Source organism: Rhipicephalus microplus, chromosome 6, assembly GCF_043290135.1.
Source record: "Rhipicephalus microplus isolate Deutch F79 chromosome 6, USDA_Rmic, whole genome shotgun sequence".
Classification (NCBI taxonomy): domain Eukaryota; kingdom Metazoa; phylum Arthropoda; class Arachnida; order Ixodida; family Ixodidae; genus Rhipicephalus; species Rhipicephalus microplus.
Genome location: NC_134705.1, coordinates 124787496 through 124854176, shown reverse-complemented (window position 1 = coordinate 124854176; position 66681 = coordinate 124787496). Strand labels below are relative to the sequence as shown.

The 66681-nt window shown below is 43.1% G+C and overlaps 2 protein-coding genes across 2 annotated transcripts; both read right to left on the bottom strand.

The window, feature by feature from the left end:
* Positions 1–40151: 40151 nt before the first annotated feature.
* LOC119168020 (cystatin-2) lies at positions 40152–47160 on the bottom strand. The gene is made up of 3 exons (XM_075866514.1): positions 46759–47160; positions 44627–44731; positions 40152–40328 (listed from the first exon to the last, which is right to left on the bottom strand). Exons 1-3 carry the CDS (start codon positions 46981–46983, stop codon positions 40158–40160), a joined length of 501 nt encoding a protein of 166 aa, XP_075722629.1. The 5' UTR covers positions 46984–47160; the 3' UTR covers positions 40152–40157.
* A 5403-nt stretch (positions 47161–52563) lies between these two features.
* On the bottom strand, positions 52564–62338 carry LOC119167388 (boophilin-G2-like). The gene is made up of 4 exons (XM_037418861.2): positions 62202–62338; positions 60767–60940; positions 59471–59680; positions 52564–52668 (listed from the first exon to the last, which is right to left on the bottom strand). Coding segments are annotated over exons 1-4 (429 nt in total). The 5' UTR covers positions 62245–62338; the 3' UTR covers positions 52564–52666.
* Between the last annotated feature and the right edge of the window lie 4343 nt (positions 62339–66681).

The window sequence follows — 66681 nt, the reverse complement described above, 5'->3', positions numbered from 1 at the left end:
ATAATAATAATAATAATAATAATAATAATAATAATAATAATAATAATAATAATAATAATAATAATAATAATAATAATAATAATAATAATAATAATAATAATAATAATATAATTTATTTTACTTATGAACAGTTCAAACGCGCTTTCGTTTGGACTTTACTCAATCTCAACTATCACTTCGTTTTTCTGTGTGCCCTATCGTAACAAGGTGGGAGATGCTGGGTAACGAAGCACGACGGAGCTTTGCAGTGGACGCCAAGTTGCCGCTTCCGACATGTCTACCGACAGGGATGCTGCGTCAACAGCCATTCCTCGCACATGAACCACGCCCACTTCACCTGTGCTCTTTGTGACCACTCCAGACCGCCATCTTCGCAACATTTCGGGCACTGATGAAGACGTCGATAAGGGGCTTCAACTCTACGAGCTCGTGAATGAAAACCACTGGTGGGACACAACCAATATGCCGACAAACCTTATCTTTTATTTCTAAGGTACGGCCAACGCGTGGTTCAACAATGATGTGGAATAGCTCAACGTAGACGTCTGTGAGAAGTTGCGTGAGTTGTTCGGCCAATCTGCCGGGGGCAAGCAGACCGCTAAGAAAGAAATCGGTACCCGTGTCTAGACATTCACGGGGTCTTACCTGGCCTATATACAAGGTGTCTTGACCATCTGCCGTTAGGTTGATACCACTATGACCGAAGCCGACAAGATTGCGCACGTACTCAAGGACATCACTGATGATTCCTTTAGCCTCCTTGCATTTAAAGGCAGTTCGACAGTTCAACACGTCATTAAGGAGCGCCAACGCTTTCAAAAGGATAAAAGTCGTCGCATCGCCCACCACGTCACTCGTCTTCCTATCACCGCTGCAACGTCAACTTGTGAAGACCCCCGTATTGAAATCCAGCCCAATCCACCCTCTGCTGACATTACGAGGGTCGTTAGACGCGAATTATAAACAATGTCACCAGCACCTTTGAGAGTCCTGACGCGAATGATGCTCAGCCCACCATATCCCTCATACGGAGCGTTTTGCGCCAAGAATTGGCAAATGCAGCCTTCTCTGCACTGACCCGATGTCTATCTGCCTACCTTGAAACCCGTCAGCACTACAGGCGTCTTGCTCCACGTAACAGAAATCTAAACACATGGGTGACGCCTGACGATCAGCCAATTTGCTTCCGGTGCGAACGAGTGGGACACATTTCGCGTCATTGCTGAAGCACGGGAATTTTGTCCTCACGCATAAGCCCAATCTTCACGAACTTTGACGCATCAGCCAGCCCTTCTGGCCAAGAACCACCACGCCGTAATGATTCAGCTCATTACGACATTACCACCACGACCGATGCGACGTAGATTCTAGCGGTCTCTTCCACCACCAAGTTCCCCATCCCCTTTCTTCCCCCGACGGTTTCCTTCAGGAAACTAACTGTTGCAGCTCCTTGAGGTGCCACTGCTGCTACGACTTGCCCTACAACTCCTCTGTTGACCCTCCCGATTAACTAGGACTTGATTGATGTAAAAGTAGATAGTTTATCTGTAAAACCATTATTCGACACTGACACCCAAATTTCTGTTGTGAGCTCGCACATTCGTGACCACTAAAAAAAGTCTTGACTCCAGCCTCTTCACACTGTGTTCGTGCTGCTGACGGCAGTGCAGCTGCCATCGTTGGTGTCTGCACAGGACGCGTCACTATAGCCAGCCAACAAACCTCCGTCCTATTCACTGTTCTCACTAACAGCACCAATGATGTTATCTTCGGTCTAGACTTTTAAGGGCGAAGCTTTTTATAGCGGCACACGTTTGTCCCCCGTAGTATGTAACGAGTTATAACATTTTGACCTCCAAGGTGGTGCCGATGAGAGACTTCTTCTGCGCGTTGTTGAACAATAAAAAATAGTGCTCAATGTACATGTGAATAGCTGCTAATGGGGAATGAGAGACAGGAGCATTCGGCTTTTAGCTAACGCGCAGGCTGCGATCACCATTACCAGTCATTGGCATGTACATTGAGCACTATCTGACAAGAAAGTGTTGCTACGTTATACTCGCTGGGTGTAACCTTCTTAGCTTTAAAAAGATTTAGCGAGCGTTGAGCCGTAGTGCCATGAATACAATGAACTTGTAGATACCATGCATGAGCTCGAGGTGGTTAAAAATGGGAAGTAGATACGAAGCGCACGCCGTAAGAAAGTAAAAGCCGAATTCTTCGCCTCTCATTTCCCATTAGCAGCCATTGGCATGTACATTGAGCACTATCTGACTGAAAACGTTTGCTACGTCATACTCGCTGGGCGTAACCTCCTTGGTTTTTGAAAGGTTTAGCGAGCGTTCGGCCGCAGTGCTATGCATACAGTGAACTAGTATATACCATGAACTCGAGGTGGTTAAAGGTGGGAAGTGGACCCGCAGCACAAGCCGTAAGAAAGTGTGCGTGTGCCACCTCTCGTTTAGACCTTGAAATGTCCGCTGGATGGCGGTGCTTCTATATGGGGAATATATGACGAAAAGATGCGAGATGCTGGTACTTGGAGTGTTGAATAGATGGACGAACAGACACATAGACAGATGCATGGATGGACGCCTGAATGGACGCAGGGAGGGACGCACGAACAGACGCACGTACGGACGGGCTGATGGACGCATCGGCGGTCACACTGACGGACGCATGGACGGACGGAAGCAAGAACGAATGGACGGACGAATTCTTCGCCCCACTCTACATCATTCACTCCGTGGATATGCTGCCATTTTTTTGTCTACCAATTTGGCCCTCATTGACTGTTCAGCTGGCACGGTTCAACTTGACCTGCCCTGTACGACTGATACACCCAGTTCACCCCAAATTCAACACTGCTCTGCTGAACATGTCCATTTGTCACCGAAAACAGTCAACTGCATTGCCGTAACAGCGTCGCCACCTGTACCTGATGGAAACTACGTGCTCACACCCATTACATCCGTTCTTCTGACTTACAGTTTACTTTTTCGCACACTATTATTCCGTTACGGGAAAACCATGCTTGCATCCCTTCGCTGATCTTAGGTCTCTGACCGCAAGTGCTTCTGTGTGGAATGGCCCTCGCCTCGCTGACACCCTTAGAGGATTGCGTCATCTCATCTTTGTACCCCAATATTGTGCGTCACCCCAACTGCATGCAAGTCGGTTCTTCGACAAAGATTCCATCTTCTATTGTGGAAAACATGATCGCCGCAGACTTTTTGCCGCTTCAAACTGACCTAGACCGCACTATCTGCTACTTTCCATCCAAACAAACGCACCGCTTTGATCTAACACAGTCAGGCTGCTACCAGAGCAGTGCTCCAGTCAAGTTATTAATCAGAACAAGTGCCTTGAGACACGAATAATGATACTAAAGTTCAATAAAGTGGAAGGAATCTCTGCGAAATCGCTACACGTGTTGCTGGCACCCAACTTATACCCTTAATTGCCAGTGTGCGGAACATACTCTCTCTATAGGAAAACATGAAAAACAGTTGCTTTCAGTGAGTCTATTTGAGGGCGCAGCTTTTTTTTTTTGCAGCAAGTAGCGCAATCACGTGTTCTTTATTATATTTCGTGGTCTTTTTTATTGACAGAAAAAAATGAACATGCAACTAATATGTTGTTGGATGTAGCACAGACAGATGTCGTTTGAATATGCGCATATCTTTCTCATTGACATTGTGATAATTACGAGAGTACTTTTCTGAGTTAAAAATATAAGTATGACTAGCTTAATATTTGCGTATCACGAAAAAGCTGAAGATGCTACTTCAATATGCTGGCGTCAGATGCCTTAAGGACATTCCTTACGCTAATTCATCTACAGCTTAAGCTCCTAAAATTATTATGGGTACCTGAATATTGCGGGTTAGAGTTAAATGGAATGGCGGACTCATTAGCTCGAATGGCATAAAATGGCCCAATACTATCTGTGCTTCCGGTGCTGCCCAATATAACGGCTATAATATATCAAAACTTTCCACTCAGGGCTGATGCCATATCATCAGTAACAACATATACTGAATTTAGACATTTGAAATATTGATGGAAATCCGGCTGGCGTCTTACTAGATAACTGGAAGTCATGCTAACAAGACTGCGATGTCGTGTGCCCCCTTTGAATTTATATTCAGACAGGGCTGGTCTGGGAATATCTCCCTAATGAAGCTTTTGTACAGATCTGGAATCAATAGACCATTATTTTTTGTCATGTCACCGTTACAGTATATTAAGAAAACGTCTCCTAGCCATCCCATTTGCTAACCTCGGGCTGCCCTTCACCATTGAGAATATACTCTTCTTTGATGCTTCGGTTCTCGGCTACAGCCACAGCAATGTCTTTATTGCCATTTGCAGTTATCTTCGTGAAACAAAACGAATGCGCCTCTAAAGTCCAATTTGCATATTTGTTATTATAATATTATTAAGGTAATTCTAAACATAATTTTCAGACGCGTTCAAAATTATTGCAGTATCAGTTCTAGATGTATATTATTCTGTCCGGTCGAAATGCCAAAAAAATGTATTGCACTCTTTCTGTATTTACGCGTGCTTTATCCTCCTCCTGTTGCGATTAGGTATCATTCGAAAGGCTTTAAATTTCATATCTTCAATTCTTGGCCAATCCCCCTGAGTGGGCAAGAGCCATAGTGGAGGCATCATCATCATCATCAACATACTGGCAATATTACGCTCTAGGTTTGCTTTGCGTAACGCCACTCTTTTTTTTTTTGCTAATCACGCTGCGTGATACTCGGGACACCCAGCATGTATAACGTTAGCGAAACACTAATATCGAGCTGATTATAGGTGTGGATGTGATAAAATGCCGCTAAAAAAGAAATGGAGGCATAGGGTGTGTGTTGCACTTCACCAGCATTCCCCAAGAGTGGAGCTGCCCACATTTTGTTTAACAGCAGAAGCTCTTATCACATCACAACAGCCGTTTGTGGTTGGGTAGTTAGTTATCCGCCGCCGCAGAAATTGTTAACTGCCATCGTGCAGGAAGGAACAAAAATGTGGAGAATACAGCCCAATTGAAATTCAAGCCTCGGGATAACAGTTGAGAACCATGACCCGGAGCCACGCCGAAGTAAAACTCTTTCGCTAGAAGTCCCTATGCAGGCGTCATGCGAGGAATGATATCGTATAGTAACAAATGCAATATTGCGTGGCAGCACAAAAAAATAGCAACCAGTTGTCAACTCATGCTGGCTGCGTATTAAGTGGCTCGTTTTAAATTACCAAATTGTTATAACACCTGGGCAATGACCATTTCTTCTTAGATATTTCATCCACGCAGCGCATTAATTGCCTTACGGAAGCGTAGTGGGTACTACCCGTCTTGACAGGATGATCAGTAATGGCATAGTGGGCACTTGTCTTTTTTTGATATTCTGAATATATCGCTCTGTGTACTATGGCACTGTACTTGCGGCGTGATTAACGCAGCACTACAATAAGAAAACGTGAGATAGAGAGCGCTAGAAGATCACTGCTTCTCAGTTCAAAAACCTTCGTAATGTTGCCTCGGTTCTACGTCTTCGTGCTTCAGTACTGTATATACGAACTGTTAAAGTATTACAATCAACTTCACTCTCATTTTTACAGACCTACTTCCTATTTCCTAAAAAAAAAAACCACTCTAGCAGCGTTCTCTCCTTCTGTGCACATTATACCGCACAGTACTGTTTTTTTTCATTGCATATAATTTCTATTTTTCTTTTCATTTTGCGCTGCAATGTAACTTCACAAAGAGTGAACTTTGCTTGATTTGATTACTCGGAGGATTGACATAAGTATATTAGTTCTACTCAAAAGATCAAAGGTCTTGTGCATTTGAAGTTGAATTTTTCGCACGCTTCATATTCCGCACTTTCCTTAATTATTAGTGCAATAAAGAGTGCATGGTAAAAAGATATATAAACTTACGAGGATTGCACGTGAATTCACATAAATATTCATCAGGGAATTTGTTGATCTCGTTCTTGCCGCATTCATAATGAATAAATGAGGTACAACGATTAGTACTTATATCAAAGTACCACATTTGAGTATGTTTTGTGGCATTACAAGTGTTTTCTAGAATTGGCGGCTCTGCGCATTGATCCATGGGATATTCTTCATCATAAATATCACTAGCTGCCTTTGCTGAAAATAAAAACAACATAAAATGACTATGAGTTCTTGTGTGATGTCTTACAAAACAAACGATGACCACGACTCACTTCTTTTTATATATTCTAATTTGCAAATTCACCAGTGAACGGAAAAATTCGGACATTTAATGCGCACAAGAAAGCTGCCTATCTGGTTTCGTGAATCAATTACTTAAATTCTAGCGTTCCCAAGCTATGACAACCGTTAGTACTAGTGCAAAAAATGCAGATATTCTTAAATGTATGAATAAGTTCCAGTGGCTGTTGTTGGTGTATAAAGGTTCCCTTGTGAAAATATGTAAGTATCTCAATCGATATATGTATATGGCTTCCAGAAATACTTGTTACGATAATTTTATGGTAAATAAAAGATTATTATGGAAGCCTAATTTTATCCATAGCCTTAGCGTAGCTTCTCAATTTACTACGCTTCTAATGTCACGCTGGGGAAAGTTTTCGCGATCATGTAAGTGTCATTTAATGGGCGTCAAGTGCAAAATATAAGAGATTACCTATAATCATCGCATTTTTTGTGTGCATTTCAAAGCCACGAAACAATCCTAAGTGATATTTTGTCTTCCGTACAGGATTATTTATTATCACGCTGCATTTGTAGCATGCAAAAGCACGTAAAATATATTATCTCTTCGTGAAGCGAGAAGGTAGCACTGCATTAACAGACACTACAACTGCGACAGTTGTTCTCTTAGAGATTTTCGTTTCTTGATCAGTAACGGAAAAATTGGCCCCTGCATCTTTCCATGGCAGGAACTTCAGTGAACGCGTCGCACAGTGGTGAGGGTATCACGTGAATGTTGCTTCTACTCGAGTCAAGCAAAGCGTTAATTCAAGCGAAAGCCAAGTAAGGAAGTCCTTGACTAAACTCCGAACGCGCGCTCCGCTGCTAATACACACACAACCTGCGTTCGAAGAAGACGACACAAGGTGGTCTAGGTGGCCGCGGTGGTCTAGTGGCTAAGGTACTCGTCTGCTGACACTCAGGTCGCGGAATAAAACTCCGGCTGCGGTGGCTGCATTTTCGATGGAGGCGGAAATGTCGTAGGCCCGTGTGCTCAGATTGGGGTGCACGTTAAAGTAGCCCAGCTGGTCGAAATTTCCGTAGTCCTCCAGTACTGCCTCTCTCATATTCATATGGTGATTTTGGGACGTTAAACCCCACATATCAATCATCAATCATGAGGCACGAGGTGCGCGACGAGGTGATCATGCGCACATGGGGTGTGGATGATGCCGTTGCAGAAGCGTGACATCGTGTGACTAAGAAATTCTCCGCATTTTTAACAAACCATTAGTTGTATTACGCCATTCATAGCAATAAGAAAACGACGTACATTGTGTGCGCTCTGAGCAAGTAGATATGCCGCGTAGGTTTGATAGGACGACGCTTTGCGTCATAAAAGGATGACAACCAGTTGGTTTTCAAAGTATTGATGATTGATCTCTCAGGTTTAATGTCCCAAAACCACCATGCCGCAATGAAGGACTCCGGAAAGTTTGACCACCAGGGGTTCTTTAACATGCAACCAAATCTGACCGCACGGTCCTACAGCATTTCCGCCACCATCAAAAATGCAGCAGCCACAACCGGGCTTTGATGCCGTGACCTGCAGGCCAGCAGCCGAATACCTTAGCCACTAGACTACCGTGGCACGGCAGTTTTCAAGGTATTCAAGTGTTTCTTGTTGAACGTCTACCCTTTCTTAGTCACTGTGTTACGGCATGAAAGATGGGAAGGTTGGAACCACGCTAAGAAGTGAAGTTGCAGGTAGTATTGAGGAAGTAAACCGCGAGGACATTTCTGATGCAATTTGGGAATGGTTGGTGTAGATAATGTTGAGAACGCAAGTAACCTTGAGCTGGATTTTTATTTGGCTGGTAATAGTTCGCAATGAAAAATCAAAAATGAAATTTTATTCACTGCGGTGTGTTGAAAATATTTTTGTAACATTTCTAGAAGTATTTTGCTGAGTGGACGTTGTTTCAACCTCTGTGAAGGATTTCGTGTCATGAAACGCAAAAATGCATACTTTTCAATTCACGAGTAAGTTGACAGTACACTGTAAATATTTCTGTGTAATACTTACGTACAAGAAATGTTACTGTGAAAACAAGAACTAATATGCAGACCTGCATGGCAAATGCCGATACTGATGGTTTTTCTGCAAGAGAAATATTACTCGATAGTAAACAAAATAGCCTTCCGCATACTTAGGAAGTTACGTACTTTTTTTATCAGCTTTAAAATAGGTGTGCGATTGAAGGGCAGCCTAATTGTTTGTAAGAATTGTGCATCTAGTCTGCATGTTTATTTATTCATCTAGTAATTCTATATTTAAATCTAAGAACCTTACAACCATGTGGGGAGCAGTTAGTATGAGGCAACCATTAGCAGCGTGTTGTGTGTAGCGCCAATCATGTGGCTGAGGCAGAGCGCGGAGTGACTTCTCCATCCGTCCACTAACGACGCCGACTGGTTCCACGAAAGCGAAGGCGGAAGACCCGCACACGGGGAAAAAAGGAGACTCCTTCGTTCCCATGGTCACGGCCGCCTGGATCGGGTGCGCGCAGCGGCCGTGACACGGTTCACGAGTGGCGCCGTGAAGGCCGCCCCAGTTTGGGACTAGAAGGAGAAAGCTTACTCGGACGCGCGTCTTGCAAAAATCACGTCATGCGCGGTCATCTGAGTTTAAGTCGTCGTTGGCATGCACGTGTTCCATCGAGAAGGCCGTTGACGTGACCACTGAACCGACCGAGACATAGTTGCGGCACGGAGACGAGCTTATCCTCTTCCGCTATACGTAATTACCAAGTATTGTTAAGATGGCGGGGTGCTTTGCGGTCGTGTGCACACCTGGTCAACACACAGGGCCCCATGGTGTACTCTCCGCGCTTAAAAGGCTTCTAAGAAGCGACGTTTAAAGAGAAAGCTGATAGAGCTAGAGCGTGAGAACGGCTACCAACAGAGTCAACATATTTGCACAGCACAAGACTACGAGTAGTTACAACGTAACTACAGAAGAAGAGACAAGGACCGAAAGAGCACTGACTTTAACAGAGTTGAAGCCAGCACTCTTTCTTCGTGTATCACTTAGCTCTTCCCCGGGGGTATCATCTATCTTTCGCCGGAGGTAGCCCTTTCCCCGAGTATCTTTCCCCGGGTATCATGATACCCGGGAGTTCCGGGTATCATGCCTCAAATGGCGGTCCATATTGTAGTGCTAGGCCTTTATTGAGAATACGCTCGTGAGACTGTAGTCGCTCTATAACGAAATCGTACTAAAGGATGCTACGCTTCTTAAGCTTGCAGTGGGCAGACAGCTAAGGGTAATAAACCTTCTCTCGTTCCGGGTACAAAACCGCAATTAAGCAATCTTCAGCCGTAGCTACAATAATCCAATGGAGCAGCTATCAGACGCTTCATGCGTCAAAACTAAACATGTTAAATTTACCTAAAGATGTCAAAGATGTTTTCCGCTGTTTGAAGAATATTCACATAGGTGTTGCCACAACAATACGATCACTTTCACGTGCAGGAACCAGAGTATCATTATAAAGGATGTCGTTGTGGAGAGCTCTGGAAATTGTCGCCATCCGGCGTTATTTACGTGGAACTGGAAGTAGGTAAAGGGGTCACTGACATATGCCCTGCATACAAATATGGCTAAGGTGGCTGCGATTGAAGCCCGCGACCTTCATAGGCGTTGCTGATGCTGTATTGAAAATGTTTTCAAGCCAGAAAGGGAATCGACAATGTTTCTTTCAAACATAGCCAAAAAAGGTCACTGAGGACTGAAGCGATATATGCTTCTTCAAGTTTGCTTGTGAACACTGCTGTCCCAAATGTAAAATGTACATTGAAGGAGCGCCACAAATATTTAACCTACCATTTCGCCAAAAAAATTTAAACTAAAAGGTATTCTGGAATGCCGTTTAAAAAAAAAGGCTCCGAACCTAATAATTGCCGGTCCAACTCACAGTAAACAGATGTTTTGTCGCGTAATACAAGACGTCACAACACTAACATATTTGCAAACAAGTGTTTTTACTGAAGGACAACTCATGAAAAAAACATACCTCTCAGTACTGTGGAGTTTTTCATAGATCAAGGCAGACGAATAGAAATAGGAACATTTTTCAGAAGCCTGTCTGCCTGCGAAGAAAGCTTTGGGGCGTGTGCGTTATCGTTAAAGTAAAAAAAAAGATACTCATTTTATCCTGTCTTAATTATTGTGTCTTTAACCAAATGGCTTGACGCTGATTTTGTTTTGTTCAGGAACACTTTGTGTACTGACACTGTGGCAAAACACGCTTTAACTGTAACAGAACTGAGAGCCAAGCCTGCCAATTACATGCTTATTCTTCTTATCAATGTTACTTATATCGCAGTTGTCACAATGTGCATATTGACGCGCGTATGTGCCAGTGGTGAGGATAACGAAGCAGCGCGAGTGTCTTTGGCTGACGGCAAAAGACGAAGAATTTGTTGCAGTCTGTTTCCTGTGGTTGATAAATCGTATTTGTTTGAGGCGCTTTGTGTGCTCGTCAATCTCGCGTCGTCACACTGGTGAAAGTGCGGGGTACGTCTTCAAGCTTGACACCCCTTCGCAGACCCGACATTCAAGCCCGGAATCACCACCACCCGTCGACACACCAGTCCACCATTCCAGCCGCCGTCTGCGAGGCCTAGCTCCCGAGCTCAATCCCTTTCCAGAAACTTCCAGCAATCACTTGCCTCCTTCAACCACCATGGCCACTGCAGCTACATTGCACATGACACTTCAGAATCCCATGATTCCTGACTGCTTTCATGGTGAGACCTATGAAGATGCACAAGACTGGCTGGACCAGTTCAAACGCAGCGCGAAGTACAACCAGTGGGCCACCCCAGAAGACAAGCTCACGAATGTGTACTTCTACCTGAAAGACAAGGCCCAGACGTGGTACATCAACAGGGAAAGAAGCATGGCTACGTTTGATGACTTCCGCAACCAGCTGATTGACACCTTTAGTAGTCTTGACAGAAAGAAGAATGCGCAACGTCTCTTGGAAGCTCGAATTCAAAAACCAAACGAGAGCGTCGCTATGTTCGCCGAGGACATGACCCGTCTTTTCGGCAGGGCGGATCCCGAGATGCCGGAAGACAGGAAGCTGCGGTATCTGCGGGCGTGAAGGAGCAACTGTTTGCTGGGCTTTTGAGAAATCCGCCAACAACAGTAGCTGAGATCACGAAAGAAGCCACAGCTATTGAACGGGTCCTACAGCAACGGTACCACCAGCAGAACGCGGTCAACGTTCGAGCGAGTAGCCCTGTTACGACTGCGGCGAGCCTCTGCGACAACGACAGGCCTCTGCGGGAAGTCATCCGGGAGATTTTGAGGGAGGAGCTTCGGCAGCTTAGTTTAATTCCAGCAACTGAACTGACGCCGGCATTGTCTTTTGTCGCTGATGTTGTCCGGGATGAGGTCCGCCAGGCTCTCTCTTCATCCGGCTATAATGGTGTGCGACGACATTTTACTTATGCTGATGCAGTCCGACGCCCCGTCGTCGCTCCTTCAGCACAGCAGACCCCAATGACTGGACCACCACCAACCCTGCAAACACAGCCACTGTCAGCACCGACCACTTTCGCAACCTCACCGATTCCTCCTACAATACGAATGCCGTATAACCAACATGCCCCACAACGTAGCCCCACAACGTGGCCCAATAGCGAGTCTCCACTTACCTACCAGCGTCGGAAAACCGATTTGTGGCGTACCGCTGACCGTCGACCGGTATGCTTTCTACAGAGTGACGTCTGCAGAGTTTGCCGTTATCGCGACGCGACGCTCAGTACTCGAGATTTCCTCGCTACCCTGATTACATTGCGTACGACGATCAACGCATGTACAACTACGCCCCTGTGAACACACCGCCGCAAAATTCAGTAATGCCCAGATCACGTTCTCCATCTCCTGCGCGGCCCAGTTCACCTAATCATCGCAGTTTTGCCGACGTCACCAGGGGCAGGTCCCGTCCCCTAGCCCACGATGGGGAAACTAGACGCAGCGACCTTGGGGGGTGGGGTTGCCAATATTCGAAATTCCGAACAGCCCCCATTGCAGACAAATGACAACTCGAAGCCATCGATACCGCAGAAAACGACAGCAACGACTAATTCGACGAATGAGACAACTGCCGACGTAACCGACGTTATCAGCGCTGACCTCGTCGTACATATTGACGGCCACCAAGTGACGGCACTTGTGGACACTGGCTCCCACTTTTCTATAGTAAGCCTACAGCTAGCCGAAAGACTAAGGAAGATGAAAATGCCATGGCAGGGACCCAATATAAGAACTGCAGGAGGTCAGTTGATGACACCGGTTGGAAAGTGCACGGCTCGACTCTTCATTGCTGGTTCTACCTTTGTCGCCACCCTCGTCATTCTCCACGAGTGCTGTAAACAGCTCATATTGAGAATAAATTTCTTGCGTGAATACGGGGCTGTGATTGACATCCGTGACAGAAGCGTAACGTTCACTGTAAGCTCGGAGACTGCTACAGATAAGGAACACCAGCCACCTCGCTTCCGTATTGCCGATGACGACGTCATACTGCCGCCACGAAGTTGTTCTCTCGTATCCGTGCACCGTGACAAATTACAAAATGGTACTGGCATCGCTGAACACATCAAGGAGCTCGCACTCACTAGCGGCGTTTCTGTTGCCAGGGCTGTCATCACTGTTATTGACGGATGCGTTGAACTGCTATTGACAAATTTCAGCAGAGAACGCCGACACATAGTTAAAGGCACGGCTATTGCCCATTTTGACGAACTCTCGCAAACTGAAGATTTTCATTTAGTGGAGGAAGCAGCAGCGTCTACTATCACTACACCGACACCTGTAGACGTTGGTCCAATGTTATCTCCCATTGAGCGAGACCGCCTTCTCACGCTGATCAACAAGTTCCACGGCTGCTTCTCATCCACATCAAGAGTTGGTCACACGGCACTGACAAAACACCGCATCATCACGGATTCCGATGCCAGACCCATCCGGCAAAATCCTTATCGAGTCGCCCCAAAGGAGCGTGAGGCAATTCAAAAACAGGTGAAAACGATGCTAGAAGATGGGGTTATTCGGCCGTCTCACAGTCCTTGGGCATCACCTGTAGTACTCGTCAAAAAGAAGGACGGTAGCTTGCGTTTCTGCGTCGACTACCGTAAGCTTAATCAGATCACAAAGAAGGACGTCTACCCTCTGCCGCGTACTGATGATTCATTGGATAGACTACAAAACGCACGCTGCTTTTCGTCTATGGACTTAAAAAGCGGCTACTGGCAAATTGAAGTGGATGAGAGAGATCGTGAGAAGACCGCCTTCGTTACACCCGACGGACTTTATGAATTTCAGGTTCTTCCTTTCGGTTTGTGTTCGGCGCCAGCAACATTCCAGCGTCTCATGGACACGGTTCTGTCGGGACTTAAGTGGCAAACCTGCTTGGTGTACCTCGATTACGTGATTGTCTTTTCGGCGACTTTCGAGGAACACTTACGAAGGCTCGAAGCAGTTTTTGAAGCAATACGCTTGGCCGGTCTTACTCTAAAACCAGAAAAAAACCACTTCGGCTTCCACGAACTTCGATTCCTCGGTCACGTCGTGAGCAGCCAATGGATCCGACCCAACCCGGATAAAATTGCCACCGTGGCAAACTTCCCAACGCCATCAGACAAAAAATCAGTGCGACGTTTTTTAGGACTCTGTGCCTATCACCGGTGGTTTATTGCTAATTTTTCGCGCATCGCATGACCATTGACACAGCTTACTCGGGAAGATACCCCCTTCAGATGGGGCGAAGACCAACAGCAGGCATTTCACGAGCTTCGTCAGCGAATGCAAACACCCTCCGTGCTGGCCCACTTCGATGAAGACGCGCCGACAATACTTCATACAGACGCTAGTAATGTGGGTCTTGGAGCAGTGCTCGTACAGTCGAAGGACAACAACGAAAACGTGATCGCCTACGCCAGCAGGACGCTGTCCCACGCTGAAGCAAATTACACTACGACGGAAAAAGAATGTCTTGCAACGGTATGGGCAGTCCTGAAGTTTCGTCCTTATTTGTACGGCCGCCCATTCACCGTTATCAGCGATCACCACTCTTTCTGTTGGTTAGTCAACTTGAAAGATCCGTCCGGCCGCCTCGCACGATGGATTCTTCAGCTCCAAGAATTTGACTTCACTGTTGCCCACAAGTCGGGAAAACGACACACCGATGCCGACTGTCTTTCTCGGTCTCCTGTTGAGACGGCACCCCGTACAACGACGATGACGACACGGCCTTTCTCGGAATTGTGGACACTGCCACCTTTTCTCAACAGCAGCGTGGCGATGCTGAGCTGCTAGCACTTATAGATTACCTACAAGGGCGAGCCAATAGCGTTCCGAAGTTATTTGCGAGAGGGCTGCCGTCGTACTGCTTGCGAAATGACGTTCTCTATAAGAGGAACTTTTCACCCACCGGCAGTATCTACTTGCTCGTCGTTCCTTCTTCGCTTCGCTGTGAGGTACTGCAAGCCTGTCACGACGAACCTACCGCTGGTCACTTGGGTTACGCAAGAACATTGGCGAGGATAAGGCAGAACTATTACTGGCCAAGACTTGCCGAACTTGTCAAAACCTACGTGCAGGCATGTCTAGATTGCCAGCGCCGCAAGCCACCATCCATAAAACCAGCTGGCCTGCTGCAGCCTGTTCGAGAGCAGGCGACACCGTTTGCACAAATTGGCATGGATTTTATGGGCCCCTTCCCAGAGTCTGCCACTGGAAACAGGTGGATAATCGTTGCCACGGATTACCAGACCCAATATGCGGAGACAGGCGCTCTGCCACGGGCAACGGCAGCTGAAGCGGCGCAATTTTTCATCGAAGCCATCGTCTTAAGACACGGTGCTCCCGCAATAGTCATCACCGACAGAGGTACTGCGTTTATGACCGAGCTTTTGGACACCATCTTCCGACTAAGTGGTACAGCTCACAGGAAGACATCGGCGTATCATCCCCCGACCAACGGGCTCACCGAACGCCTCAACAAGACCTTGGCTGACATGATAAGCATGTACGAAGATGTAGAGCACAAGAACTGGGACATCATTTTGCCCTACGTCACGTTCGCGTACAACACGGCTCGTCAAGGGACCACTCGGAAGACACCCTCTAGCCTCCTTTACGGACGCGAGGTTACAACAACGTTAGAAGCAATGCTTCCTCGTGAAAATGATGGCAATGAGACAGACGCCGAATAGTTTACCCAGCTAGCAGAAGAAGCCAGACAACTTGCCAGGTTGCGAATCACCAAACAGCAAGACGACGATGCCAAGTATTACAACTTCCGGTACAGACCTGTCATATACAACGTGGACGACAAAGTTTGGGTCTGGACACCTGTTCGTCAGCGTGGGCTTTCTGAAAAGCTGTTGCGAAGATACTTCGGACCCTACAAGGTTCTGCGACGCATTAGTGACGTCAACTACGAGGTTGTTCCGGACGGCGTGCAGTGTTCAAAGCGGCGCAGACACTCACCAGAAATTGTCCACGTGCTTCGAAGAAAGCCTTACTTTCAGCGACTAACTGTGCAGTTTTGGTTTCGCCTTGCTTCTCAAACGTTTAACATCGGGGCGATGTTTTTTTAAAGGGGGAATAATGACGCGCGTATGTGCCAGTGGTGAGGACAACGGAGCAGCGCGAGTGTCTTTGGCCGAGGGCAAAAGACGAAGAAGTCGTTGCAGTCTTTTTCCTGCGATCGATAAATCGTATTTGTTTGAGGCGCTTTGTGTGCTCGTCAATCTCGCGTCGTCACAATATCAAAACATTATCATAGTAGTTATAACAGTATTACGATAATGTTCCTTCGGCTGCCTTTCCAATTTCCGTTTCTTAACCTTGCACTGGTTTACAATCTTCCCAGGTGGTCGAAATCACCACTACGGCGTCACTCATAATCATATAGTAGTTTTTGGATGTTCAACCCTATGTCTCAATCAATCGGTTTCCAATCCCACGCACTATGAGAGTGACTGGGGTCCACAACATTAATTTATTATCACATAGAATATATGCCACCACTGTTTATTTCATATCATTTCTGCAGTCACACTATGTTTCAATGCCGTATCTATATTTTTCAGTTCTTTTTTTGCAAGCTTCGCGCCTCATATCTTTTTCCGTAATTATCCAAATTTCAGCCGCTTGTCTTAATAGCACTCAAGTACATGTAAAAAATTCAAGTGAAAGTGAACGCATAGTGGGAGAAACGCCAAGATTGTGCTTTACTCTTAACGTAAACATAACAAAATAGGTGGAATAAAGCACTGTATTTCTTTTATAACTGTAGTATGTAGCGTGATACATTTTAATGAGAGTAATCATACCTGACTTTGAGGTAGTTTGCGGCTCTGAAACGTCTGCTTGCAATGATAACGAGAATGCCTGGCGCCATTACATATTCATAAAAGCTATTCAACTTGAGAAGGAAAGTATCAAGACAATGGAGAAGAATGACTTCTCCCACATCATGTTTTTGAATATGTAATGCGAGAGAGGAAAATGCTGCGTTGAGTGACTCAGGCGCTCATATAACTGTAGCTAATCAGTATACTTAGGAATTGTTAGGCTTCAGCAGTATCTACACTAATCAATTACAAATTGACACATTTCTCTATTTGCTATGGTTGTGTAAACTAAGACATCTATCTATAAACTATCATTGCACGTTTATAATAGCCTTCGAAGTAAGAGTGATCGTAAAAAGTTATGGCAATCATTATAATTCGCATATATTTTGAACAACATCAAATTAATTTCGAACGTGGACTACTGTTTTCACTGAATAACCTGTCGATCAGACGCATGACAAAAACGTCGGCTTCTCCACGAAGTGAATGATGATGAGTGGGCGAAGCAGTGTGATAGCTCGGCGTTACCGCGAATCCCCTGCGCCACTGACCACTCACGCATGTCGATGAGTGACAAAGCGGTGCACAATTACATTTAATGTCTTATTATCATAATTTGTATGTTGTGTTAGTGATAGTTTTCGTTTTGCCTTCATTAATGCTGCTTTGTGTATTGCATCTAGCCTGAAGTTGGCAAATACGAGGTCTGTGCACGTTCCCCTGGTGTTTGTTGCTTGTTTGCCTTCGCACAAATTTTATGGAAGAACATATTGAGACGAAATATACAGCACAGGCTAATCATTGTTTGTGATCATCAGCGTCATTGCATCGTCATCGTCATGACGCATTGTGGGTACCTTCTATTTGCTGTGCCATGAGGGCAGATTGAAATTGTGTGTGTCCATAACCATAACGTGCTTGCTTTTCATTGCCATCAGAATCATCGTGATTTCCAGAGGTAGCTGCGGCACGACAGAAGACATGCCTCGTTGATAATCTGCTTGGCATCTAAAACCTAAGCAGAGCCCATGGATACAAATTTGTTCATGGAAAGAACGAGTCATACAGTACCAACGTATACGCTGCTTTCTTTTCAGGCACGCAGGAATCATCCAGAAAACCGTTTGAAAAAAGTCGTAAAGTTGACTGCGCTGTTCCTTTCCAATGAAAGGGCCATTAACAGGATGCAATTTAATGCAGACACAATTCATAGGTGAGTGGCGCATTTTTGTACAGAAACGACTTGTTGATGGATAGCCTGCGGAGCGAGTAATTGTCACCGATCTTCATGGTTCAATGTTACAGTTTTATTGCAAGAGCAATTCTACAAATTCTGCCCGTGTATGTAGGTATCGCCGTCCTTTTGCGTATAAGGTCCAAATCGGTAACATACCCCCGCGCATCGCGTGTTCTACCGGTGGGTAAACGCATGCCAGCGGAGACAATAAACGCTGTGGAAGCAAGATTGAAACGAGCCCGCACATCTATTGCGCATGCGCTAGTATCAAATGACACGAGCCGACACAGCTACGTCGCCCGAAGGGTGCATGTGACATCATACTGCGCGTGACGCCTTCAATTTCTGCTTTAACAGAGAGGAAGCACCGCACCCACCTTGAAAGGCCGTAAACATGCTAGGCTAGGACGGGGGAGGGGGAGAGGAGAACATGTCGCTTGAGTGAAAAATTGTAAACTTTGATATTTAGGATGTGGTCGCAACCACTTGAGCGTGCGCTGTTTCCACAGGCATCACCAGGTGCCTCGTATACCCTTCTACATGCTGCGCTCTCTCAACGTGATGCACAGACAAAACAGATAATCGCCCTGGCACAGGAGAGGAGTAAGTTGATGGAGAGAGAGAAACATAGGGTCTTTAAATATAAACAGCTAATATTGAACAATCCACGTGAGCCTGATTGGGTCCGACTTCCTATGCTCTCTGCACTAGATGAGAATACTGTTGTGAATTTTCTTTCAACGTCAGATCAAGTTTAGCTAAAACAAGGAGAGTGAGTGAGTATGCGTGAACAAAAAATCTTATATGCTGTTTATCTTCTAGTAGAAACGCGCAGCTAAAGAAATTTCTAGTGTTCTCAGTGCATTTTTAAGGTTATTTTTACACCATCAAAACAAATTAGCATGCAATGTCCTGCTATGCCTCAACATACAGGCACAATGTTTTTTCTGGTGGTTCACAGCTTTGTACACAGCATTTCAGTGTCTCAAAGGTATGAATCACTGCAATTTTTCTAGTACTATTTTCAGGTGTGAACAGAAACAGTAAGTGGTCGTATTAAGACTCAAATATGGAAAGCTGCAGAAAAAGCTTGTGTTGCTAGGAATATTGTAGTTGGCAAGTGACACAGATAACACAAACCTGCGCTCATATTGAGTTGGATACATATGGGCTTTTAATCGTTTTTCTCGCTTTCACAGTTATTCTTCAAAATAACGTTGAATTGTGTTTTGGTTTATCAAAAGTGGCGCTGCTGGTGAACAGTTGTCTCAAAAGAGTAATTCTTAGCTTTTAGCTTGAAAATAGTCTATGCCATTGGCCACCATTGCCCAACTGATGTATTTTTGTCACAGATATGAAACTATAACATATAAATAGATTTTAAAAAACTACTTGAAGAAAAAGCTCCAGCACCAGGCGTAAAGCGTACGACTCCGCGCTCTGCAGCGCGTGGCGTGGGACCACTCGGCATCAGAGCGTATTGCATTCAGATTACTAACGGCAAACAATTGATAAACACCCTACACGGATGGGGTTCCTTAGAGCTCGCCGACTTCAATGCGTTTTCACCATCACTAGTGAACTGCCACGACTGACATGAAGGTCTTGCTTTAAAGTGGTGCCAGAGGTGTGGCAAAGCGCGTTCGCCTCTTTTAGGCGTTGTCGCTCGTGTTCGTGCACTTGTCTCCTAATGGCCACGGTATGTTCGTCTTCTACTTCGCCTCAACTTTAAATCGAAGTTACAAAGAGCCCTGGGATCATTTAATTCGCTGAAGTGGCCAGCTTGCGATAGATGCGTGTTGCTCACAGAGGGAAAAAAATTAAAAATTCAGCTGTTCGCGTATATGTTGCGCGGCCCATCAAGTGCAATTATGCATTCAGGACATGAAGGCTAGAGCAAATACCAAAAGTTAGCTTAATGACAGATCTGCCAAAAGGAAAATAAATAATTTCAGTCAGACTAACAGGAGGACCCGAAATGTCGGAGCATGGTGGACCAAGTAACCAGTGAATGGTGGTGCAAGCTGCAGCAGGTAGCACTACAGAAAAAAATGAGGAAGATTTCATCTGTTTTAGCAACTATCCCAATATGTTGATATGGAGTACACCGAATCAAGAGCAAGCCATCAAACATAGGCACTACCACCTATGAAAGTTCAAGACAAGTTACATGAGTCAACTATAACGTTCACATAGTGGTGCTGGACATTATGGCGGGGGGAGTCAGAAGAAGGCTCCCGATTGAAAAAGGTTGAAGAGACATCCGAGCAGCAGTTTCTACAAGCGAAATGCCTGCAATGATAACAGCAAAGAGACTCAGTAACAGAATACCACAATGATTGTGCTCATTCCAGCACACAAAGTGCTCACGTTTGTCCGGTACACGGGAGCAGTGCTCCAGTGCTCTCTGTACCGGAACTAGTGGATTTCTGTCATCACCATCGCCCCGCCGCGGTTGTCTAGTGGCTGAGGTACTCAGCTGCTGAGCCACAGGTCGCGGGTTTGATTCCCGGCTGCGGCGGCTGCATTTCAGATGGAGGCGGAAATGTTGTAGCCCGTGTGCTCAGATTTGGGCGCACGTTAAAGAACCCCAGGTGGTCGAAATTTCCGGAGCCCTCCACTACGGCGTCTCCCATAATCATATGGTGGTTTTGGCACATTAAACATCACAAATCAATCAATCATCAATCTGTCATCAGCATCACAATGTTAGACACGGGAAAGACATATTGTTATGCGTAACTTAATAAAACTATATGCGATGCTCAGAGCTCAGCGAACAACATGGCGCCAGTTCACCAACAACCAGCAACAACTTTCGTCGGCTTTCTCTTTCATGCAGCAAGGCTGCTGCAGCTGTTCTGTATCAATATGTACAAACACTGCAAAGAAGCTTTGTGCTGATTGCGAAACACCGAAATGCCGACGAAGGACCATTGTTGCCAACCTAAATGCCATTTAATCAGCACGGACCTTTCCATCGCAGAGAAGAAATGCACAGCTTAATTTCGGCAGCCCTTTTTTCTGTATTTTGACGACGTGCCAAATCGCGTTTCTAGCCTGCTGTTTGCGCCCCGCCGTGGTGGTTTAGTGGCTAAGGTACTTGGCTGCTGATCCGCAGGTCGTGAAATCGAATTCCTGTTGCGGCGGCTGCATTTTCGAAGGAGGCGAAAATGCTGTATGCCAATGTGCTCAGTGTGGGCGCACGATAGAAAACCTCTTGTGGTAGACATTTCCGGAGCCCTCCACTACGGCGTCTTTGATAATCATGTGGTTGTTTTGGGACGTTAAACTCCACATACCTATCTAGTCTACTGTTTGCGTACTACATCATCATACGTAAGCCATTGTCGCATTATCGCTTAGGTCGGCGTGGTCCGATTTGTGAAATGGTGATGATGATGACGATGTGTGATGTTTAGCGGCACAAGGGCCATGGTTTGGCCCAAGAGCGCGAAAACTGCGGTTATGTTGTATGGCTTTATGGCTCATGCATTGTCTGTAGGGCAGCCTTAAAATAAAAACTTTAAGTGCGTTAAAATGTATGGAAATAAAATTATAGCGGCTGCTGAAGTGGGGTGGATGCTATGAGCAGGGGATGTCAAATTAAAGAAAAATAGTGTCTTGACTGTTAATGGGTGAAGTACGAAGTATCACATCAGCCTCACAAAGACCTTGAGTACAAGGTCCAGGAGATATGTGCCATTGCAAATAGAAATCGCAACTACTGCCTCTCATGGGGGGCAGTGTTGCGATTACTAGAGCAGATAATATTGAGCATGCGGACACCGCTCACGAAAGCTGACACGAATTTTGTGATAAATAGTGGTTCTCTGCCTAGGAAAAGAGAGAAGTAATACCCTCGTCGAGGACCTTTAAAATTATTAAAAAAATCAACAAAATAAGAGCGAAGAGGTATGCATTGTTTATATGCTAAAGGGAAGTGCTTCAAAACATTCCAACAGGACATGCTGAACAGTAAACCTTTCGCCACATCTACCACACAGGGGATGCTCCTCATCAGTCAATAAAAAACTGTGCGTACTGTAAGTGCATCCTATTCTGAGGGGATAGATTAGGGCATCACTTCGCCTTGACTTGGTTAATGATGGCCAATATCCTAACTGTGGTTTAGGTATGTGGAGTTTGTTTAAAGATTGAGAGTCCCAGTCATGTTGCCACTGAGTTAGTAGTTTTCATCGCGGATATGGCTTTAGATCTTGTGCAGGGAAAGCAACGGATGTTTTCTTTGCGTTTGCGTGGAGTGAATTAACGATTCGGTCTGCCAGTACACTTGCTTCCATACCTCTGTGCCCAAGCATTCAGCACGCTGTTATATGTTGGCGAGAGGTGTAGACAGACCATAGTAGTGAATACAAGTCCACGACTACAAAGTTTTTTTTTTGAATTCCGGCATGACATTAGGACTTGCACCACGCTCAGTGAGTGTGTGTATACGACAGCCTTAGCCTGTTTAAGTTTGATGTATTTGGCAGCAGAACGTAAGGCATATGCCTCTGCTGTAAATATACTTGGGATGTAGAACATCTGATACAGAGAAGGATGGACCAACGGCTGCAAAAGACACACCGATCTGAGACTTCCACGCATCTGTGTAATAGTCGTGGCAGGAGCATTTCGACTGCAACTCAGGGAAATGTGTGCGAATATGGGCGTCCAAAGCATGTTTAGTCACTTCCGTATATGACGTGTCGCAGTCGACAATGTTCCACAATCATGGCGAGAACGGTTTAGATGAAGGCATTAGGCGATACTCAAGAAGTAGAACACACATATCTTCGCACAGCCTCTTAATTCGAAGTGCAAATGACTCTCTTACTGTGGCTTTGTGGTGAAAAAGTAGTGCAGATGAGGTATCATTGATTGTGGGATAGCAAGGGTAGTGTTTTTCAAAATGTACATTCAGGAAATAATTAAAAGCACAGTGTGAACGTTGTAAGTCAAGTGACCATTCATTAGACTCGACATACAGTCATTGAATAAAGCTTGTTCCGAAAGCACCGTCGAGGCGTATGCCTCAATGATGAATAAGATCCAACATCTTCAAGGCACTGTGTGAAGCCGATTGATAAACTACAGCGCTGTAGTCCAGCCGTGATAAAACAAGGTTTCTGTAAAGATTTAACTGAGTCATTTTCTGTCACAACCCCATCAGGTCACTGTAAGCAAAAGTTAGCCGAGATGGGAGTTTCTCCAGCACATGAGCCCACAAAACTTCCCTGCCCCAATTATTTACTCCCTGCTAGGGAGTGAACTCAGCACATGTCATCGTAAAACGCCCCCTCCTTAATCACAGAGTTTATGAACGACATGACCTTGTTAAACTCCCCAGGGAGTTTCAGGTCACGTGGTTACAAACTCCCTATAGGAGCTTAAAAAACACTCTTTGGGCGTGACGTGCGTGTGTGTGTGTGTGTGTATGTGTGTGTACGGGCATATGTTTGCACGTCAGTGTGAAACACATGTGCTTTGTGTGGCTAACCGTGTAAGCATCTGTCAACAGGCAACGAAATTATAAGTGCAGCGAAGAACAGAAACGACCGGTTGGTATTTACTGAGAACATTTCAATATATTTCGCACCGTTAAACCACGCTGCACATCAGTCCGATTCCTCAACGAAACGTCGTGAATGCCACGCTTCAAAGGGCCGAGTAACAAAAAACTTCGAAGAATAAATTAATGGTAGCAAAAGGAAGCTGTTACGATCATCAGCGGCTGCTCCTGGAGTTTCACCATCAGAAACCGAAGTGGTCTGAAGTAGGCTTCGCTCGACTACGGCAGGCTGGCCGGCAACCGGTCTGAGAGTTGCGCCGGCGACGCGCTCGCCCCGTCTCCGCCGATAGTGGCTTCTCGGAGTGTCACCGGTATTTCACCGGCTGTAACATTTAAGTGGTAAGAAGGCCTCGCTTAGCCGTCGGTATCAAGCCGGCATCGTATCGAGCTCGCACTGCGCACCGGCCACCGCGGCAAGCGCTACGAGCTAGCACCGACCACCGGCGATGCACAGAATGTGTTTCACAAAAAATGAAGGCTGCTGGGATGTATAACAGTCTTTTGTGCCTTGCGACCGCAGCTGTCAATGACTAACTACAAGGCGAGCGCCGAACGAGGCGAAGTACGATCGTCAGCGATTGCACCGTAAAACTTCGAAGAGGTTCGAAGTAGGCTTCGCTCGACTACGGCAGGCTGGCCGGCAACCGGTCTGAGAGTTGCGCCGGCGACGCGCTCGCCCCGTCTCCGCCGATAGTGGCTTTTCGGAGTGTCACCGGTATTTCACCGGCTGTAACATCTAAGTGGTAAGAACGCCTCGCTATGGCGTCGGTATCAAGCCGGCATCGTATCGAGCTCGCACTGCGCACCGGCCGCCGTAGCGAGCTCTGCGAGCTATACATGCAATGCATGCGAGCAACGGGAACAGCGACTGCGCACCGTCTCATTCGTTTAAGTCTATCGCTCCGTAGCTTAAACTGCGTGGATAGCGGACACCTATTTCTGTGCATGGGAAAAACGAGACGTAAACTGTACATCAGCAAGCATTTTGTGATCGCCAGCTGTCATTCATCGAATCCCCGTGCCGTACTCGTGAGTGAGGCCTAGTCGTCGAACGCGGTAGCGGCGGTCTACCTCGGTTCATCGCTGGAGCTGCTAAATGTGCCTCGTTAATGTGTTCATTCAAGGCCGCGCGCACTTTGTGTATGATTCCGTGCATTTTACGGGTCCACAAACAGTACTGCTAATGCAAATTCAGCCCGTACGACAGAGCGTCAACTGATGAAACTTTTTCGCAATAGTAAAAAAATAATAAATATTAGGCAGGCTTAGGATAAAAGGCATGTGTGTTGAAGTGCTTACATCAGACCACCGCAAGTTCATACTTACGCCGTGCGTATTTATTGCCTAATTAATAGTGAAAAAAGGCTTTCACTAGGGCTACATGAGAGGTAAAAATGTGGTGCATATATATACCCGGTGACTATATGTTAGGTGTGTACTGCGTGTGGCAAGCTGTGGTGAGTGCGAGTGTTGTGATATAACGTGCACATTGTGATAATGTTTGTGTACTGCAATCATCGTTGTGACTATTAAATGTTATGTAATTAAAGTTACGCTTGCGCATGGTACGGCTGCTGACGTAATTTTTTTTCTTTGTCGATGCAAAAAATTTACTCCCATACTGACCTGAGAAAGTTCCCCAATGGATGTAAATAAAAACCCCCCTGGCACCATGCAAAAACCCCCTACTGATGTGGAAAATTTTTTACTCCCAACGGAGGTGTTTATAAAACTCCCATCGGGGCGTGCGCTAGAGGACAAGGTCATTTACTCCCATCTCGGCTTATTTCTGTTTACAGTGGGTGTGTGATAAGATCTTCGGGATAGTCATTGTTTTCAGGCATCTAGCCTTGAGGGATATCAAGTTGATAATAAAAGTAAGCCTGGAGTCAAGTGTAACGCCTAAATATTTTTGCTCTGCATACAGCGCTAAGCCTTGTCCATGAAATTCAATAGCGGGATCTGAGAACAAGCCACTTTTTCTAGTAAAAAGGACAATGGAGCATTTCTGCGCATTAAGTTTAAAGCCATTTTCATCCGCCCATTTCGATATTTCGTTAGGGTAACTTTTACGTGTCGCTCACAGATAATTAGGTTACAAGACCTGAATCCTACTTACACAACATCGACATACACGGAGTAGAATTTGTCTTTGGGAATCAAGTATCGCAAAGGAGTCATTTTTACAATTAAAAGGGTACACCTAAGTGCACCGCCTTGAGGTACGCCAGTTTTTTGAATGAAAGATCTTAAAAACGTGTTACCAATCCTGACACAAAATGAATGGTTTGGTAAGTTACTCTCAATAATTTTAAGCATGTTCGCGGCAACACCCATTGCGGACTAATCACGAAGAATTCCATAGCGCCCCGTCGTATTTTATTCTTTTTCAATGTCAAGAAAAAGAGAGGAAGTATGGTTTATGGACAAGTGCATTACTAATGCAGGTCTCTACACGCACAATGTGGTCAGTTGTCGACCTGCCATCCCTAAAGCCACACTGATTTGGGTCTGGAAGGTTGTTTGATTCAAGAGATACAATAAGTGGTGGTTTAGAATTTCTTCAAACACTTTGCTGTGGCAGCTCGTTTGTGCAATAGGACGGTAGATTGTTACCAAAGAGAGGTATTTGCCCTGCATCAATATGAGAACTACTATCACTTGTTCTCAATTGTCTGGAATGGTTCCATCAGCCCAAAAGTTGCAAGCAGTGTCCTTTGTGTGTCAGAGTGTAGGCGCCTACTCATGTCATATACAATTTTGCCAAGCTTCGAAGCAGAGCTCCGACACGAAGAGAGGGCAGCCCTGAACTCTGCAATGGAAAAAGGACGATTATAAGGTTCATTCTGATGGCATTTGTGATCCAGTGCTTTGAGTTCTTTGTCTGTGTATTTCTGGAATGACTTTGAATATTTAATAGAGCTGGATATACGTTCGAAGTGCTCTCCCAGGGAGTCTGCCTGATTTTTCAAGGTGCTTCCCTCGTCGTTCACTTGAGGCAGGGGTTGAGCTTGTTGTCCCTTCAACCTCAATAATTTATTCTATACTCTAGATGCTTGAATGTGTGAGTTATTCCAGGAAAAGAACATATCCCAGCTTGTCCGTATGGTCTGCTTCTATGTGTACCTTCTCTGTGATTTGATCAGTTTAAATTGTACCAGATTTTTCAGAGTCGTATATTTCCGTAGGGTACCCCGTGTCTTACTTTGCTTTCTTCGCGCTTGCTTGCAGTCTTTGTTCCACCAAGGAACTCGTTACCTACTAGAGTGTCCATTTGATTGTGGAAACACTTTTTATCTATGTGTAAAATAAAAGCGGTAAAATATGCGACGGCAGTGCCAATGCTATAATTATCAATAAAATCTTGTGACAGGTGAGTGGAATGCCTAATGCCTTCTCAGCCAACTGAATGTAGTTTACATTTGAGGGTATGGGCCAGGAAATCATCTTGTTTTGTTAACTGCAGCCTTATGGGAAAGTGGTCCTTCATATTTAGGTCTCTCACATTATTGCATTCAAGATAGGGAGGAAGAACTGCTGAACCAGTTGCTGGGTCAATAGATGAGTAAAAATTTCGTGATGTAGTGCAATATGTTGGTTCCTTTTTGTCGAACAGGCATAAATCAGAGGTTGTGAGAGTGTTCTTCACAAGGTGATCTTTTGCATCAGTTGTCGGGAAAGAAATGAGCTCCAGTTCACAAGTGCCCGTTTCAATGTTAGAGCAGAACACAGCGGTCGCTTGATGTCGCCACGCTAGAAACGCAACTCTGGCAGTTCTTGCACACTCTATTGCTTGAGCCCTACATTAAAGTAAACAAAGTGCGTGCGAATATGCACAAACTTTCACTTTCAATATGCGTCCAGAAGAGCTCCAGTGAATTTGATTTTCACCCTTCTGTCCTACAACCATGATTTCCACCAAAGGTTAGTCCTATCGACCGAGCCCATACAAGTGTTATCGGCCCTTCTGGGTTTCAGAATAGACAAGTTTGACGAGCGAAAATGACAATACAGCACAGCTATGGCATCATTTAACCTAAGTGAAGCCTTTTTTATTGTGTACGGTGTCCGCGCAAAAAGCGACCAACATCGATGCGATACGGCTTGCAGCACTTCCACCAAATGCGCGCCTCCCCCACCGACAGCCGCCGGTCGCACTCAACCACATTTCACTGGCTCTTGTGAGAGAACACACACTCGTCCATTCGTATCCTTACTGAGACATTATGATAGCATATTCTTTCTGGCGCCCTGCATTCGTTTTGGCCAAGCTGTTATGTAGTTGTTCCTAATGACAGAGCAACAGCGGTGCGCTGGCAGGACTGCGCTGCGCGTTGCACGAAAAACATCACAATCAATTGTGCGGGCTTATCTGTCGTATGCTCAGATTATAACCAACCACTATACATAGCCTTCATATATTACGAGAAGGCGTTTGATTCACTAGAAATATCAGCCGTCATGCAGACACTGCGGAATCAGGGCGTCGATGAAGTATATATAAACATCCTGGAAGAAATCTACAGGGGATCAATTGCTACCATAATGCTTCATAAAGAAAGCAACAGAATACCAATCAAGAAGGGTGTAAGGCAGGTAGACACAATCTCCTCAATGCTATTTACCGCGTGCGTACAGGAGGTTTTCGGAAGCCTAGAATGGGAACAGTTAGGGATAAGAGTTCATAGTGAGTACCTTAGTAATCTGCGCTTCGCCGATGACATTGCATTGCTGAGTAACTCACGGGACGAATTGCAGCACATGATTACGGAGTTAGACGAGGAGAGCAGAAAGTTGGGTCTTAAAATGAATGTGCAGAAAACGAAAGTAATGTACAACAGCCTCGGGAAAGAGCAGCGCTTCGAGATAGGTAATAGTGCACTTCAAGTTGTAAAATACAATGTCTACTTAGGGCAGGTAATAACCGTGGAGCCGAACCACGAGATTGAAGTAATTAGAAGAATATAAAAGGGGTGAAGCAGAATTGGCAAGCACTCTCAAATTATGACAGGTAGCTTGCCACTATCCTTCAAGAGGAAGGTATATAACAGCTGTATCTTGCCAGTATTAGCTACGGAGCAGAAACCTGGAGACTTACAAAGAGGGTTCAGCTTAAATTGAGGATGACGCAGAGAGCGATCTACTTCTTTAGCACCAAAATTATCACAATGCGGCGTGACGCAGTGGTTAGTGTGCTCAGTTAGAGATCCTGAGGTCGCAGGTTCAATTCCGCGTTATCGCGTCTTTTTAAAGAGTGCTTCCTCAATGGTTTTTCATACAATTATTTTTATCATTTCTTTAGTGGCAGCTCGTCATGGTGGTCCTGACGCTGCTTAGCGCTCTCGCATCGCCGGCTGGAGCGTGCCGTCGACCATCGGATCCACCATACGCCACCATACACCATGTGCCACCAACATTTCCAGCATCATAATCCACCAAAATGGTGAATGGTGGAATCCACCGTTCTTGTAATGAACGTTTTTTCTATAGGGTATCTATCTATCTATCTATCTATCTATCTATCTATCTATCTATCTATCTATCTATCTATCTATCTATCTATCTATCTATCCATCTATCTATCTATCTATCTATCTATCTATCTATCTATCTATCTATGAACGCTCTCTCATGGTCACCCCCTTAACTTCGTGAACCAAAATTGTCATAGGAGGGTGCGATGATCTGACGCATATGATGCGCTGCCCAAGACATGGATAATGTCACAATCCCATCGCACAGGTCGTCAAACACTTCCCACACGAGAGTGGCAATTACCCACGGGTGAGTATGTGCCGCTTGTATGCGGGTATGTGCCACAAGTGATTGACACTTAGTATCTACTGGCTTAGTATCTTAGTATCTTCTTACACTTAGAACACACATGGGCAACTTTAACGCGCGAACGTTAAGAAATACCTGACATCGGTAGCGTCAACTCGAAGAATGTAAAGAACAAATATCAGGGTTCCAGCTGGAATCAAATCCAAGCATTCTTAGTGGCAATTAGGCATTTTACCACAGAGCTAGCAACGTCTGGGAACTACTTTTCAAATGCACGCTAATCTTCGTGAAACGTAAATTGGCATAACGTCGATTCCCAGACACGTCGGATCTGCCGAATCTTTTTAGATATGACCTCACGAAAAAAACTCGCTTGGGGCCTTTGCAGTAAAGCCCAATGAGGGGATCGGGAGCTTCAATACCACGGGGAACGCGACCGGCGTATTTGTGTCTTTTCAGTAGTGGCCAAGTTAAGCAGTTGTCGGCGATGTCGTGTGGACCCTCACCACGCAGTGGGCCGGTGTAATGACGGAGAAGTCGCGTAGAACCACCTAATGGTATACAGACAGCGGTGCTGGTTGAGCTGACTTCCAAGACGTTGTAGCATAGCGAGTGGTTGTCGGGGCACGCTAAGCGACAGTTTCTCCTAGCGTAAGGCCACAGAGCTGTCGTTCAGACATCTAAAATTGCGCGCAATTAGAATACGGTACTTTATATTGTTGTAAATTCCTGTGTAGTCCGTATCTCTCATAGAGCTAAGTCCACCACAGTAAATGTCTTACAATGAGTGGCCGTGAACACAATGCAAATATTTTAGAGCTGGTAAGTGCACGCATAGATACAAGTTATATATACGTCTAATAGGCATAATCTTGGCATGTCGATGCATCAAACATTTGGCAAACGTTCTCTTACGAGGCCACTAAACGAAAACGTCAGTATAAGCTCGACTATTGAAGTGAGCGCAAATAGAATATCACTACATCTGTTGGAAGCGTCATTTGTGCGACGAACAGTAATGAATTATCTGGCAGAGCTGCTTCTTTGCTAAACTGCTCTAGGAAAGCTTGGGAAAAAAATTATCTGTTCTACTAAAACGTTGAAACATAAACGAACTGAAGCGCAAACTGACTAGAGCATACGGTGGTCTAAGAGGCTTTCCCGATTACCAATTTTTTTCTTAGGGAGTGTACGATCTTCCGCTCTAAATGTTCTTTTTAAAAAGCACACACATATAGCTACGTCTACGAGTTCTTGGAGCTTGTTTCTCTTGAACTCAGAGAAAGGTTATCGGAGTTTATTTGTTTGGAGGAAATTTAGCGTTTATCAGAGTTTACTTACATTCAAAAATGCACTAAATTCGGTGTATATTTTTCAATTATAGATTGATATATTGTGTCGTTCAAATTTTTTATAGAAAATGCATTGCATTGCTGCCAATTTTTCTGTTTTTTTATTGCTTTATTTTATTTTTGTTGGAAATCTTTACAATGTTAATAAGGCTGCTGATGTGAACTGCTGTAAACTCGTGGAGGGGTACTTTATGCGACCAGGAACTAGTCACGCTGTTAGAAAGTAATCTCGCGTTATCGACCGCTATGAATGAACTGCGTGGTAAGCGGCGTGATTGTGAATGTCATGTGCAGCGAATATGGTCATGTGCTCGAGGACCTTTTTCAAGGCTCTATCACTCTCGTTTCATGAAACAGGTGTGCTTGCTACACATGATTTCGTTTGCGCTCAGTAAACTCCTTCAGGAGGCTGTTTACTTGGGTGCAGGAGAATATTGCTTACTGGAGCTAACTTGAAGATCTGCCGGATGCGGCCGATGTCAAGGTTCACTTCAAGTTCTATGCCGTGGTGCTCTTAATGAAAATAGAATACGTGTGTGCGTTTTTTGAAGACTATATCTGAATTGAAATCAGAAGTGATTTGATATAGAAATGTAAGTGTTCAGTGACTTCATGCAAGGCTCTGTTTACTTGGTCACTATGTGAATCTTTCATGTTTGTATTGACTTTTGCGGTCTGCTGAAGGTGCAGTCTGTGTTCAGGTTCACTTCACAGCACCTCATTGCATCCTTCAATGATCGCTGAATCATATTTTGCTTGCACTCGGAAAATGCTGCTCAGATTATTGGTATGTGTAATAGGAGTGTTGTGCGTACGGTAATTGGAAGTTGCGCGTGGCGTGCTTATGTCTCATTTTGAAACTATGGGAGTCCATAGTACGGACAAATTTGTGTGTGGTAGCTACTACCATATCTTGTTTGTGAAGGCATTCCTGATTCGTCAAAAAATAGGTGATTAAAAAGTGAGTGACACCACTTGACCGTCTCAAGATGAAGCGAATTTCTCAGATTTCACTGTGAAGCAAAATAAAAGTTTTCTTGTTATTGTTGGCAGTGCATAGCAGATCAGAGTGTAGTGTAGTTTGAACTCGTTCTTCATCATGCACGCTTATTTAAGTTTTTCGACAGATAACACCGTTTTAAAAAGTTGGCATATTTACTAATCATTACCCATTTGCTTGTCGCCAAAAGCAATAGAACTGTAGTAAGTGAAGTTAGTAAAATGCAGGTTAAGAAAGTATGACACTTAGCTCGTGAACAGCACCATCTCAAGTGATTGCTTTTTTCTTTGTTATCAGTAAGCAACCATGCATCTTAGTAACCATACTTACACGCATAGGCTATATATATTCAACAATACGTTTCCGGCTGTTTGGTAAATATGTGCCTTGAAATCTGTCATACAAAATTCATTCTATTACAACAAAATGAATAAAAATTAAGTAAAACTGAGATGCTACAGGATAACACTGTTCATGTAATCAGATATTGGTAAATGATTCCTAAAATAAATAACACACATCATGGTAACTCACACAGTGACATTACCGGATCTGAAACGAGCACACACAGTATCAAGGTTTCGCACGAATAGCACTCTCTCAAACATCTACTCTAACTTACCCTGACGGCTATTTATATGCCTGATTTGAGATTACACACCTTATACCACTTTTCAGCCAAAAAATTTAGAAGAATGATCGATTTTCTATTCCCAGTAACTCGTACTAAATTGTTTGCTTGTTTGTGTACATCACGTATCACGACACTTTTATTTATTAAAACCAAGAAAACTAAACATGGTTTAAATTTTGCGTGAAACTGTCCTAAAATATGAAATATTCTTTCGCATCTACGAAGCGTCCACACACTTAGGTGGTTTATTAGTTACATTGTCAAAACACTAGAAAAGCTGCGCTGGTTCGCAGCAACAATATTTACGAGTTTAACTAGCTGCTGGCTAGTAATGAGATTCCAAAAGGTACTAAAATGAGATCCAAGTTGGCAAGTGTACGTATCTACTGAATGTTATATAATGTTTGTTTTATTCTAGAAGAGTACCTCTTGGCATTTATTTTGTCCGACATCGAATACACCAGAAATTTTTAAATAATATTTTCTTGCTAGATCGTGTCTGAGTTTAAACACCTACATCGAACACTGAAATTGTCTTTAAGTAAAAAGCACAGTAAAAAAGTCCTCACTATGCACTGTTTCTGAAAGTTTTTTTTAAACAGCTGGAGTATTTGAGAACGCTATACAAGAATACAATTATAAGGAAAAAACATATTTTAGTAGCCCAAGCTGGCCCAACAATTAGTGTGATTCACAACAAAACTGTACAATTGTTTTTATTGTGACCATTCTCACCGACTAAACCTTATTTTATGGGTACGCTCGGCGGAAAAGAACGCGTGAGCATAATATTGTTGCAAGCGACCTCTTGCCACAAGGCGAACGTCCTCTTCTTCCACCACCCTATTCGCCGCTACACAGATTACGCATGTGGTAACATTTCAGTCCACGCACACGAAGCCCATTGGGCGAGTCAAACAGTTTCTCTAGGAATATAGCGCTTCAAACGCGAAACAATGGCAAGTTCAGTTTTTGCAGACCGTCAGCCGTTAGAATGAAGACGCGCTATGCGGTAAACTAAATTCGACACTGATATGGTCTATAACAAAACAAGGTCCTGCATAGTGCGCGAGCAGTTTCTCGCACTAACCACGTTTTCTAGTTGGTGTCTACAGCAACACTAGGTCACCACGATTGTACGTTACGTGTTGGCGTTGGTGGTCGAAATATGCTTTTGAAAGAGTGTAATAAGAAGCAAGGCGTCTGGCTTATTCAGCACGACAGATAATCTCGGATATGTAGGTATCATGGTGGTCCAAACACGGAAAAATGGTACTGAAGGTATGACGAAGGTGTCGAGCGTATAGAAGAAAGAAAGGACTGTAGTCGGTGGTTTCGTAGTGTGCGGTGTTAAGTACATAGGTCATAAAAGGTAGAATACTGTCTCAGATTTTGTGATCTGATTCGACATACATAGACCGCATTTTCGTGAGAGTTCTATTTCTTCGTTCAGTTAGACCATTTGTTCATTGATATGTGGGGTTTAACGTCCCAAAATCACCATATGATTATGAGAGACGCCGTAGTGAAGGGTTACAGAAATTTGGACCACCTGGGGTTCTTTAACATGCACCCAGATATGAGCACACGGACCTACAACGTTTCCGCCTCCATCGAAAATGCAGCCGCCGAAGCCGGATTCGATCCCGCGATCTGCGGGTCAGCAGTCGAGTACCTTAACCTATAGACCACCGCGGCGGGGCCGTTAGACAATTTGTTAGGAGATGATTTGGTGTAGAGTGCCAAACCCTTGCAGCGCAGACACGAAAGAACTCTTCCATCACGTCTGCTGTGAATTGTCGCCCACGGTCACTGATTATAACTTTGGTAGTTCCATGTCGAAGAATTACAACACGTAGTATGAAAAAAGACACATCGACTGCAGTTGCAAATGGTATGACACCTGTCTCACAGTACCGTGTTAAATGATCAGGGCAGACGACTATCCAGTGATTTCTATCAGAAGACCAGGAAAATGGGCCAAGAAGGTCAACCCCAACTTGCTCGATTGGAGTTATAGGGGGCGGCACCGGACGTAATCACCCCGGAGGAGCACTTGTTGAGCACTTATTACGTTAACACTCGTCACAGCTAGACACGTATTGTGCCATTGTTCGGCACAATTTGGGCCAGTAGAACCTTTCTTGAAGGCGGCAAAGAGTTTTTGCTGTGCCTATATGACCTGATGTTGGGTCGCCATGCATAGCCTGCAAGACGTAAACGCGAACACTCTTCAGAACCCACAGAAGATATCGCGAGCTGATGCTAGTGTAGTTCCTTGTGTAAACTAGCCCCTCTCAGATGCAGAAGTGCGTAGGCAATGAATTTTGTTTGGTAACAAGAAGTTGCTGTGTGGTGCTGTCCCATCGTTGCTCATCTTTAAAGGTCTCGATATCGGGAAATGGTTCGTGTAATGATACGATGTAGCTGTCGTAGTTATCCGCGTCACATTCCGTCGTTGGAAGACGTAGTGGCGAAAGACGATCTGCGCCAGCGTGGCGTAGGCGGCTTTTATAGAAAACCGCGTAGCCATATTCTTGTAAGTAAAGAGCCCAGCGCGCAAGCCGGCAAGATGGTTCACGCAGATTGACCAACCAGTAGAGAGAATGATCGTCAGTCACGATGGTAAAGGGGCGTCTGTAGAGGAAGGACAGGAAGCGCTTCACTGTGAAGGCTACTACGAGGCATTCTTGCTCTGTGACGGTGTAGTTACGCTCAGACTTGCTGAGCGAGTGACTTAAATACGCTACGACGTGTTCTTCGTTATCCAAGCGTTGAACCAGGACAGCACCTACACCAATACCGCTAACGTTTTTTTTCGAAGTTAATTTTAGTTTCACCAAAACAGATACAATGGTGAAAAATGGGGAGACGGCAAAAAAGCTGCAGTTATTGCAGCTTGACTAAGCACCGTCCACCCTTCGTCAGCAATTACAGGATAAAAACAAAATACAATAAAATGGAAAAACAAATATTATAAAGCAAAAACAATACAAGCAGAAGGCAAAGTAAATGACAGGCCAAGGTATACAAAAAAGGAATATTTCCTAAACACATGGCACAGTAATTCGCAGAGTATGTATCATCGCTTTCGTACATAAGAAAGGTGCACATTGAGGTTACACAAAAGAAATAATAAAGAAAAAATATATAAAGGTACACAATAAATGATTCAAAGCAATACAGAGTGACCTATGTAAACAATACAAATCTACAAGAATAGTGTTTGCACATCGATATTGTTTAATGTGTCAATTTTTATGTCTTGCTGCTCGTATGAGTTCAGTATAGTAGGTAGCATGTGGCTAACGTCTGTGTGAAGTTCAGTGGGAGCCAGAGGATTGAAGTGTCGAAGAATCGGATGAGACATCAAAAGCAACTTCAACTAAAAAAAACGGACTCACATTTCGGGGTCCAGTCAAACTGCACCCCTTTCTGAAGCAGGCACAGGCACGTGAGCGGGTACTCAATATTGGCAAAACCAGGAATAAATCAGCGAAAGTATGAACAAAGGCCCAAAAAGCTGTGCCGTTCATTCACCGAGTGATGATGCTCAAATGCCTCTACTGCGGCTTTCTTGGAGGGATCCGGTCGTACGACTTCTTTGCCTACATAGTGTCTAAGAATGAGTGTTTGGCGCTCTCCAAAACGACATTTCTTTGAATTGAGCACCAAGCGTGCATTGCTATGGCAGTCCACCACGATACCAAGGCATGTGTTGTGCTCCCAAAAGGTGCCCCGTAAAAATTACTATGGCGTCCAAATAATACATACACGGTTCCCACTTCAATCCCCGCAGAATGTTGTCCATGAAGCGCTCAAAAGATGCAGGCGCGTTACAGAGCCCAAAAAATCATGTTTAATTCGAAAAGTCTATATGTTGGAACAATATTCGTTTTCTGCTTGTCTTCGTCATGCATTGGAATTGGCCAGTAGCCTGACCTCAAATCCATAGACGAAAGGTAAGAGGCCGATGAAAGACAGTCGATAGGATAATCAATCCCCTGGAGTGGGTATACGTCTTTTTTGGTGATGGCGTTCAGACGGCGGCAGTCAACACAAAATCGCCATGTCCCATCCTTCTTCAGTAGAATTACTGGAGTGGCCCACAGACTACATGATTCTTGAATTAGATTTTTCATTGATCTCTACGCGTTACAAAAGTGATACACGATATGATTTCTGTCGAAGAGGTCTGTGAGCTGTCGTGTTGATGTGGCGCTTTATACGAGATGCAGAGAATGAAAGCAGACCATGTAGCTGAGAGAAATCGGAAAAATCGGCATGTTTGCGCACAATACTCGCCAGTTCATTACGTTCGTTGATGCTGAGTGACTTGTTGATCATAGCCATAATGGTGGTGTCCCTGGCGTGTAGATCATAGCAGTCGGTCTTATCCGGAGAATCACTGCTTTCTGCAAGGACGGCAAGTGAGAATACTTGATGCTAACGAATCTCTGCAAGTTTCAGACCACCGGCAGGACTGTAGGTTCATAATTGATTGATTTGTGGTGTTTAACGTCCCAAAACCACCGTATAATTATGAGAGACGCACTGTAGGTTCATCAGAGCAGTCAATCACGCATAAACTACTATGCCCTTGCGCAACCGATAGTTTTCAGTAGGGTATTATAACAGTGTTCTTTATGCAACTGAGATGAACTGGCCCCACGGTTGCGTCAAATGTTTTCTCGCTTTCAGGGGAACAGGCAACATGGACACAATTTACAGACAATGGCGGCACAGTTGTGTCCACACACACGCAAAAGGCACTCTCTTTACAGGGCGGGTTTTCCATAAACGCAGCAGGGACATCGGTATTTACTGCAATTTGTCCTGTGCGGAAATCCACAACGGCACCACATAGCTTCAGGGAATCGAGTCCTGGAATAGTGTCATGCGTAATATGAGGGAGAACAGCAAACTCTGCAGCAAATTTCTGGCACGCCAAACTAACAGTCCCAATGCAGACATTAACAGGTTGCAAGACATCTCCGCTCACTTCACGAAACATAACACGACAATCCCAACGAAACATAACTTTTCTTTCGAGGGGGTGCGTGAAAAAAAACTCATCACTGACACGGTTTCACCTGTGTCCACCAACGCCATTGTTGGTACACCGTCAATAAGTAGACGAATCTGATTTTTAAACAGGGAAGCTAAAGGAGGTATTTCTGTTGAAATTGAAGACGTTTCAGTGACCTCACTTCCAACGGCCACGCCGACTAGTTTTCCTTAGGAGGCGAGGGGTGACGGCGCCGAGGAGACGGTAATTGGGTGAAGTGAGGGACAAGCGGTGGCGTCACTCAGAGGCTGGGGAATGGTTCCGTAGTGGTCCTGAGATTTCCTAAGACGTGCTTCCTGGGAATGTTGGTGGTCGTGTACCGCCGAAACGGTTATAGTTCGGCGATCAGTCGTACCGCGGCGGCTGCCGGTAGATGTAAATATGGCCTTCGAAGCCACAGTCATAGCAGACTGGTAGGGGGCGCTCACCGAACCAATGCTGACACCGCTCAGTAGTGAAGGGTCGGTGACGAGTTCGCTCAGCGGGGGCTGCCCGCTTCTGTGTGGCGGAGCCGTGACGAAGGCGTTGGCCATATCTTTGGTCGGACGCGAATGAGTCAAGACGTGGCCACAGAGTTCTAGTTTCGTGGATGTCTGTCACACATACCGATGGTTGCAAAGGAGCTAATGGCACCGTGTAGTAAAGTGGAGTGGTAGGCAGATGAGGAATGGTGTCGTCATCCCAAGCATTTTGTCGCTGCAGCTCTTCACGCACTTTTGCCTGTATAGTAGCGGCAAGGTCGGTGGGCTATCTTACATCGACGCTGGCGACCGTTGTCACATTTGCCAGCCTACCCAATTTTAGGGCAATGCGACCAGTCTGCAGTTTTTTAAACGTACGGCGGTGATGTTGGACATCGAAGATAGAGGTGAGGTCATCCCTACCAATCAGAAAATTGTAAACGTCTTCCACTATAACTTTCAAGAGGTGTCCGAATCTGTCTTCTTTAAACATCTGCGGGCTTATAATCTTGCAAAACGTAACAACGTCCTGCATATAAGTAGTGCACGTTTCTCCTGAAGTATGAGCTCTCTAAGTGAGAGTCCGCTCAGAACATTTAATTTTTGAATTGGGGTCACCGAAACATTCTTCAGTTCTTGAGCAAGAAGAGCCCATGTTGTCAAGGACTCTTCGTGGTTTTTGAACCACAAGAAGGCGGTGTGCACGAGAAAAAACACGCCGCTGTCCAGTTGATCGATAGATTTTCAGTAGTTGTAACGGCTCACCATCTTGCAATGCGTTAGCCACGCGTCCATATCCTCTCCTGCCATTCCTGCGAACGGGTGGGGTTATATGTAGTGATGCCTAGCTATGGCCGGCATAGGGCTGCCCGCGGTTGAGGCGGCTGATTCCTGACCTTCGCTTTGGGCCATGACGACTGTTGTCGGTGGCAGACGGGCAAGACGACGGCTCCGGTGAACTCCGAACAGCTGTACGTAGCTTTGTGATACGTTGACGTGCCGTACCCAGCACCTCCACCCCTCTGTTACGTCTGCAAGAGGCGATTATTTAGAGGCAACGTAACGGTGAACTCGAAGGTATACAGTGAATACTCACCGCAGACCTTCTGCCAAAAGCCGAACGTCCTCTTGATCTTCCACCACCCTGTTGCCAGCTACACAGATGCACATACCTAAATAACGTATGTGGTAACAATATTTTTTTGCAATATATACGCTTAGCATCAAAAGATGTCATTTTCTACCAGAAAATTCTTTCTCAATCTACCAGTCAGGCTTGACTATTACAACATAGCCAATGATCAAGTCATAAGTACCAAAAATGTGAAATGTTCATGCAACAGTTAACGCCATTGTCATAATTGTTGTCGGCCGCGCATTCAAAGAACATACGTGGATAAGGACGGTTAACAAAAACGCCAGCACGAGCCGAGGTAAGAGTGCATTTGTCATATTCACTAGCCTTTTATTATCATTTGTTTGGGTCCCCAGTCTGTTTTGTCATCATAAGGTAGTGAGAGTGTTTAAATCTCTTTCTTCTTGATATGATATTGTTAGCGAGCAGTGGCTTCAATACAGAAAGCATAAAGAGAAAATGTGGCCTCTGAAAAATGTTCCTCTAATCATACTGCACCAGCGATACAGGTCATTCATGAAAAAAGCAGTAGTTGTGAAATAAAGTTCGAAGTGCACCATGTGCGAAATATGATGTCACGTTTTGCACAATTGTAACAGCCGTGGAAGCCCAAGTTCGTATAAAGTATACATACAAAGTTAGACAAGCTTCATCCAGCAGCCCCTGCAGCATTGCTTTCTTCATGTATGTGGCAGGCTTAAATGCTTAAATGACAGTTGGGTTGTCTTGTTTAGTATGCCACGACATATTATATATTTATATATATATATATATATATATAAATATATATTTATATATATATTTATATATATATATATATGAAAGTAGATGTGCTTTCACATAACAACTGTTTATTGTGTCGACGTTTCGACGGGTACCCCGTCTTTTTCAAGGCATAATCAAGGCATTTTCAAGGCATAAAGACGGGGTTCCCGTCGAAACGTCGCCACAATAAACAGTTTTTATGTGAAAGCTCGTCTACTTTCATATTCATAACCTTGCGGCAACCGAAGTTATTCTTCTGCATATATATATATATATATATATGTGTGTGTGTGTGTGTGTGTGTGTGTGCACAGGTGTTGATATATATATCTACTCCTGTAAAGATATATACCTACTATATATATAACCACTATACATATACCCACTGCTATATATACCCGCTCCTGTACAAATCCCAGACGGGATTGAAAGTATTGTTAAATAAATATATACAGTGACTTATTACGTCAGTACTTCTTCCAGAAATTAGGGAATGATCCATGCATCAATGTCACTTCAAGTTTATTTTTGTGTAGATATTGCCGTTTTGTACACCACCCGCTTGACGTAAGTGATGTTTTGGAAAATGTCTGGGCTTAATATCCCGACACCTGTAGCTTGTCACACTGATCTGCTTTTTCCAGGGTACAATATAAATGATCGTGGAGCATACCGCGTTCTCCTGTGAAAGAAAATTGAAAACGCGTGAGGTTATATCGAGAAAGACAAGTCAACTTCTTGAAACTGCGAAGTTGATGTTTTTGGAAGGAAATCAGCAATATCGCGTTGTTTTGAGATTCTAATACTGCAGCGCAATTATAATTAATTATTATACCCCAGTTTTCACCATATTAGTTATATCTAACCATTGAGCAGGGTAAACTAGAAATTATTGTTTTTTAACGTATAATTGCTGCCATACAAAAGCTAGAATAACCAACAATCAGCAGAATATAAGAATGCTTTGGATATATCCTGTGAAGGGATGTTGAAGGAATTCTAGGTAAATATTTTTATTTTTAATTAGAGAGAGAGATTAGGCAAAGTCGAAATTGCTTGATTGTAGAAAAGGTCTACCTATAAACCCTGTTCGTGTTGGATGGCTTTTTTCAAGACGGATAATTTTCGATTTTCTCTGCGAAATAAGCCAATTGTAAATGTTTATAGACATGTGTTCAGTCCGTCCCCCCAATATGAGTATCAATATGCTGCCCATGGTGCAAGTGTCATCACGACTACACGCCGACACCGAGATAGAGAACTATTAGATTCCTAGATGCTGTCTCGACTACTAGTATTTCCAAACAAGATTCACGTTTGCCAGTGTTACAGCAGATACAGACTTGTGGCCCCTTCAACCACTGCCACTGAGGTACGACTCCGATTGATGCGAGCGAATATTTTCAATACTCAAACCAACTATAACCTCAAAAAACAATGTTGGCAATAACAAAATATTCAACTTTCAGCCCTGTTTGCGAATTTGAAGTACGTTCCTAAAAAAGTATTTGTAAAATTGTATGACCAGTTAGGTAGTGACATCTCCAACCGGAAGACTAAGATAATCAAAAATTTTAGGAGCCGGCCTACACTGTTATTCACATTCATTTTGCAAGGCGATGAGTACAAGACATTAAACCTGATATACGGTTTAGCAGGAAAGTAGTCGGGGCCATGTGGTATGACAGCATATGTTCTTTCCTTGAAAGCGTGAGGGAACGGTGTGCAAGACACAGACAGTGTTATGGTGTAAAAGAAATGAAATACTCGCTGTTTATACTGTTGTCGACAATAAATATTGTGGTGTGCAGGTATACCTGCGAATATTTATTCATTCTGTAACTTCAAGCAACGTAGCTGTTTGATCAATTTTTAATGAAAAGGAAAAAAGGCATCGTGCAATGGACAACTGAAGACTCAGTGTTATTACATCACCGGTAGCGATGAAAGCCAGTTATGCTGTGATTGTTGCTTATGCTGTGGTTATGTGATAGCATATTGATGTAGTTTAGCTACACATTGCCATTTTTGACCTGAATGAACGAGTAAAAACACATCCAGTCATTGATCTGGGTTTTTTTCTTGCGCATGTCCCATATTATCCCAAGAAAGCCGTGTCAAAAGAAAACTGTGTAATACGTAGAAACATTGTTCTCTTAAAGATAGAAACTCAATATTAGGTTTGCTTCTTTTGCAAGTCACCTTGCCTTTTTATAAAAAAAAAATTATTAATACTACGATGTTCGCAAAATGCTACATATTTGTAACTATGTTGACGTCAACTACATCTACTTGAACCAAGAACATTTGGTTAGTCTAATTTGACTACTTTAAATTAGTGTTGTACATTTGTTCTGTTCACGGGCTCTATCTGCCAAAACTAGCCGTTAAGCTCGAAGTGCACTAAATGCATCATGGTGAGATTGGTGGCCAATTTCCCCACACACCAACTGTGACTGCAATTACATCTGGTGTTTTGTTTGATGGAAATGATCACAAAACTTTACTGAAAATACTGATTGTGGTACTTTATACCTATTTATTTATTTATTTTAGTTTTATTACATAATGCTGACCTGTTTACTAGGTCTTAAGCAGGAAGGGGCATACAGAGCTATTTACAGCAAAAACATAATTAGCATCACACAACATAGTGACAGTGGTAATAATTGTAAAAAGCCACATGGAAAACATAATATAAAATGCAAAAAAAAGCATACAGTTCAACACTATTGTAGCAAATTGCGAAAACAAAGAAAAGCATTACATCTCATGACATAGTTTCGCTCATTGAAACATACTGATTCAGAGGAAAGTATTGCGTATCTCCAGGGTGCATAAATATACCATAAAAAAGACAAATTGTTAATGGTTGCTGGTAATGGTTTCGTTTGTTAATATCAATTTGTCAATGGTTTCGTTACGCAGAGGGCGAAAAATTGCCAACGTGAAACGGGGAAAATCAGTTATTTGTCTGTGTTCCCTACAGCTAAGGCACAAAAATAGTTTTGATGTTACGCGTTCAGTCGTCATTGCTATGAGTCGATTGTGTTTTTGTTTCCGACACCACAATGTGGTAGAACGAGATAATTGTGTATTTTGCTGGTTTCACCACAAATGAATAATCTATTTTTCTTAATCGTCGGCTACAGTTGACTTAATGATTCAATACTTCGGAGTAATTTCACTTCATAGTAGGAGAATACCACTTCTAGGGTAAAAAATACTAGCCTACACAATAGTGAAATAGAAACTTTATACTTTTCTACGCATAGAATTGTAAAACATGACTTTCTCAAGCAATGTAGGTAGGAGTGCTTGAGGTAGCTCTAGAATATTCTTATTGATGAAGCGTTTTAACAGATAAATCACTTGTGTTACTAACAGCAAAAAAAGTAGGTCTCCTCATGTGAAAATAACTGTACACACAAACATACCGTACTTTATATATAAGACTTCAATGATTGTCCCAACAGTAGCTACGCTGAAGCTCTTCTTTACCTTATTTCACGAGTTACATAAAAAGGCTAATGTCAGGTTTACTCCAAAAAACAAAAATTCAAGCTTTTCTTCTCAACTCATTTTCGTAGCTTTTTACAACCGATTTCATGAATGCTGCTACAGAAAAAAAAACATTCACTCGACAGAGCTTCCATTAGAAGACAGACAAAGCCGTAAGATATATTTCTTGTTTCGCGGCTACAAATCAAGAGAATTCATGTAACTACCTACTTTGATACGTTTAGATGTACCTATACAAAGTAAATATTACTTTGCCAAATTTGTAGCTGTCAGCTTTTGGAGGTTGATAATAGTGACCATTAGCGTGTACTCTATTTGCATTGCGGTTGCTCGAACAGGCCCCTATTCAGTGCTTTGTATTCCTCGGATGGGGCTGAATAGGCTTGTAAATTCCGCAATTAAAATACTTTTTGTGGATTCATTACAGTAAGTGAAAACTTCAAGGCACGAAAATTCCCTATTTGCTATTTTGTGTGTTAACGGCGTTAGCCTGTTGACGTTATTTTACAGCTAATACCATTGCCATGCGCGAGGCCTAGGTGTGTGGCACTTTTACATTCACAAAAGAAGTATAATAAATACGTATTTAAACGCGAAACTGCCATCCGCCACTCTGAAGGACGCAGTACCAGAAAATGTCACATAAGTTTTACAGTATTTGCTACAAATATAGGGGCTTTGTTGGCGGCAATTTCCCTAGTAAGGAATTAGAGCTCATGAATTACGGCTTTCACAGTGGTCAATTACAGGTGTTAATGCGAGAGCGAACCATTGGTCCGGTTGAGAACACCGTCATTAGTTTTCATCAGCGTTTCGTTCACATGTTATACCTCTTGCGTCCTGTCTCCAGCTGCTTCCGCATATTAACACACCTGTTCTATTATACTGGACAAGATCGTCCAAGGGCACTTGCCTATTGCGTGTTTAGTGGCAGAAACGTGACCCACCTTTTATCTCGTTGTCATTGATTACACCGCAAATCCCAATCACCATTCGCTTATCAAGAGTGTAATCATCTGGCATCATGTGTTGTACACCGTAGGAAAAAGAAGTGAAATGCAAAAGTGTGTTATTGATGCTTTAGTAGTTGTCTTTACTGCAACAGTTCTGTGCCTACATGAAGTGGACATATAAATTTTGTAATATTTGAACAATAAATGACGTTTCTCTCTAAAAATAAATACTTTACGTTCATTTCATAATAACAGTGATGTGTAAGATTTCTTCCAACACTCTACATTCTGTCCGGACCACGTTTGATGTTGCCTCGTAATATAGTTGCCCCACAAACCCCTAGCGAAGAAGCGTAGATGGCAGAGGCTTTCACATTCACTAACAACACAGGTGCTAAATTTAAAAATAACAGTCAAACAACTCATAGAACAAATTCTGTGTTCGAAAGTATCATTCTGATTTTGCTTGTTGTACTTCACAATATACTCCGGCATGAATGCATACCTCACTAACCGGCCTGCACACATGGGGTGAGTATTCACCTCTTCCTATGACGCAGTTTGTTGGAGCAATTGTGAATATCAGCCGATAGTTCAATCCAGCCACCACCTGCATAATGAACAAGCCTACAAAATGAGCATCTATATGTACATCGAATACAAACAGTGGGGCGAATTGCTGGGAATATACGGCCACAACGCTAAATGGAGACAATTGGCGTGCAATACAATTGTGTTAACGTGACTGCGTTCAAGCAGTCATTTTGCAGAAAATCCAGCGTCAGTGCCGGGTCATTGGTTGCGAGCAGAAATATGAGATAGATTAAAGTAAATGATGTACATTCAGCTCAAGCGAAAATCGAGCCCAGGGATCCTGCGGGGCATGCACGTGTTCTGACAGACACAATAGCTGACAAACGCTGACCATAATGACAAATGCTAACAATAGCCTAAAAAAAAGCCATGAATGTTCCATAGTGGAAGTAGTGCCATCGACACGTCTGATAGTGCGTTCCACAATGGCATAAATATTCCAAGCGTCCAAACATATCTAACTGTTTGACGACTTTTTAACTTAAAGGTCAACCAACGACAAAGCACACAAGTATATTTAGTATAACTATTTACAACCGCAAGAACAACGTGTAACGCTGTGCTAATGTGTGTGTTGCTTGACGCGTGGTGGGTGCCTCGCTATCTCGCAAACAAAAAAAAATACTTGCCAAGTGAGCACTTGGCAAGTGTACTTGCAGAAGGAAGTGTAGTATTGTTTTAAATGGCTGATTCGCAGGCGTGCGGTCACTTCTTTTCTAGCTGTATGATGTATATGCCCGCCGTGAAGTGTAGCGAGGCTACCAATTTAGACGGTGATGTGAACACGGTTTGAGGGCAATATCACGCTATACTATTGAAAGCAAAAGACAAGCGTCTTCCAAGTTCTCTTATTTTTCTGCGAATAACTGCAGTCACTTCAGAATTGCTAGTGCTCTTTGATAACCCTGGAAATTGCTGAGAGATTCTTGTAGGTATCTTCATTGCGTTCATGGCGGTTGTACCACGAATGATGCATTGAAAAATAATGCTGCTGTTTTTATGACGCAGCAGACACCTCCCTTTTTATTAGCGACCAAATATACGATGTAAGTCGCGTATAAAGAAAATTATTTCGTAGGGTTCTCTCAAATACAAAATTCAAACAATCGCAAAAAAATACAGGTAATGCGTCGTTCATTGTTGTCCTGCTAAATTTGTTCTTGCCTGTACTTACTGTATGCTCGCATTGTATAATAAGCCAAGCCTATACACCTGATCGTAATGCTTGTAAATCGAAGGCAGAAAATTCATGGTGGCCTTCACATGTTAAGACGTATTTCCTTGTTCAACCAGACGAAACTCCTCACAAGCTCTTTCACTCTTCCGATGACATTCTTCTTCTCGGTGTCCGCAGTTTTTTCACACAAAATGAGCGTCACTAAATGTGGCGTCAAGACAAGGGGCTATTGCATGTCTACGCAAAAAAACATTTTATGTTCAGTTTCACAGAATATAAATTTTTGTTGAATAACTATTATAACCTACGAGTAACTATATTAGTTCTTCATTTTATTCTTTTACGATGCTGCCCAAGGGCTGTGGGTTATGTACGTCGCCATCGTATTCAACGCTGTTATCGGGTTGGTTCTGACTTCAAAAGGCTGATATCAAACACAACCTTAGCGGTTAGCTCACAGGCACCTATTTTAGCCTTGCATTATCCTTGCATGCACTGTGATTTGTGATTCCATTTCATCATTTACCACCTGTCACATAGTGCCATCAAAAACAATATACAAGTATATGTTGAGTACAAACAGCAAATAGAACTGTTCAAAGGATGCCAATTGCAATGTGGATTAGTTATAACAAAATCTCGTACTCTGCTGCAACTTGCAAAAAATATAAAAACTAGATATGACAAATAATGTTTCTTGCAAAGCTTACAAACGGTGGTACATTGTCAACATGTTCCAGTTTCACAATACACATAATTATTTTGAATGAGCTTGACCCCGTTTTATCATCAAGATCTCAGACAAGCATATCTAATGTTCAATGACATACAATTGCGATAGCGTATAATGATGCATGCAAGCATACCTGAGTCGATACCTCAAGTAGACGAACGACTGTGTTATAGTTCTTCAAGCCATGTGTTTGCGAAGAGGCAACGTAGTGAGCAAGCTGAAGATATCCTGCGTTGTGGTGAGGGTCTTGTTTCCTCCAGCCTCCTACCAACGCTGAATTTGCGTAGCTGCTCAGAAATAATAAGGTAGTCAGTGCATGACTGGCCAAGGTACAATGGGCCGTTTCAACAGCTTTCATTCTTGGGACTGATCTTAGAGGACACTAATATACTGCGTTTGTAAACCATCCGCTCGATACTTCCTTATCTTGATCTGATCAACGTATAGAGCGTCTGACAGAAAACACATAAAGAAAGTGTGTTTTGTTAGTTGGTACACCTGTTCATGTAAGATGTTGCGGACAAAGATGTAGCCACTTGTTAGGTGTATTCATGCTTTCCGGCGTGCGACGCAGCTGTGCCACAGGTGGCAAACAATAGGCCACAGGTGGCAGTAGCCCCTGGATTATGTTGAGGGGCCTTTTCTTGAAAGTATCGAGGATATCATCGGACCTCGTGAAAGAGCGTCTGGGTGCTCTCTTGCCCTCTGTATCTAGTGGCACGGGAGCCATAAATGGTCACACTGCTTTAGAAATTAGTCTTCAAGATTGAGTCCCATTTTCTTTAATAATGAGACAGTAATAGAGAATAAATACGAAAATGGCTACTCAAAAAAGGCAAACGTCACTCGTGAATAACTTTTATGTAATAGTAAAAGGCGACAATGTGCAAGTGCGGTTCTAGAAAGTCACCGGCCACCCAGCTGACAACTTTTTGACACGTGTACTTTTATGCTACGATACATGGGGTTTTTTTATCTTGTTTTTCTTTCAAAACAATGTCTCCGCTGAAGGGGAGTTCAATACTTCCAAGCTGTTGCAATCGATAAATGATTCGCACTGTGAAAGGAAACAAAAAATCAGCGATGATCACGACATTACCTAAGGCGAATTGAGGCCAGGCATCGTGCAAAGGTAAGGCCAATTGTAATTGAAGTTTTCGCTTTGCCCATGCTATTGACCATGCTTTGAGTCATAATAATTGCGAAGTAAGGCACGACCAATTACGCCATTAAACGTATTTCTTGAGGCACCCCATACACGTGTGTAAGATGGTATGTACATCTTATGCATATTGCTTACGATTACTGGCGAATAATTATTATGACTAAGCACCTTGCACGATTTGGAAAGCAATAAACTGCCAACAACTTGAACAGTTAGCAGTGTGTGGTGCTTGGTTGTTATTGTACTTTTCTCTCACGATATGATACATAGGCTCAGATGGTCTTTGGCACAACAGGATGTCTGTATAGGATTTGTTTGCAAATGATTGTCAAGTACCAGGGTGACTGTGGTTGAATAGTAGACTGCCACGAATAGGTGCGGCGTTGCAATCCCAGTTGATCATGTCTATTGGTTACAGCACCGACGTCGAGGGCGACGCCATTCAACGCAGCAACGGGCGCCAGAACCTGCACTCTAAAATGAGTGTAAATGTCTAACACCCATTGAACACAGTGAAAAGCGTGCTGGTTTTTTATGTGCAGTGGCAACAGAACACTTTCGCCAACCACCATACCAACAGGAGAAATTAGTAACTTAGTATACAAGTAGCATGTAATGCTCTAATAGCAAAATGAGTACTATAAAAAAATTGGTAAACAATCGTTGGGGGTGTGCTGCTGCCAAAGTTTCGAAAAACGGGCTTGTCCTCCTTAAGGCTGCAACAAGACTGATTTTCTTAGCGCAAGCTTCTCTGCTCTTCCTACTCTCTCCTCCATCCCAACAAAAGAACGAGAGAGTGCAACTGAAGTGTGAGTTTGAGAAAGGAGGGCCCAGTGACGCATTGTGTGAGTGAAGGGGAGGCAGGTGTGCTGTGCATAAAGAAAGGATGAAGTGGTGGGAAGTGGGTGTAGATATTTCGCTGAATTACGGTTGTTAGAAGCACCACGTAAAAATAGTAGGTCTGAAATTTCTATAAGGAAGGGCTCAGCTCTCATTGGTTTTCTTTGTCTATGTTCCATATGCAATTGATCCCAGAGTTCCTTTAGAAACGTTTATACATGCTGGCTTAAGAGAATGGAACTTATGACTATGGTATGGTTCTGCGTATTTACCGTTTCATGCGGAACGCATGTTTCACTGGATATGCAGAGTTTGAGGTCACCGAAGTTGTCTCCCACTACATTAAAATACTCTATCACTGCCTTCGCTAATTTCTTGCTGTGTCTACACAATGGCCGTGTCATATAAAATCAGCAGGCTGGCCCGTTTCACCCATGAAACAATTGTGACAGTATGAATATTCAAACATGCTACTCTAATAGCATCATGTCGGCTAGATAGATGTGGAATAAGGGTGAGTTTGGTGAAAGAGTGGAACAAAACAAAACTTTTTATGACTAGAATGAGAAAGCGCGTTCATATTTGGCCAACGTTCCGTTAGGCACACCATGCATGAACCCTCCTTTCGTGTGTGCACTTTGTTCTCTTCTTTATTCATATTCAACAATATTCAACGCCAGATGAAATCTATAGCTAGGCTAACGTAAAAAACGCAACACAGTATTTGCTGCACCACGTGGTCCTGATGTATTTCTTTTCTTTAGTCAATGTAATGAATTTTGCCAGCGCGAGAACTAAGAGGTAGTCAAATAACTTTTAAGATGCGAAACAGCATGGAATGCCACTATTTCATAGCGCTTTGGCACGGCGTAGCCAGGCTTTCATGCTTTGTGTCATAATGCCATGCTATATGTAGTTTTTTATGAGGGGATGGGTTGAGGGGGGGAGCTTGTAAGTTTGCAATAGATTTCCTCACTTGTAGAGAGGCAAAGAACTAATAAAACGCAGGGAAACGTCGGGGTCGTGTAGCGATTCATATATTTCTAAATCTTGCGTGTAATGTTGCTGGGCCATTGTGAAATATGATGACGTACTTAGCACAGCGACCACGAAATTGCCGTTCACATAGTTAACACTGAACGATTTACAAAACCGTAGATGGCGTCAATGTTTGAGGCAAGCATAAAGGGCTTCCTCGTCACGAGTATAGCGTTGTAAAGAATATTCGCTGATTCGGTGCGCAACGTGTGCGCTACTTTGCTGCACCAACTTTTTCTTCTTGTGGTAGATAATCCAGGTTCCTGTCATTTGAAGTCAGTTCCATTCATAGAGTTTCCTAAAGTAACTATGAAGGGCACTCGGGCGCTGCGATTGTTCAGCGACCATAGGAATGATGGGTAGTACACGGATTTGCCTAGTCTTCGCGCTTGCCGGCGGTGAATCGCACTTGTGGCTTTGTTCAATCCTGTGTTTCTGTTGTGTTTAAAAAAAGATCGAAGCCTTTTGAGCTTTGACCTTATTTCAAACGGTAACCTTAAAATAATAGGGTGGTGAATCACAACTGCTGAACATGTCCTGATTTTTGTTTCGTGAGAAAACAGCTCCAAGACACACGAACACACACGAAGCCAGAAGTACGAAGATTAGACAAATCCATGCACTGCCTATTATTCCCATGCTTGCTGAAGCGCCGTGCATTGCAGGTCCCATAGACACTAGTGCCAGAGTTACTTCTAGTGTATGTTTACGAAACTCTATGGTTCTGTCACACTGTTTACCCATCCACATGTAGAGATCAAGAGCCCGCTAAGTGTTGGTGAGAAAAGCAATTACGTGCTTGCTAACGTGGTGGCGACCTCTTTTCGTGGCATGGGGTTCAGCCTGCTGTTTTTTGAAGCGTCCCTGACCAGGTGTTATGAATGTTTTTATGACACACTGGAAGTTGTTGCACGTTTATAATGAGCTGTGTGCAAGATTTGTTTTCCTGATTGGTTCATTAGAACCAGAGAAGTCCAATGTTCTGAAGCAGTGAGAAATTATGATGCGAGAAGGCTAGTTTGAAGCCCTTGTTGCTCGTACCTTGTAATTTTTTTCCAGTCAAACATGTGCCAAGTCTAATCTGTACCCTACCCTCTCCAGCACCCCATAGCTCTGTCCTACTGCAGGCTACATATATGTGTTTAGGAGTTCTTAAAATGTGTCGAAGCAGCTCTGATTCGAATCAATACTGTTTTCTTTGAAGACGGTAGTGATGACGTTTTATATAGCATCAGCCTACATGCGAAGTATAATAAATCGTAATGCTAGATGTCTTGGTTGTACGGAACATTTTCTCAATAATCACTCCTGCAAGTATGTTCGAGCTAACAACACTGGTCTTTAAATACGTACATTGAGCATAGCACCGGGGTTTTTGCTTTTTTTCTTTAAACCTTTTATCAAATATCGAAGTGCACGCGTTGTTCTAGCTAATTTTTTGGGGCTGACAGAGCTTGCGGTAATAATTAGCAACAATGAAATTCGCTCTGAATGCTACGTTTTTCTCTCACGCTGCTCCACTAATAAAATTGTAAAAAAGCGAACTCATGAGGACAGGGTTTACTGGCGCTGACGTTTCGATAAGTGTAACTTTGTCTTTTACAAGGCTTCAACATTGCACCCCTAATCAAGACATTCTCACCCCATTTTTGCAAATTTTCATACTTGTAAGGGCCTTTCTTTCTCTGAAAACCTGCCTTCTTTATATCAAAAGTAAGTCTTTCAGAAAAGTGCACTGTGATGTTCAAGGTGGGAACATTTTTAAATCGAAAAAAAATATATAACGCGGGAATTCGAACACTCTCTTTTAAACTCTAAATTGCTTCACTATCTCACAGCTGATAAAATTACCTATACGTGTTATACCCCCCTCACACGGGCATTTGGAAAGTAATAGAACCGAGGGTCTATTTACTCAACTGCCAAGCATAAGTTTCTACACAAGTCATTTCGAAGGCCATTTATTGAACCGTCTATTTAGACAACGAAGCAAACCTTTACTCGATTTAAACTTCCATGGTAATTGAGTGGCTGAAGTGACACCGTGCAAACATTCCCTCTAGTTGGCACGCTCATGCTCACATTTGTGCTCGTACACACGACTCTATATAAGAATAGTAACCAGTGTGCAGCATATGTGAGTGTTGTCTAATATTTATTAGAGATATTTCGCTACTTGAAATGTACGAACTGCACATATCCTCGATAAGATCCACCTTCTTGCCTTGAGCATGCTGTCTCGCTGTGGATCACTCACCACGATTTCTCTGCTCAACACGTTAAAAAATAAATGTGCACTCATAATTGTGAAGAGGGAGCTTATTGATATATTTAAACAAAACTAAGACAAACATCTGAATTTTCAAGTCAACCTACAATTTGGGCTTTATTATGATACGAATACGAAAAGAAAGATTTGAAACACCACACTATTTCCCAAGAAACGCTTGAGCTACTCAACGACCTTTCGAAAATGTCATATAGCAGTGCGGCAACACCGCCGAGTTGATATAGTTGAGACGTTTTGACGGCAATTGAGTGAATGAACTTATAAAAGTGTCCGTTCGATGCCGATATTATGCTGTTTGTGTCATAAAATACAACTCTCTTTAACTTCGCTACACCAAGCAGAATGTATTGTCCTTGCTGATCGGGTCAAAGTCGGCATTTGCGTTTATATATAATTTGTAAATACTGTATATGCTTGCTGTCAAATGCCAGCAAGATTAGCTGTATAATTGTCAAACTGATTTTAGAAATTTTCAATAAGCGTCGTCGAATTACCTTGACGAAATAAATGTATTGTAAAATCTTGTTTTGAATTATCAGCATGTGTGTTAACGTGAGGTGCAAATATGAAAGAAGCGGAGAAGTGGGACGAAAGGTGACATCATCTGTAGACTCAAATCATTTCATTTTATTCACTCTTGCGGTATCCTTACAACGTCGATTGCGATCCATGAGAGAAGGCACTTTGTAATCCGCTAGAAAGGGATAACTCTGTAAAATGGGAAAAATACAAAACTTTCAATATTAGAGTTTTTTCTCGATGGACATGTGCTTCACGACACGTTGGTTTCTGAGTGAAAGATGAATACACACTGTGTCCTGAATATGTATCAGAACAATTTTCAAGTGAGTACGTGTCTCTTAAAGATGTAAAGAACGCTTTCTTTACATGGGCATGATAATATAAAAAAGAGCTGCTCAGAATGTCGGGAAAAGTTTCGTTTCTTTAAGCAAGAATTGATACTCGTCCTTTCATCTGAATCTATTGAGCATGCCTATGAATATTTTTCCGCTGCATGCGGCTGATAGTTTAGTGTTGGTTGTAATAAAAAATGCTTGCTTCTTAGTGAACAATATAGTTACGATTAAATCCATCTAACTACTGTGTATTGCTATGCGCTTTTTTTTCGATAAAGGCAGACGCCCGAGGCATACGTTGCTAAAACAACAAAAAAATTATTCGGACTTTCTGTAGTCACTTAAACAGACCTACCTTCTGCGTAACATATTTTGTACTGCACTTTTGCTCAACAAAAACTTCCCAGCTTGCTGTTAGCGTATACTGTTTTCACCCCCACCTTCCGTAAAGGGACACTTACATTATGACCAGCCCTTATGGTTTATTACTTAAGAATCCAACCTAAACGCACGAATGTGAGCCTGATGGCTTCTATTCTATCCTACACGAAGCAAATATTGTTGCAGTCAGCGCCATGCTACAGCTCCGGAATGATACTTTGAATGTCTCACATCTAGCTGTGTCACGAACGCCAAATGACCTGCTGTGATCCGCAGAAGAAGTACCAATGACATGGTGCAGCGCACAGTTTACGCTACTTTGAATACTAAAGGTGGTTTTAGGCAAAACTTCCTTTCTCTTGAGCAAATTTGCAAAATTTAGAGTGTACGAGTGCTCTCCTTCCACAGATAGTCTTTGTTCTAACTCAAACCTTCTTTTGGAGCTCAGGAATTAATTTGTTAGCGAAAAACCCATGACCGACACTAGAGTGCCACACGATAACTGCGACTCACCGACTAAAAAAAGTTTTTTTTTTCTATTTTAGGCAAGTTTACCTTAAAAGTAGTGTCTCTTTTAAGACTAACTAAGAGAATACAAAATATTTTGCGCCCATTCAAATAATGTTTGGTGTTTATTTATACCAAACAGGAGTATTCTCACCAGCACTGAACGGCGCCTAAACATACTGTGGCTATATGTACCAGATGCGACGCGTGGCGTGAGCTTTCAGCATGTTCTGCTGAATATGAGAACTTTCCAAGCATGGCTCAATCTATGAATCAGTGATATATACACATGTCTGTGCATTGGTATTTATGTTATGTGCTTAATTAGGTAATAGGGAAAAACAGCGCGCTCATTCTGTCCGTGAAGTACAGTGCTTGTCAGAAGTTCGCATCCCACTATGCCATGATGCCATGACAGCGTGACCTAAGAAATTTTGAACCCTTTTCTCCTTCACTCTAGAATATACTCTGTTTTGTGCACAGTTTGGCGAGTGCTTGCCCCTACATGGACGCCATGGGTAATTGTATGTTCTTTGGCAAGTCGATTTTAGTACTTGCAATATATCAGTAACAAAACTGTTCAGGCCATTCAAAACACCACATAATAAGGGTGCTTAGCCAGTGGCAACACCCATGCTATGGGTGTCTCTTACGTGAAAACTCCATTGTTCTAGGGCAGGGTCTGAGTTAAAGACATGGCAACAGCCTCTTAGGGGTGTAAACTGTTTGAATCTGCAGCCCGGCTGAAACAACGAAACACGCATTATCTTTTCAGAACATGAACGCCCACACCAATGTTCGCATGCAGGCTTTTGCTGCGGAAGGGTAGCTGAGCAATCACTTTTGACCCCTGCTTCCCAAATAAAGTGAGCACCTGGTAATGCGTGGAAAGAGAAAGAAAAAGTGCCGCCATATCCACGAAGTGAATGATGATGAGTTGGCGAAGCTCCGGAGGTAAACCTGGTAAACCATGAATCCTCTGTAGATTTTGCCCACTCGATTTTATTACATCGCTCCCCCTAGCGTACGTCGCCGCACTAAATCGAACGATTGCCTTCAACCAATGATACGCGCCATATGTGACATCATTCCTATTTTATAAGATCTCGCGTCTTTCATCAACTACAAGTACCGCTTTGTAGTTTATAACATCTTGCATCTTTTCATCATCAGCTACAAGTACCACCATCTAGTAAACACTACAAGAACTAAACGAGAGGTGGCTACATACAGAAGACGGTACCGCCATCTAGTGAACACTGCAAGAACTAAACTAGAGGTGGCTACATACAGGGGACGCACAGCCCACGCCCTAAGGAGCTTCGCCCCTAAAACTATTTGCGCACAACACGAAGCATTGCGAATGGTCGGGACCATAATGAAGGGCTCCGCTGGCCCTAGCCATTTTCAGAGACTTCGTAAAAGTGTTTGCTGCGTGACGTCTAAGTTCTAGTGCAAGATTTGCTTCTTTTTTTCGGCTTTCTCTCTATTGGTATAACAGGCTGAGTGCAAACGCGCCAAAACGAGAATTAGCGACCTGTACATTAGAATACGGCGAAAAAATCTCTGCGCGTTGGTTTTGATGATGATGATGATGATTCTTGGAATATTTGCACCTACGCATTCAGGGGGATATGCCAAGAGTCACCGGATCTTACATGCTGGTGTTGTGATTAATTAAATTATACGATGCTCTTGAGCTAATCCAAAACAACTCTGTTCGTTTCATTTTTCACAACTACAGTCGTCACTCTAGCATTTCAGCCATGAAAAATTGCTGTTTTTTGCCTCTCGTCGTATGCTTTTCCGCTTCTGTCTATTTCACAAAATTTATCATAATATACAAACTCTTCGCGAGGCACTTATTTTTCAGCCTTCTTACGTATCATCTAGAATTGAGCATTCTAATAAAGTTGGCGTTATGTCATGTCTAACCAAATCATGCAGCGATTCATTAATTCCCAGAACATCAGTAGACTGAAACCGCCTTGCCGGATCTGTGGCCATCTTGACCAATTATCACTTGTTTCGTTCTGCGCTAACTAGCATTGTATACACGCCCACACTTATTTACTTGTTCTGTTTGTACACAACGCTTGTATTTTGTTCTTTTTTGTTTGTTTTGATTTATTTTGTATTATTAGCTAACGCTGTATAAGTAAAAAAATTGTGTTTCACCCCCTTCCACAATGTCTTTGGCCCGGAGGGTACTACTAAATAAATAAATAAATAAATAAATAAATAAATAAATATTTTGTAAGAGGTAAGATAGAGATGAACTTTTAAATGCAAAGCATTTCTTTGCGAACCTCGGCGACTTTGATCGTATCTATCTGTCTAGCCGCTTACGTTTGGGTGCTCTCGTGGTCACCCCTTTAACTTGGCGTGAACCAAAAACTAGCGTGGGAGGGTAAGATGGTTTGACGAATATGAAGCGCTAGTCAAGACGCGAATATTGTCACAATGCCGCCCCGTGCGTCGTCAAACACTTCCTTCCAAACAGTGCCACAAACCCAAGCGCTGGTATGTGCCACAGGTGATTGACACTTAGTATCTACCAAGGAACGACGAGAACTCACATAGGCGATTTCTTCGTGCAAGCGTTAAGAAATACCCGACATTGGTATCGTTGACCCAATGAAAACGAAGAATAAATTTCAGGGTTCCAGCTGGAATTGAACCCAAGCATTCTGCGTGGCAATGAAGCATTCTAACACAGAGCCACACCACGTCTCCGAGCTCCTTTTTAACTAGACGCTAATCTTCGTAAAACGTCAATAGTATTTGCAGTGCTGCCTACCCAATTTTATAAACATTACTTGTGTATCCATTGATGCAGCTTTCACGTCGGGTTAACACCAGTGGTGGTTAGTTGCCATGCGCTGAAGTTTATTTATAGCAGTGTCCAGGGCCAGTATCCCCGCGAGAATCAGCGCTTCGTATGAGCTTCTGGTGTTGCTAATATGCATGTTAGAGTTGGCATCGATGCACGTGTGGAAACAGCTGCTTATAAAACATTTGCAACTCTTCAGCATTTGTTTGTGCGAGCAACATTTCTACATATATTTAGCGTCATTTCAAGATGTGTCACTCAATAAAAAAAATGCTACATAGTCACCTTCCCTCCGCATGCTGCGCATGACGTCGATTTCCAGGTACTTAGGATCTGCCAATTTTTTTAATGTAAAGTTAATTATGAATAATGTATTTTCAAATTGCACTATTTTGTGTAACCTCCCTTTAACCGAAGATTTTTTCACTAGGAAGACTGAATAAAGAAATATTAGCAAATGATTCACCAACCTCTGCGTTATCATTATTTGGTGGACCTTTCAATATTTTTTTCGCCTTTTTTTTGAAGGCTCATATGAAATGTAGGAGATTTGACGAGTAGTGAACTTTTTCTTTATTTTCTTTAGTACACTACTAGTATAAGCTGAAACTTAATAATATAGTGAATATAGTTATGAATTATTGTTGATGAGATATTTGAAAGATGAAGAATATAGCTACATAATATTTTCTACTGAGTGATAAATTCTTAAATAGCGAAAAGAACATCGCTGTGAGTGTAGCCTAGCCGACTGTTATAGCGCGAGAGCATAACGATGACGAAGGGACAAGAGAAGACCCATCGTCTTCATTCTGCTTTTGTGCTATACCAATCGTCATGTCATATCAATTAGCCTACACCGCCATGCTTTTAAGTAGCCCAGAGAAGAGGCGCCGGAAGAAGTAACACCAAATTATAACAATTCAAGACCCGGATTTTGAAGATGTGGTACAATGAATGTTTTGCTGAACGACGTGAACCAGCAACAACTTATAAAGTAATGACTGATAGTTTCATTCTCATTACAGAAGAGACACAGAGGAAAAATCGCTGGACCTGCTCTATGCAGGGTAGAATTGAGAGAGGTAACACAGCCGCGAAATTTGGGAATTGCACACTTTCATTCTTCTTGACCTCAATAGACCACTGCGCCAGTGAAACAAGAGATGCTTATCTTTTGGAGACGCTGTCAAAACAGGATCTGATAAGCTTTTTATTATTATTATTATGCATAATCTTGCAATTGTGACGTATGCTGTTAGCGGAAAAACTGGAATGATCGACGCCGAAGGCGCCGCTTTTGTTAATGAATCAGCGCTCTCAATTGAAAACAAACCTTTGTTGATTCAATGATATGTTGAGTTTAACGTTCCAAAACCACCATATGATTATGAGAGGCGCTTAAGTGGAGGGCTCCGGAAATTGGTGACCGGCAGCTACCACTATAAAGAGCTTCGGTAACGGCGTTTCACCAGATGCGTAAAGAGAAGACTACACAGGTGAGTCAATGATCATTGAAAATACTGTAATATAACTGCTTACCTTTCCTAGAAAAATAATATGGCCATATATTACATTAAGAAGACAGGAATAAAATTAGGCAGTCATAATGAAAAAGACCATTGAAATTCAGGGCAATATATTCAATGCCAGATTTTCCCTCAGATTGTGATGCGTTCTTCGCAAAAAGGTGCTTTTGTGACGGTGTATTTAAAATGCCCTAAAGTAATATTTTCGCATGGTTCGGAAAAATATAGTGGTAGAGAATGTCTATGAAGTTAGGTTGCTGCGTCAAAAAAAGCACATCGCTAATAATTTGATTTATGGAGTGGAGTACTGTTTGAATAATTATGAGGTGTGGCGTGCAGAATCTGGGCCAGTAGTCGGAGAAAAATAAGTCAGGGTTAGAAAGAAAAACCATTTCAGTAAGACTACACAGTGACTTGCACAGCCTTAAGAAAGTCTGCACGGTAAGTATGCGTTGATTTGGCTTAACGAGAGTGGTATTCGCGCTTCCAGGTGTAAGAAAGCATTTGCCACTTATTTTGGAAGGCCTAAGCACAGCCGTATAAGGCCTTACGCTCTAATAGGACTAATGGCCGAAGATTGTATGCCTTTTTGTACACACTATGGGCAAGATCAGCTCCGTTACCGTTAACGCATTCTTCGTATGGCTTGTAATCAATTTCAACAGGCGGTTCAAAATCATAACATTTGCACTAAAAAAAATTGGTCTCTTTCAATATTGTCGGCTTCGGCGGATCCAGTAAATATAATGCTCATATAAATGTTGATTAAGGTTCTCGTAGTCAAGAATATAAAGGGGTCATGACCATCATGGAGACTAACATATTTCGCGAGCATATAGGAGGAAAGAGGAAGAGAAAAAGAATAAGGACAATTTGTTTTATAGAATATAGTTTATCGAATTCTTCTGCACTTTTTTACGTTTTTTCAAAGGAACAATATTTTCGTTCTTATCAAATTTCTCTCTTTTTTTTTAGCAAGCGTTGTACAAAAAATATCTATTATAAAGTACAGTGTGGCCAATCCCCCTTGTGGGCATGAGCCAAGATCTCCTAGGCGACAAGACAAGAAAAGACAAGGCGGTTAGCCAGTTCTGAGATGGGCCGGCTATTTGGTGCTGAGGAATAAAAAGAGAATAATTAAAGCCTGAAAAAAGAAGTCAAAAATGGCCGAGACCATCTTTATCATGCAAGACATTGAAAGTGTTCCGATTCTTGTCGGGAGAGAGAGGGAAGTGTCTTCACAGACATACTTTGAGCAGTGTCGTCTTTCAACATCATATTCTTTTCTGTTTTTAAGAATTACCAGACCAACGCATGTGGTTTAGGCGCGTCGTTACTAAATTGAATATGTAAACTAAGTAATAAAGTTGTTAGAGAACGTGTCAATATAAGCAAAAAGACTTACACATGTTCTTGCAGACGAGTTCACACTCCTCCTCGCTTTCGTAATTGTTGTCGTTGCCCCCGCAGCCCCCATAGACGAATGTCTCGCACTCTCCCGATCGAACGTTGTAGAACCAGCGCTCCAGTTGACCAGCGCAAGAGCCGCTGTCGGCCGCCGGCTCACAGCCAGTCTTGAAATCAGCGCCTTCGAAGTCGCTCACTCGCTCCGGAGCTGCATGTACGAAGTGGCCGTGTTTTAAAGCAAAATCATCATGTATGCTGTTGTGCACGGATAACGACCGAAACACGGCAGCCCAATTATGTGGTGCGAACACCGAGGTTACCTTACTCAGGGTGAGGGAAGTTCTTTGAGGAACGGATTCTTTTCTGGCATAAGCATGACGTTACAGACCCCCAAAATAATTGCTTCATAATGATGTCATTCCATGGCTGCTGGACAAAAAAACTTCGTATCTTTGTGGTAGGGCACCTGCTTGCCACCTGAACGGCCCGGGTTGTATCCTCAATGGGACTGAGAATTTTATTCTTTGTTTTGTTTGCTTCTCTCTCAATTTTTTGCTCAAGGACAATTTTTCACAACCAACGATGCCGAAACCAACGGCGGAATTTCTGCGACCCGAGCTCTCTAACGCTATCGCGTCAAAAAGCACATCGTGTGGCTAGCCGCGTCGAGCGGCTCTCCGCTATGGCGCGACGAGACGGAACGGGAGGAATGGGAAAACGGGTGGAGGCGGCTCCCTCAGGGCTGAAACTGAAGAGAATCAGTTAGTTCTTGCAAGTGAACTGCGTGTGCTATTAAGTAAATGGACTAGTTTGTGACGTGTTGTCATCACCGCAATTCTACTGTTCGTTGTATGCTCTCCACAGGCCGCAAAAATATGACAAATTTTTGCACGAAAAAGCAAAAAAACAGAGGATAGGCTGAACGGGACCACGAATATTTGTCTGTTTATTGACCACATTCTGATTAAAAATCATCATATGCCTACATCCACATTTTCATGTGTTCGTTGTAAAGTAAGGGCTCAAATGCTTCGACCAAAACAACAGAAATCGATTGTGCGTCTGTCACAACCATAGAGCGCCTTACTTAAGATCACCTACTACGTTGAATGAAGGATACGGTACGATAGACATAAGCAGATACTTTGAGAAACATCACTATCACCAAGGAATTACGGTCCCCAACAGCTAATAATCTGTAATCTCCAGAGTTGTCGACCAAGCAGCAATACAACCAAGCGAGTCTTGAGATGTTTGCGCTGCACTATCAACCACCTATTCAGAAAGAACTTACCTCCGCACGCCTTTTGACAATCCTCTATGGTCTCAAAGTTGTTCTCGTTGCCTCCACAGCCTCCATAGGAAAACATGGTACATTTTCCGGTTTCAGTGTTGAAGTAGAAGCGAGGTATGAGGGCCTTGCAGATGCCTTCATCTGCCGGCAGTCGGCAGAATCCATTTCTCTGCGCTGTGTAGGAAGGCCACTTTTTGCAAACGGAACGATATTCAAGAGAAAATGCAAGCAGTAGCAATTTTTTGCAATAAGTCAGAAAAGTTAATAACGCTTCAAGGGAATTATGAAGGAAGATATAAACTGCTTCAAAACCTCTGTACTTGAAGGAACAGATGAAAAATTTGTAGTTACTGCAACGAAAGTTTCAAAACTTCTACAAAGAAAATTCGTTTGGTTAAAAATGTAGCTTCGGGACAAAATATAAAAAATGAGTGGAAAGTTCGAGAGTTCCCGCGATGTAAGAAACTGAAAACTTTCAAGTTCCCATCTACAACATCTTTTCGGCTGGCTGATGCAGAGTGACAAGAAACTGCAACTTCTTTGTACTGCACTGTCTTTGTAGAACTGAAAAGGGGACGAGTTGGAACTTGTCCATAATTTGGCAGCGCACAAAAGGAAACCAAACACCAGTACTTGTCCTGATTCCTCCTCCTCTGTAGTTCCTTTTGTGCGCTCCGAAAGATAGCCTGTCTTTTTATAAGCCCCAAACGTTTAAAAGTACTTTTTCATGAATACAATATCACTCTTCCCAGATAGTAATGACAAGTTCTGAACCGTAATGCTTCCGTTCTATAATATTTTCTAAATTGATCAGTCCATTCTTATAGGGGTTTTGGTTGATTTGGAAGACGAGGATTAACAATATATGAAAATACACTATTCATAATATAAAGAAAATACTTCCACTCCGTTTCTACTTGAAGAATAAATGAGTTGAAAATTACACACCAACAAAATGTGAAAAGTACGTTGCGTAATACCCAAGGGAATACTTTTAACCAGATTGAGGACCGAGTGAATAACTTCAAGATGTGCTTGATTTCTATTATTTTTTGTGTGCAAGAATAATAACTACTCTTTCTTTTTTGGTCTCTATTGTCTCCCGTACGCTAAATAAGCGCTGAGAAATTTTTATAGAAAGTGTATTATCGGTGGTATACCAAAAAACACGTTTCAAAACAAAAAGGGTACGAACGTTTAAAACTTTTCATTGTGGTCGTGGTGTAACCACTAGTTGTTTACCATGACATGGCCTGTCTTTCTATCATACTCCACTATGTGAATATTATATTGCTATGGTCCTCAATGTATGTGTGAGTGAACATCGAAAGTTTATATAAAGTCAGTGGGACCCATTATACGTAGAACAACTGTCAACATTACGACACCTGCTTAGAATAAGTAATGGTTGACATATACCGTATGAGCGACTCACCAAATGCTGTTCCTAGAACGGCTAGAAGAATGAGGTACTTCATCTTGAGTGCCTGGCCAATGTTGTCACCTCGAACTGATCGAGACCCTTGAATTGACTTCTTTTATATGCCTGGTAACTGCGTCATAGGTCGAAATGCATAAGATATATACCTGACGTGCCTGTTCAAACTCCCAAGAGAAATATGCCATCCGTGCGATAAACGTGTCCGTCGTTGCACTCAGTGACAAAGGTGAGCTGTACAAAAGACACTTCACTCATATCAGCTGCGCAACCGACGTAATACAATATTGGCAGCGTCGGTTGTTTCTAGGACAGAATGCATAAGGTTCAAATCCTACAAAGTCAAAATACGCAGACAATATAACAGAAGCATTGTGTTTGCTTGATCTAAAATCCTTTTTAATATATACATATATATACAAAGAGAGAGGGAGAGAGAGAGAAGAGACACAACTTAGCGGTTGCTTGTCGTTACTAAGACAACCGCTAAGTTGTGTCGCTTATATATATATATATATATATATATATATCAGATTATTTGAACGTCATTCACGATGGACCCGTCGTATTGTATGCAAGAAAGAGACGACGAAACTTTCACGGAAGCGTCTTTACTAAACGTTTTCAGCTCAGCTGAAAACGTTTAGTAAAGACGCTTCCGTGAAAGCTTCGTTGTCTCTTTCTTGTATATATATATATATATATATATATATATATATATATATATATATATAACTTTGTTCAATTCAGTGCTCTTCTTTGGAATTTAGAGGTTGGTTACATAAAATAGGATAATAATTTGACTAACCGATGGAAAATCATTATTCTTGGCTTCCGTGAGATATTTGTCACTGAGGTACAGCTTCCTTGTAATTTTGTAATATGTTATATATTTCGGAAAATCCATCCTTAGAGACCCATCATGGTGATCTAGTGGCTAAGACCCTCGGCTGCTGACCTGCAAGTCATGGGATCAAATCTTGACCACGGCAGCCGCACTTTCGAAGCAGGATCAAATATTTGATGCTCGGGTGCTTAGATTTAGGTGCACGTCAAGCAACCCTAGGGGGCCGAACTTTCCGGAGCCCTTTATTACAGCTTCTCTCACGATCACATGGTGGTTTTGAGGACGGTAAACTTCGAGAATGATGAATCAAGCCATATTTAAAGTTGATAAGAGGGACGACGTGAGATACGTTCGCTCGTGCTCGCTAAACATTATTCACCACGTACTCTTCTACAAGACAATTTAAGTAATGAGAATCACCTACCCTAAATGAATAAGCAATAAACTATTAAGAATAGTCATACGTGCGCTAGAATTGTTATCCCTATTTTTGTTTCTGACATAGAGACAAGTGTATAAAGGCTTAGAGGATATTGTGCCAGGACATCTGCTTGCTTATTCTTTTTTTATCAACGCGCACTAGCATTGCTGACGTGTTGTGCTCAAAACAGTAATGATAATACGTAGGGTTTCACGTCCCAAAACCACGCTCTAGTTATGAGAGACGCCATAATGTGGGGCTCTGGAAACTTTCAATCTGGTATTCTGTAACGCACCCTGACTTCGCACAGTACACGGGCCTTCACCATTTTGCCTCCATCGAAATGCGGTTACCGCTGCTGAGATCGAACCCGCTACCTTCGGGTTGGCCGCCAAGCAGCGTAACCACAGCTCCATCAAGGTGGACTATGTTACGCTCACAGGCATTTCCAGGTGAGCCATGACCATAGGGCAGCAAAAATTGCAGAGCTCACTCCGTCTCACTCATGAAATGTGTTTTGAGCTTTGGACTCACTTGCACTCAAACTCGGAAATATTTTCAAGAGCCAGACTCACTTGAACTCAAACTCACGAACATTTCTTTTAGCCGGACTCACTCGGACTCAATCTCACGAAAACATTATTCAGCCGGACTCACCCAGACTCAGGCTCACAGCTCGATCTGAGTCTGAGTGAGTGCGAGTGAGTCGAGTCATGAGTCCCGTAGCCTAGACCGAGTTTCTTCATCCGTGGTATCAGTGCTCGTTAACACCAATTTTTCACGTTAGAATCAGTGCTTTTCTTGATGCTGCTTGAAACAGTATCTTCGAAAACGAGTTCCGAGAGCTTCCGAACCGGTAGCGTCATTTTTATTGAAAGAGATGGCATCATTACATAAAATAATGAAAAAGTTTCTGAAAAAGTTGTTGGGGGAAGCTCAAGGCAACCCTCCCCACACAATTCACGCCTGTAATTCTTATATAATGAAGCAGTGTACAAACGACACTGATTTAGAAATCGAGTTAGTAATCAGGAGTGTAAACGTCAATCCAGGTAAGGCTGATGGCTATTCTAAAGATGACTAGATAGGACCATAGGTCGGCAAAAGAAAGAGGAACTCGCTCAAATTTACTCACGGAATATATTTCGTGCTGCGCACTCACGCAGACCAACCAAAATTTTCCTGAGTCGAACTAACTTGAACTCACACTTACAATAATCTTCTGCAACAGCACTCACTTGGACTCAGATTCGCGAACATATTACTCACCCGGAATCACTCAGCCTCTGACTCAAGGCTCGATCTGAGTCTGAGTGAGTTCGAGTTAGTAGACTCATGACTGAGTTCGCCGATTTATGGCCACGACTGTAGAAGCATTTTTTGTAGCCTATTATCGGTCTCAATATTAGGATTTACTGTGAAACCAGTTTATCAGTCGGTGTGTTCATATTGTTCTGCTACGGCATAGAATACGCAAAACATGCTCGCCAGCCCCCGTACGTATATTCCCGGTCAATTGTGCCTGCTACCCGCATGGCTTGCCCGACCTAGACGGCCAGCGACACCTCGGAACTGACATACTCCAATGTGGTCACTTTGCCGTGTGCCTCGAGGTCTTACTCAGGCATCCTCCCGCAGGCTATTGGTAGTACGGACACTGCATGATCTGGTCAGCCGACTTCACGTCTCTCTATTTCTCGTTGCGTACACATGAGGATGCACTTTTAAAAACTTTGTTTTGTGATGCGTTTAACAACGGAACTTCAGACTTTAAGTGAACAAGCGGAAACGCGCCAGACAAAAGACCCAATGTAATCAGCTAGCACGCGCCATTCGCACGTAATATTCTCAGATGTGACGTCAGCTGCGGTGCGATGGTACGTATGGGATATCTCTTTTAACAAAGGAAAAAGCTGAAACACTACATCAAACGCGATATTTATACAATGGTTCTTATCACGGTGTACTTAAGACAACACTCAATATATGATAAGGGTTTGGAGGAAAAACCGCCAGAATAAAAAAGGCGTTCTCGTGGTATGATTGTTATTAAACGATGAGTAGACAGGCACCTTGTGTAGTTATTAAATGAGAAAAATATTATTAGTTCTCAGTAAATTCAGTGAAAATAATTTTCTCTTTAGAACGTATTCAGAACAAAATAAGCATCGCTTCTCTGACTTACCCACAAAGGTGTCTTCAGTGCCAACAAATAAAATTCATTCTGTGCAGATGTGGGTGTGGAAATAGTTCAGAATAATTGAAATGAGATGAAACTAGCCTCAGACAACTCGGAAATGAGAGTCCGGTCACCAATCTTAAAGTGCACAGTCTGCCTCATCTGTCTTTTTTCTTCTGCCGTATTTATTTTCGAAGTAATGCGCAGCAAATAGCATTTTCAGCAAACTTACACACCAACTTACCCAGAAAAATTTCTTCTGTATAGAAAGCTTTGCTGGCACTGGCTGTCTAAAAGACGATAACTATCTCACGTGACTGCCACGTAGACTCAGTCTGGAGCAGTGATAATGAAAAATTGGATATATTTGGGCAATCATTCCCTCTTGTCTTCCTTAGACTGCATTGAAAACGAAAGAACATGTGCATTTTGTGAACACAAAATAACCTTTTTTTGTTGAGTTATACATCACACGCTCTTATGTCTTTTTCACAAGAGGTCGCAGCCCTCCTTAAGAACGTTGATGGATTTTTCGAGTTCGGTCTTGCCAGCCTATAGTGATTCTCCTGGAAGTACAGTGAACAGCCTACCGTTTTTTTTTAGTTTGCTCGTTGCGTTTCTTTAGTGAAGCGAAACGGCGATGTGACCTTGAGCAAATAAACGGAAGTTTACCAGACTGAATGAACAATGCAGTCGTCTTGCGTGCATGATGTCAATAGAAAAGCTCGAACGCCACGTCCGTGGCTACAAGACAGCAATCTCATGATATCGCCTCAGAATTAGCTGTAGATAAGAAAACATTCGGCCGATCTCACGTGCTTGGAAATCGACTTTACGTGAAGCATGCGGAGGGAAACAACCATGTTGCAATTTTTTTGATTGAGCGACACGCAATGAAGTCTGATATATGTACAAATGCTGCACGAACAGACGTATGTTGAAGAGTCGGAGATGTTTATATAACCAATTGTTCGCACTTGCATAATGATGCCAACTGGAACATGTGTATTAGCAACACCAGAATCTGACA

Bases quoted from the DNA above. Each gene is read 5' to 3' on its own strand.
- LOC119168020 (XM_075866514.1), bottom strand. From the start codon at position 46,983: ATGAAAGCTGTTGAAACGGCCCATTGTACCTTGGCCAGTCATGCACTG. The intron at 44,732-46,758 runs GTATGCTTGCAT...TTCATTATGCAG, and splicing joins TACTTGAGGTATCGACTCAG to GTGGTGGCTGGATTGAACTA. The intron at 40,329-44,626 runs GTATGCATTCAT...TTTCTTTCACAG, and splicing joins TGTGCAGGCCGGTTAGTGAG to GAGAACGCGGTATGCTCCAC.
- LOC119167388 (XM_037418861.2), bottom strand. From the start codon at position 62,244: ATGAAGTACCTCATTCTTCTAGCCGTTCTAGGAACAGCATTTG. The intron at 60,941-62,201 runs GTGAGTCGCTCA...CTTCCTACACAG, and splicing joins CGTTCTAGGAACAGCATTTG to CGCAGAGAAATGGATTCTGC. The intron at 59,681-60,766 runs GTAAGTTCTTTC...TCGTACATGCAG, and splicing joins TTGTCAAAAGGCGTGCGGAG to CTCCGGAGCGAGTGAGCGAC.